The sequence below is a fragment of the Eutrema salsugineum genome, unplaced genomic scaffold, assembly GCF_000478725.1.
Source record: "Eutrema salsugineum unplaced genomic scaffold, Eutsalg1_0 scaffold_10, whole genome shotgun sequence".
NCBI classification, from domain to species: domain Eukaryota; kingdom Viridiplantae; phylum Streptophyta; class Magnoliopsida; order Brassicales; family Brassicaceae; genus Eutrema; species Eutrema salsugineum.
In genome coordinates, this window is record NW_006256908.1 from 2,813,307 (window position 1) to 2,874,254 (window position 60,948).

The 60,948-nt window shown below is 36.4% G+C and overlaps 6 protein-coding genes and 1 pseudogene across 6 annotated transcripts; 5 read left to right on the top strand and 2 right to left on the bottom strand.

Moving 5' to 3' along the window:
* Nucleotides 1–2,300: 2,300 nt before the first annotated feature.
* Nucleotides 2,301–16,505, bottom strand: LOC18027323 (annotated as a pseudogene).
* Nucleotides 16,506–23,346: 6,841 nt separating this feature from the next.
* LOC112081500 lies at nt 23,347–24,732 on the top strand. The gene has a single exon (XM_024148260.1). It carries the CDS (start codon nt 23,347–23,349, stop codon nt 24,730–24,732), a length of 1,386 nt encoding a protein of 461 aa, XP_024004028.1.
* Nucleotides 24,733–27,871: 3,139 nt separating this feature from the next.
* Nucleotides 27,872–29,161, top strand: LOC112081501. Its single transcript, XM_024148261.1, has 4 exons — nt 27,872–28,185; nt 28,267–28,322; nt 28,379–28,721; nt 28,819–29,161. Exons 1-4 carry the CDS (start codon nt 27,872–27,874, stop codon nt 29,159–29,161), a joined length of 1,056 nt encoding a protein of 351 aa, XP_024004029.1.
* Nucleotides 29,162–30,089: 928 nt separating this feature from the next.
* Nucleotides 30,090–31,677, bottom strand: LOC18027324 (pentatricopeptide repeat-containing protein At2g27800, mitochondrial). The gene is made up of 3 exons (XM_024161078.1): nt 31,467–31,677; nt 31,317–31,375; nt 30,090–31,220 (listed from the first exon to the last, which is right to left on the bottom strand). The coding sequence occupies exons 1-3, from the start codon at nt 31,631–31,633 to the stop codon at nt 30,169–30,171; spliced, it is 1,278 nt and encodes a 425-aa protein (XP_024016846.1). The 5' UTR covers nt 31,634–31,677; the 3' UTR covers nt 30,090–30,168.
* Nucleotides 31,678–32,470: 793 nt separating this feature from the next.
* On the top strand, nt 32,471–36,034 carry LOC18027325 (nucleobase-ascorbate transporter 12). The gene is made up of 10 exons (XM_006409728.2): nt 32,471–33,008; nt 33,219–33,316; nt 33,403–33,573; nt 33,736–33,836; nt 33,994–34,129; nt 34,282–34,332; nt 34,419–34,706; nt 34,818–35,052; nt 35,139–35,425; nt 35,510–36,034. The coding sequence occupies exons 1-10, from the start codon at nt 32,471–32,473 to the stop codon at nt 35,729–35,731; spliced, it is 2,127 nt and encodes a 708-aa protein (XP_006409791.1). The 3' UTR covers nt 35,732–36,034.
* A 7,221-nt stretch (nt 36,035–43,255) lies between these two features.
* LOC18027326 (putative FBD-associated F-box protein At5g56700) lies at nt 43,256–44,501 on the top strand. The gene is made up of 2 exons (XM_006409729.2): nt 43,256–44,215; nt 44,310–44,501. Exons 1-2 carry the CDS (start codon nt 43,256–43,258, stop codon nt 44,499–44,501), a joined length of 1,152 nt encoding a protein of 383 aa, XP_006409792.2.
* A 7,446-nt stretch (nt 44,502–51,947) lies between these two features.
* LOC18027327 (arogenate dehydratase 3, chloroplastic) lies at nt 51,948–53,552 on the top strand. Its single transcript, XM_006409730.2, has one exon. The coding sequence runs from the start codon at nt 52,147–52,149 to the stop codon at nt 53,449–53,451; it is 1,305 nt and encodes a 434-aa protein (XP_006409793.1). The 5' UTR covers nt 51,948–52,146; the 3' UTR covers nt 53,452–53,552.
* The last annotated feature ends 7,396 nt before the right edge of the window (nt 53,553–60,948 follow it).

Consider the following 60,948-nt stretch of genomic DNA (forward strand, 5'->3'; position numbering starts at 1 on the left):
CAGTCAACTAAATAGAATTTTTCTGGAATTCAATTAGCAAACTCACTTATTTATGTATACAAAAATCTTCTACTACTTTTCTATATATTTAAGTTTTGTACATACCTTTTAGTACGTGTAACCTGCTAGTGCTCTTTGTCAAGGCATTGTTTAAAAGTTTTGAATCATGAGCTGAACCTTCCCATCCACTAAGAACATACATGAATTCTAGATCGAAGATACAAGCAGCAAGGACATTTTTTGATATAGATCCTTTGCAATTTCGATAGCTAGCAACATCACATTTTGGTATGGTTGCAAAAATATGTGTGCCAGCAATAGCTCCGATACAATTCTAAATCAAAATTTTAGTTGCAAAATAAAACAATCGGATAACAAACCATTTTATAAGTTGATAAAAAAAATCATAACTTTATGTACCTTGAAATATGGATAAAATTTCGTGTTTTTACTTATCTTTGCAGCTGTTGTAACTCCAGGCTTCACCATCAAATCTAGTGCTATAGTAGTCAGTGCTCTTAAGACCTTATGAAAATTGCTATTTATAGCAAACTTTGATCTCTTGAATGTGTCTTTAGTGTAACCATATCTGGAACATTAACCCACCGTGAGCAGAAATGTCGCCCACCATTTCTTCAATGCATATATGACGAGTATCTTTTAGGCCTGCCTTAAACCTCATAAGATCACATAGCTTCATAAACGAGCTCGGATACATACAATACACCAATTGAAACTGACCAGGATCCTCTTTCAGAACATTTTGAATGTAAGCATAACTAACGTTAGAGATCGGTCGACGAATGGGGCATTCGATATTATTCGCATAAGCTTTTGCTATATTAGTTAACAATAATAGCATAATGTCCAAATCTAATTCATCTTCTTGCATTTCGTTTCCTTCCTCTGTAAAATATGTTTGTTCTTGTTATTGAATAATGCTTTCCATGGTATTACACCTACAAAAAACATTGTAGTTAAAAAATAAACGAAGTTGTATTAGGATGTCACATTCAAAAAAAATTGATATAAGTCACGAACACATAAAAAGTAAAAAAAAAATGTATAAATATTATAAATTCAACGAAGCACAACAAAGGTTGGTATCATAAACCAATCCATAATATAATTTTAAAATAATGAAGAAGAAGCAAACCCATAAAATAAATAATAATAAAAAAGTATGATGCGGACATCAACCCGTCAAGACGACTCATGGAGATCTCAACACTTGGAAGAACTAGGTGCAACAGACATGAGAGTCTAGCTAAAAATAAAGGAGAGACGATCTCCCTTGTTGAACAAGTTAATGGTGAAGAGGAGCCGACTGTCATTAATTTGTTCTCTCTAGACTCCTATACCATCACCAAGAAGCCATTATACCACTCAATCTTAACTGGACCAAACCAAAGAGGAAGCAACAATCCATTGAAGGTTCTTCTCAACCCAAAAAGAGCCACGGGCATTGTCCAGGCCAAATGAAGTCCAATAACAAGTGTTCCAGCCCAATTAATACTTGTATTAAATTCTTAGCTCAACTAGAGCACGCCTCGAAGTGGAATCAGTTGAATTGGTGTTCAGATGAAGGAGATATTAAGTTTATAAATTGGGTGATCCTCAACTTACCCGATTTGGATATATCCACCTTAATTGGAGAATTTCGACTAAACCAAGAGGAATTAAGCTGTGAAACGACTTGTTCTAGAATATTGACTCATCAGAAAATCACGGAGAATTTGATTCATACCGAGATCGATTCTGGTTTAGGAGATATTCAATTTCTAAATCGATGAAGCCTCCACTTGCCTTATTTGCAACCTTCCGGGTTTTGGAGACTTCAAACATATCTGTGGCGCCCAGGAGACTCTGAGGTACTTCTAGAAGCTTTCCACAACATTCTAAGGTGCACCAACACGCATTGGATCAGGCGGATCCAATTGTACCTTCAATTGAGACAAACCGGGCCATTTATGGCAAGTATGAGAGTCAACTGGTTTAATTCAACACAAAACCGACTTTGGCGTCCAGGAGAGACTCTAAGGCAACTAAGGAAGCTTAGAAACACTTTCGCATGCACCAGAACTCACAGGATCAGGCGGATCCTTCTGCAACTTCACCTGCTATATATAGATGCATTCACACTTGAAGCCATAACTCTCCAACGGCTCTTTTCCCTTGAATGCTACGACTTGGGAGTGTTTTACGAAGATCAGAATGTTCCAGAGAAGCTCACTTATCCCCTAAACCGTCCAGATACAAAGGCATCATCACAGTTTCATATTTGGCCGAGATTCTCTCATTTAGAGCCTAATGGCTAGTTTGCGATCACTGTTCAGCTCATCGGAATTGTGAAATGATTCTGTTCTAAATCTCTTCCTTGGGATAAGTTTTTCTGCACGAACTCTCAAGTCTATTGCTGAAAATGGTGAAGTATCATATTCCAGTGGTGATCGTTGTTGAGATGATAATGGAGAGCCATCATCATTGCTCTCATCAAAGTTCAAGTTTTTTTTAACTTGACCATCATCAACGAAGTAGGTACGTGCATTTGTAGTTTCACCCAAACCAAATGAAAAACTACCATTAACGGTAGTTAAATAGAATTTTCAAATCCTCAAACTGATCATTGAGTCATATCGCATAAACTTGGTTTGGATGTGCCTGTAAAAATAGTGAAACATATATAACTATGACGTACATGTAAAAGTATAATTTAAAATAATGGAAGAAAAAAAAACTATGACGTGCATAAATTATATATCGACTAAACCAGATCAAGAGCATAATCTTTTTAAAAAGGTTATACTGACTATATTTAAAGACATACCTTTAAATAATTACACCATACTTCGTCAGAAACAATAAATCTTTTCATGACAAGATCCCATCCAAAAACTGAACTGTATCGTAGAAGCTCCACATAACTTTGATATTGAAATTTAAGGAACTTTATTCGGCTCAGATAGTTCTTGTGGGTTTTTTGGCATCCAAGTCTCTCATTAAGAACTAGTAATATTTTTTGGCATCCAAGTCTCTCATTAAGAACTAGTAATATTTTTTGGCATCCAAGTCTCTCATTAAGAACTAGTAATATTTTTTTGGCATCCAAGTATTTTATGTTTCACTGTTGCCTTATTCATTAGACGACCACTAGTATCACGCCATCCACATTGAATTCCCTCCAAATTTGGTCTCGTCTCCACTAACTATATTGTTTTCCTTTATCACCCATTGTAATCTTGACTGTATTTTCTACGAATATAAATTTGGTAGGTTATTGGTTGGATATATCCTACCACTTTTTGACATTTTTTTTCGTAGGAAATTTCTTACATATTTCCTACCACTTTTATTTTTCGTCATAATTGCGTAAGAAATTGATGAAAAATATTCTTACCAAATACATTCGTAGGAATATGGCATGTTTTCTTGTAGTGTCTAATATATTATATAAAGATTCAGTTGTGTCTCAAAATCTTAACACATAAGATTTTCCCCTTAAGACACATCAGCATGACACATCATTTCTTAAAAAAAAACATAAAACAATATTAGTTTCTTTTTTTACGATTAATCATAGGATTAGTCAATGCATTGATTTTTTTTTTACTTTAATGGAATCTTTTAATCTTTTTATTTTTCCAAATCGTCTTCTGGCCTTCTTTTCTAAGATCTCTTTCTATTCTGCATACAAGTGTAAAACCCAGCGCCTATGCCTCCTTGCTTACCATCTTCACTTTAAAGCTCATTCATATCCTTCCTTTCTTCTCCACTTAGTCCACTGATTCCTCTTTCTAACATGTTCATGCCTCCTTTAAGAAAAACTAGACATTTGAATTTCGATTTCGTAGTTTTGAGATTCTAGCTGTCGAGTTGTGGTTCATGTATCAGTATCGTCTCTATTCTTCATTCACTTATGTTACGTATGGAACATTGTATTGGTTTAAGCAGATTACATTTATCAAAATAGGGGAAAATGTTATGCTCTGCAACCTGAACATTTAAAACACAAATGATTCATCGCTTCTTAGAAATTTTCATAATGGATTCGGCCATGTCTCTCGAATCATACGGCTTTCCTGGATATCAAACCAATAAATTTTCTCCTTTTTTCTTTTCCCATCGGCCATGTACACATTGATTGTATGATGGTGTAAATATGTAAACTGTAAAATGTTTTACATTTTTTTTTCATTTTCTCCATCTCTGGCAAGCGTTTGTGTTTAATTGTCTGTGCGAATATATCTCGGGCGACCTTTCGCAGGGGAACTGACTCCACCGAGATGATGCTTCTTCATAAGGCGTATTACATTTTTTAAGCCGAAATATTGAATGTGCTTGCTTATAAATCTGAAAATTAGCTGACTGAAACCATTTTGTTGTACTGAATTAATTGACTTCACTTCAACAAAAATGACTCATACCAAGATAAATGTAAACTTGATCAAAGAAAATGTATTTTCTCATGAGCTGGAGAGCTCACAACATCAACAATTGGTTGCGAACTAAAGGCTATAAAAGAGTACCTGTTCTTTTGAGTGAGCTTTAGACCAACGAAGCACAATTGAGTTCATAGGATGAGCATTTGCCTACAAAAATGATGGGTTGTTGTCTTGCAAGAGTTTATTTGGTGTACGATATTGTTATGATGCAGACTGAATATAGCTTGGGACTAGAAGCTGTCAATGGTAAAGATCATTGCCAGGTGTCCTCATGAACTTAATTGGGAATACTACACGCAAATGGTTTGGTAAGTCTTTATGTAACTTCATGAATAGAGTTAAACTTGTTATTGTGTTATACTTAAATGTCTTTCAAAATGTTTTCTTGATTTTTCCAGTAGTTTGCCTTATTTATTCTTCAATTGTGTCCATAAATAGAAAGATTTAAAGACATCGGACCTTGAAAGGTTGGTGCTCCAGTTCAGGTATAATGTTTTTCGAAATTACAAACATTGTCGGATATGGATTAAAGTACAAACAACAAAAACATTTAAATTCTTCAAACTTTTTTTGGTTGATATTTAGCTATTCGTAGATCTCTGCTACGTATACATAATTTTATTTTTTCCAAATTTTAGTATTAAGTGAAATAAATATTAACTCCTTTTTTAAAAAAATCACTTAAATGAAAGCACTTTAGATCTTACAGTTCTTACTTTTTAGTAAAAAATTTGTAATGCAGTTAATATGCGTTACTTATGTGGCAATGACATATGCAAGAAAAAAAACTTAACGTTGTGGATAATGATAAAGGAAAATGTAAATATGGATGATGGTTCTGCTTTTGTCTCAAAGAATGATGTTGTTCTTAATATGAGTGTCAAGCTTTTGTAATTAGAGATGCTCAAGGGTAGCAAGTTTTCAGAATAAAAAATATTTGGACTGGAGAATTCTCAACTTTTGTTTTACAAAAAATAAATATTGAGTCTTAAGTTGCGTTTATAATGGAAATTACATCTGTAGAAAGTGAAGTAAGGTATTTCTAAAATGAGTCTAAGGTAAGATCTGAAGTTGATGTTCATTGGCAAAGCTTTGAAGGGGGTAGTTTTGTTTGTAATTATGTAAGCAAATAATTATGTAATTATGTAAAAAAAATACAGCTGAAGCAAGTAACATTGCAAAGTAGTGGTGACTATATCGCGGTTCGACAATTAAGGATGAGAGATTTGTTTCGTTGAATAGTGGAAATATTGCTAATGTTTCAGTTGGTTCTGCTCCCAAGTTGGTTAAATTTTACTCTTTTATCGTATTACAAAATATTATGTTGTTGTTTTAAACAAAAATATATTTTCTTGTCCAAAATAGAATAATAAAACGAGAATGATAAAAACAGTTTTTTAACTTTGGGAAATGCTTTTGCTTCAATCATGAGGAAACAAATATAGACTCCTAAAACGGAGCAGTATACATAAAAACCAGATAACATTTTTTAAAAATACAGTTAAAAAGTTGATTTTGTTAGATAAGAAATATAATTAAGAAATTAGATACGTGGGTATTTTCTAGTCTATTATTAAAAAATTGAGTAAGGTCTCACAAAGCTGACACATCAGTTTTGGAAGATATTAAAATCATTAGTATTTCTTAAACATATTTTTCAAAAATTTTAATATCCTAACATTAAGCAGTCAAGCAAAACTTCTATGATTCTTCTTCTTCATATCCTAACATACAACGATTCATTTTTTCTTAATCTCTTTATATAATAGATTCAGCTTCCTTTCCCCACGTGTGCTCATCTTTGTGTTTGTATTAGAATTTCAATTTTAAAATTCTCCAATTCAACCTCCGCTTGAAAATCCAAACATGGATGTGGGCGAGAGAAGATAGACAAAGAGTGAGCAGAAAGGTCGACATACGGAAATCTAATGTTATTCGTAGTCATGCCAAGAGATCAAAAATGCAAGCGACTATGGGGGCTAATATGAACCAAGTTACGGATAGACGTCGGGGAACAGTTCTAACAAGAAAATTTCTTATTTTTCTTGAATTCACTTTTTCTCTTTCTATTTTTCTATTGTTTATAATAGCATCCGGCGTAGAGATATTGGAGGAAAACAACGAATGACATATTGCAATGAAAGAAGCATTACAATGGGCTATTCAAGATCAATTAGAAAAACTTTTTTTGTAACAATGGTAATATATGGTGAAGTTATTAATCCTTCAAATTTTTGAAATGATGTAACTCGCTCATTATTGGAAAATCTTCGTCAAGCTCAACAAAAACAGAAGAATCAATTCACAAATAACAAAACAACCAGAAGGAAGAAAACGAAACGAATGGAAAAACAAGCTTTTGATGACAACATCCAACCTCTCTCAGACGCCACATTTACTATTTCAAAAATTATGAATTATTAAGATGTAGCAAATATGTATTGGAAATTATCCAAATCAATAAAATATAATAAATTAGTATCTCAGAAATAAAAGAACATTAGAACACTACAAAAAAAAGCATGTATTGTATCACTTAAATTATATCACAATTCTAAGTGATATTAGTTTAAATTACTTATTAATAAATGAAACAAATATACAAAGTTTGACATCATTTATAATAATTGATTGATACGATCCAAGGTAATTCACTCTGAAGAATAAAGGCTACAGGTGCGATGATGGTTTGGTGATGTCGTGATAAAGCTATGGAGATCGGATCGATTGGTGGCTCGGCGTATCGATGATGAGGGATGTAACGATGAGAGGCGACGATGGCTGGTGAATCGGATCGATGGTTTGAGATGGTGGCGATGGTGAGAAGAGAAGTGATGAAATTGATTAGGTGATAAGAGAAGATCTTCTTGTAAGAGTAAACTTGTAAGAAAATCGAGTTCAGAGAACTTTTTGAGTCAAGGAATCAAGAGCAAATTTTCTGTTTCTTTTATGTTAAAAATTCCAAGCTGCCTAATGACTTAGGCGATTTCTCCATTATATAGACTTAGAGAAATCGCAGCCCTAAAGAAACAAAACTACATGGAGTTTGAAATAAAAAAAAGAACAGGGAGTTTGATTAAAAATAAAACAGCGAGGCGTCCCTTCTAAACCTAAGTGGTGCGCCTAAAATACTAGTGCACAAGTCATTGTGACTTTGCACATTATTACCCATTAGTAACAACTTCTAAGTAACTCGACGTAGCAATGATTTCTGCCTCGTTAAAAACCTTGGAGAAGAACCTCCTTGCCTTCCAAAATCCTCACCAAGGAAAAGAGTACAGAATCATCACCTAAGTTACCTAGTCATTGTTACTGGGTTCTTCATTCTTTTAGAGATGTTGAAGATGTGAGCTCCAGCCTCCAGTTGATCGATGTCCTCTGCGGCCATGAGTGTGTGAGCCTCCTTAGCCATCTCTCTAGCTCTGGAACGAGTGATCCTGCCAGCTACCTCTGGTTTCTCCTCCTCTGAGCTGGTCACGATCATATCATCCTCTCCCTCTTGAAAAGGATTTGTCTTCAAATCTGAATCTGCAACATAAGGAAGCAAGTCAGAAACATTGAAAGCATCAGAAACATCATACTTACCTTTAAGATCAATCTTATAGGCGTTGTTGTTGATTCTTTTGATGACTGCGAATGGTCCATCAACTCTGGGCATTAGCTTGTTCTTTCACTCAGCTGGAAATCGCTCCTTCCTCAAATGGATCCACACCAGATCTCTTTCTTCGAAAATCAGCTCATTTCGTCCTTTGTTGGCATGCTTCTCATACTGCTTTGTTTTCTTCTCGATGTTCTCCTTAGCCTTAGCATGTATTCTTCGGACCTGTTCAGCTTTCTCCTTGCCATTCAAACTTCATTTTCCACTTAAAGGCAAAGGGATCAATTCTAGAGGTGATTGTGGATTAAACCCATATACAATTTCAAAAGGGGAAAAGAGAGTAGCGGAATGCTTAGCGTGATTGTAAGAAAACTCGACATGAGGCAAACACTCTTCCCATGTCTTGAGGTTACTTTTCACCAAAGTCCTTAGAAGTGTGGACAACGTTCTATTCACCACCTCGGTCTGTCCATCGGTCTGAGGATGACACGTAGTTGAGAATGAGAGCTTTGTTCCCAGCTTAGCCCAAAGCGTTCGCCAAAAATGTCCTAAGAACTTCGTGTCTCGATCTGAAACGATAACCTGTGGCATTCCATGCAATCTTACTACTTCCCTGAAAAATAAGTTAGCTACATTCACAGCATCATCTGTCTTGTGGCTAGCGATGAAGTGGGCCATCTTGCTAAACCTGTCAACAACTACAAAAATAGAATCTCTACCATTTCTGGTTCGAGGTAAGCCAACTACAAAATCCATAGCGATATTAGTCCAAGGTTGAGAAGGAATAGGCAAAGGAGTATACAAACCGTGAGGTTGAACTTTACTCTTAGCCATCTTACATACGACACATCTAGAACAGATTTTCTCAACGTCTTTCTTCATGTTCGGCCAGTAGAAGTACTCTTGTAGCCCAAGAAGTGTCTTGGTGACGCTGAAATGTCCAGCTAATCCACCTCCGTGAGCTTCTCGTACCAGTAACTCTCGAATGGATCCTCGTGGTATGCACAATCGGTTACTGAAGAACAAGTATCCATCCTGTCTATAAAATTTCTCACAGGCAAACTTATGACATTTGGCATAGCTCTCAGAAAAGTCAGTGTCAGATTCATAAAGATCTATAATATGCTCAAATCCAATCAACTTTGACGTTAAGGTAGAAATAAGAGTGTACCTCCGGGATAATGTGTCTGCGACCACATTATCTTTACCTTTTTTGTACTTAACAATGTAGGGGAATGTCTCAATGAACTCCATCCATCGCCCATGTCTTTTGTTAAGCTTCTGCTGACCCTTGAGGTGCTTCAGAGACTCGTGATCGGTATGAATGACGAACTCCTTAGGCCATAGGTAATGCTGCCACGTCTGGAGAGCTCGAACCAATGCGTATAACTCCTTGTCATACGTGGGATAATTCAGCGTTGATCCTCCTAACTTTTCGCTGAAGTAAGCGACGGGCTTCTTATCCTGCATAAGAATTGCTCCAATACCTACATCAGAAGCATCGCATTCAATCTCAAAAGTCTTAGTAAAGTCAGGAAGTACTAGTAAGGGCGAATTGATAAGCTTCTCTTTAAGGGCTGTAAAAGCCTGTTCTTGCGCCTCTCCCCACTTAAACCCCACGTCTTTCTTGATTACTTCTGTTAAGGGCGCGGCTATGGTGCTGAAATCACGAACAAAACGCTTGTAGAATCCTGCTAAGCCATGGAAACTTTGGACTTCTCCAATATTCTTGGGGGTTGGCCACTCTTTGATAGCTTTTATCTTCTCTTCATCTACTTTAACTCCTCTTGCACTCACTACAAAGCCTTTACTGTAGATGAGGATGTCGTCGAAATAAACCACTACGAACACGCCAATGAATGGTCTCAGGGCATGGTTCATTAATATCATGAAGGTGCTGGGAGCATTGGTGAGACCAAACGGCATAACTAGCCACTCGTAGAGTCCTTGCTTTGTCTTGAATGCCGTCTTCCATTCGTCTCCTTCTTTCATTCTGATTTGATGATATCCACTCTTCAAGTCTATCTTAGAGAAGATTGTTGATCCACAGAGCTCATCCAGCATATCATCTAGCTTTGGAATCAGATGCCGATACTTCACAGTGATGTTGTTGATAGCCCGGCAGTCTACACACATCCTCCAGGAACCATCTTTCTTTGGCACTAACAGAACTGGAACCGCACATGGACTCAAGCTTTCTCGGATATGGCATTTGCTCATCAGCTCTTCCACTTGCTTCTGTAGCTCCTTAGTCTCTACAGGATTGGTTCGGTATGCTGGTCTATTAGGTAAAGCTGATCCTGGTACCAAATCGATCTGATGCTCTATCCCGCGAATTGGAGATAGCCCTGGTGGAATTTCTTCGGAAAAACGTCCTTATATTCCTGCAAAATCTCAAACATAGTACTAGGAAGCTCCTGTGAAGGGTTAGTACTAACAAGGGATTCCTTGTACACAAACATAAAAGTAGTCATTTTAGGATCAAAGAGTTTAGAAAATTCACTGTGGTTTATGTAGAGGCTGTTGGCGACTTTCTCCTTCTCCTTGAGCTTCATCTGAATTTGATCTTGGTAAATCTCGGTAGGCGTGAGAGGTAGGAGGGTAATTTTGCGACCTTTGAACTCGAACGAGTGCTTGTTGGTATAACTGTAGTGTATCACCCTACGATCTTATAGATTAAAATTTTTATGTTTTGAAATTTAGTGTTTGTTCTGTAAATTTTTAAAACTTACAAATTATAGAAATTATTTTTTTAGGTTTTGATGGATAAGTCATGGATAAACAAACCGCGTTTATCTCAAGATTACAGATTAGGGGTGAAAAGTGTTTTGGATTTTGCATTTGGTAAATCAAATGCACAGATGATGAAATGTCCAGGTAACTGTTGTTCTCTAACCAAATCTAAGTCAAGAGAAGATGTCGAAGGATTTGATGTACTTCGGTATCTTAAGTTCGTACACAAGTTGGATTTTACATGGGGAGGACATATGTGTCACAAGAAATGCCAAAATACCTTTTACTATTGCTCGTGTTGAAGTATATTCCACTTTAAATCTCTTGGATGATCTTTTTCCTGGTATTAATACGAATATGAATGGTGGAGATGGACCCGGATTGTCTCAGCAACATATGAGCTCTGATATACCATCAAATTCAAGTGGAAACTGTGGAAAAGAAAAAGTTTTGATGAGTTCCTTGCTGATTTTAATCAAGAGATGAATACAGGATGCACTAAGTTCACAAAATTGTCCTTTATATTGACGTTGTATCATATCAAATGCATGTGTGGAATTAGTGACAAACGGATATTCATGGTTGTTGATTTGCTGAGAGAAGCATATACACATGCCAAATTGCCAGAATCATTTACTGACATGAAAAAAGTTATTCGCAAATTTGGATTGGGTTATGAGTTCATTCATGCTTGTCCAAATGATTGCATTGTATATTGGGAGGAATATGCAAAAAGGAAAATTTGCAAAGTTTGTGAAGCCTTTTGTTGAAAGGAAAATATTTCTGCAAAGAGTACAGTCTCTGGATCAAATAATAGAAAACATAAAGCTCCTGCAAAAGCGTTGCGCTATTTTCCTTTGAAACCACGACTACAACGTCTTTTCATGTCATCAAAAACTGCTACCCACATGAGATGGCATGCAACTGCTAGTAATAGTGATGGTAAACTTCAACATCCAAGAGATGGAGGAGCTTGGAAGGCATTTGATCAAAAATATCCTGAATTTGCATCCGATCCAAGAAATATCAGACTAGGCTTGGCTACTGATGGTTTTAACCCATTTGGTACAATGAGTAGTAATTATAGCATCTGGCCAGTGATATTATTTCCTTATAATTTTCCACCGTGGATGTCAATGAAAGAAACATCAATGATCCTCTCAATGGTTATCCCTGGAAAGTACATGCCTGGTAATGATATTGATGTCTACCTACAACCACTTATTAAAGAGTTAAGGGAGTTATGGTTTGATGGGATTGAAACGTTAGATGTTTCCACAAAACAAAGATTTAAAATGCGAGCAGCCATCATGTGGACAATTAGTGATTTTCCAAGTCTTGTAAATTTGTCCGGTTGGAATATGTATACAACAGCAGCTTGTCCAACCTGCAATTATGATAGCATTGGCCAACGTTTACGCCATGGGAACAAAAAAATTTTGTAGGTCATTGGCATTTCTTCCTCAAGATCATGACTTTCATCAAAACAGAAATGATTTTGACGAAAAAATAGAAACCAGATTTCCACCAGTTAAGTTGTCAGGTTCTACAGTTCTTCATCAATTAGAACAAGTCAATGTTATTCTCGGTAAGAAACATGGTTTAGTTGGAGTTAAAAGAAAGAGAGATCAAAGTGAAACTCAGCAGTGGAAGGAAAAAAAATATTTTTTGAGTTGCCATATTAGGAATTTATGATGTTGCGGCATAATTTAGATGTCATGCACATAGAGAAGAATGTGTTTGACAATCTAGTCTACACATTATTAGATGACAGACAAAAATCAAAATATAACCTGAGTGCTAGAAAAGATCTCTGTGAGCTAGGCATACGTTCTGATTTGTGGCCGGATGATAATGAGAAGTATCAAGCAGCTTGTTTTACTCTGAGAAATGATGGGGTAGACACATTTTTAAGTGTCTGAAAGAATGTTAAACTCCCTGATGGTTATGCTTCGAACTTATTAAATTGTGTTGATGTTAAGGGTCGAAAGCTGTCAGACTTAAAAAGCCATGACTGTCACGTGATAATGAGAGATTTATTTTCAATGCTATTCGGAATTTGCTTCCCACAGATTGACATCAGTCATTGTCGAGCTTTGTCAAATTTTTAGAGAAATTTCTGCAAAAGTTTTTGATATTGATGAGCTTGATAAATTACAAGATCGTATTATTGTGACTTTGTGTCGTATGGAGATGTTTTTTCCTCCGTCGTTTTTCACAGTAATGGTACATTGAATAGTACATCTCACAGAAGAGTCAAAATTTGGTGGGCCAGTTCCATTTCGTTGGATGTATCCAAATATAAACTTACTTGTTCCATTTATCTACAGGACTCTAGGACACTTCAAATCATATGTTCAGAATCACGCTCAGCATGAAAGTTCTATCTGTGAACAGTACTTAGCTGATGCGTGTGTAACATTTGGCTCAGTGTATCTAAATGATATAGAAACACGATTTAATCGGGTTGGCCGCGTTGATGATCGACCTCCAGCTGAGACTAGCATAAGACAAATTTTAGAACTTCCATTGATTTTCCCAAAGCTTGGAAGATTTGTTGGAACGGGTCAGGTTTATACTCTTAATCATGTAGAGAGGCAGCAAGCACATCGACATATATTAGTCAATTGTCATTTAGTTGATCAATCACGAGAGTAAGTCTCTCTCATTTAAAAATAACTAATTTTATTATATTTGAATGAAGTTCTCAAATATATAATTTCTATTAATTGTTTATCTAGGAAATATAAAAAAGATTTGTGGAGTAAAAAATCTCATCAGAGCAAGAGAAATCGTGTTATTGACATTGACCGAGAAATGCATCTTAATTTTGTAAAATTGATCAAACAGAAAGTGGAGATCAATGAGTTAAATAGAATAACTGATGATATACGATGTTTAGCTCTGGGTCTATCTGAAAAGGTTGTGAAGTATACTGCTTACAATGTAAATGGTTTCAAATTCCGGACGATTGAAAGAGAGGCTGACTTGAAAACACAAAATAGTGGTGTTTATGTAGCTGCTGAGACTATGAGCTATGCTAGTTCTTGTGATCCTAACCCAAGAGCAGGAATTGTACCTTATTATGGAAATCTGATTGAAGTTATGGAGTTAAACTACTATGAGGTTTTCAAAGTTGTGGTATTCAAGTGCAAATGGGCTGACACTCGTACGGAACGGGGATATAAAATGGATGCATATAATCATCATATGGTCAATTTTTCACGCTTGTTACACATTAGGAATAATGAGGGGATGAGCCATATTTATTAGCATATCAGGAAAAAATGGTATATTATGTAAAAGATCCTTGCGAAGATGGATGGAATCTCACAGTTCATGTTCAGCCTCGAGACGTATATAATATGGATGAACCAAATAATTCGGAAGAGCTTGATAGTGTCTGATCGTAGCATATCCGTCGGTAGAACTTCAATTGCCGAGAATGAAGATGCTATTGAGGCTACTATGGTTTAAATGTTTGCTGATCCAAAATTGGTAATCTAAATTTCAAATATCTGCTCTCCTTTGTTTTTTTGTTCTTCACCAAACATTAACAGCAATAAGAGCATCTGCTTTGACATCTAGTGGAGTCATGTGCTTACAATTTCCAAGTTTTATTTTCTTCTTCCTCGTTTTTCATCATATGACAAGTGGAAACCATACATAAACAACTAAGTGCAAGCTAGTAATAGTCCATGACTCCGTTCTAAATGAAACAAAGTTGTTTTGCGTTATTAATTATTCAGAGCAGTTGATATGTGACAATGCAACAAAATTAATGTGTATTTGCTATTGATATGTTCATAGTTAACGGATCCAATATCGGATGATCTTTTGGTCCTGGAAATAGGACAATTTAAATAAAACATGATGTTGTTTGTAATTACTTTAGACCGGTATAAACCATTGTCCATAATTCAGAGTGGGAAAATTGTCAAATTGTCAAGTACCCTGAAAAAAATATTATAAGAGAAACAAATCATACACTGCTTTATACAAGGAAACAAATTCACTTGTTAAAAAAAAATATACAGTTTGATCAATAAGTACATCGCAACCCTTCCTAGTATTCATCAAGAATTAACGCTTTGCAGGCTGGTGAATGAACGGTCCAAGAACCATATATCTGCCTATTTTTTTGCAGCATATGGTGCATCCTTATGACTCTATCTTCTGATACCTTTATCAGAGACTTATCAAATAGAATCTTAAGACCAGCTCCAACATCCAACTCACTCTCTTCCAATAACTGCATCACATTCTCATATGTCTCATTATTCAGAAAGCAAGCAATATGACGAAACAACGCTTTCTCGTTCCCGTTCAAACCATCATAGTTCACTATAAATGTTTTCTCAGTTTCCTGATCTAGACTATTACGAACTTTGGACAGCATTTGAAACACTATTAAACAGTGATGATGAACTAAAAGTGTAACCATGCTTATGTAGAACCAGTAAGTTAAAGTAAGATTATGTGAATTGTGGTGATGGTTATATATAGTAATATGTGGTTTATGTGAGATGATTTTTTGATATGAGAAAAATTTAATAATAAGACACAGAAAAATATAGTCAACGTTTGATAATTTTGAGATGATATTTAATATTATGTAAAAAAATGTATCATACAAATGATAATACATTTGATGGATAAATGCAATGTACACCAATTAAAATTTTAAATATGGGCTTATTATTAGAAGTTGATCAAGTAACTGCCGATACAAATATTTGGAACTACTATAAAAGAGTGTTAAAGTGATTTGACATTATCATTGTAATACTTATAAAGGTTGCTTCTTTCTCTCATCTAGACTTGGGATCTTGCATGTTGACATGCAAAACATGATGTGATGTTTCTAACTTTCCAGAAGTTTTGAGGAGTTTTTCTTTATATGGTATTATCATACCACCTTATGAGAGAGTTCCAGAGTGTTTTTTTATATGGTATTATCATACCACCTTATGAGAGAGTTCCAAGAGAAATGAATCTGTTGGAAAAGTGTGCTGAGAATGGTAATTTACATGCAATATTTCTATGTAGTTTATTTAATTTTTTCTATCTTAAAAATGTGGCAAAAGGTTTGAAGCAACTATTAATGGCTGCTGAAGAAACTCATTCAGAAGCTATGTATTTGTATGGAATGGTCTCACTTGTTGAATGGGATTTCAATGAGGGTTCAAACTATCTTACTCAAATCTGGAAGAATCAAGGAATATAAACGGTCAGACAATGTCAAATGAACGTTTGGCGAGTTATTTTAGAAACGAGTGTTATGCAATATCGAGAATATGACATTCTACTGAGTCTTATAGAAGTTGGGAAAGCTTGCGAAAATGGAAATCTGGATGAAGTGTGCGATGAATGTTTCATTCGCAAAGAAATTTATCGTTTTATGGAATACATGAACTATATGTTGAAGTTTTAGGTTAAGACATTTCTAATTTAAGTTTTTCTATATTTAAATGCAAACACATCTGAAATTTTTTTACCTTTTATTATGAATTTCTAATGTATCCTTGAATATTATTGCCTATATTCTAAGGAAGATAATAAATGTTTTCTAAAAAAAAGAAAAAAGTGATCGATGAAGTTTTCACACAATTGACAATTAATAGGTTGATGTCATTTATACAATGAATTGATCTTCTTACAATCAATTAGGATCGCATACCTTCACCTCCACTGATGAGTATGATGGTTCCAGGTTTTCCAATAAGAGCCATTCTATCGTTTTCTATAAGTTCTTTTAGTTTGTCCTCAAAAGGCTGGAAAATGTATATAAAAGTTTTAAATGAAGGAACCGAGTGTTAGTAGAAATATTTTTATCTTGAACCAGGACAAATCATGAACTTACCACATCGTTGAAATTGTAAACTCTGGACCATCACCACAAGCCAAGAACAACTCATCCCATTGTGGTTCATATCCTCCCAACTCAATTTTTAAAGAAACACACCAATGCCACAACTTTGGATCTGGATACAGTTTCAAAGCTAAATATCAATGTCAATATATCAAATGCAACTTATCAATTAGTTGAGTAGCCAGCTATTGAAGCTGAAACAGCGAAAAAACAAATATTCATTAATGAATCTCGTCAATACAGTATCCATAAAGTTCATACACAACAACTGCAATCTATAGAAAACACTATTAAACAAGTTCTGGATGCAGAGAGGTTTGTCTTTACCTTTGAAACTTTGGGCAGACAATGATGCATTTGAAACACTATTAAACAGTGATGATGAACTTGTTGAATGGGATTTCAATGAGGGTTCAAACCATCTTACTCAACACTGGAAGAATCAAAGAATAGAAACGGTCAAACAATGTCAAATGAACGTTTGGCGAGTTATTTTAGAAATGAGTACTTGTTATGCAATATCGAGAATATGACATTCTACTGAGTCTTATAGAAGTTGGGGAAGCTTGCAAAAATGGAAATCTGGATGAAGTGTGTGATGAATGTTTCATTCGCAAAGAAATTTATCGTTTTATGGAATACATGAACTGATATATATGTTTTCTACTGTTTTGACGAGATTCATTAATGAATATTTGTTTTCTGCTGTTTCAACTTCAATAGCTGGCTACTCAGATAATTGATAAGTTGCATTTGATATATTGATATTGATGTTTAGCTCTGGAACTGTATCCAGATTCAAAGTTGTGGCATTGGTGTGTTTCTTTAAAAATTGAGTTGGGAGGATATGTTGAACTGATACATGAATTGATAAAAGTAAAAGTAAGATTATGTGAATTGTGGTGAAATTGATGTTTAGCTCCTAACATATCCTCCTAACTCAACCAGTAAGTAAAAGTAAGATTATGTGAATTTTGAGAATAGTTATATAAAGTAGTTTGTGGTTTATGTGAGATGACTTTTCGATATGAGAAAAATTTAATAATAAAACACAGAAAAATATAGTCAACGTTTGATGATTTTGAGATGATATTTAATATTATGTAAAGAAAATGTATCTTACAAATAATAATACATTTGATGAATAAATGCAATGTAAACCAATTAAAATTTTAATTATGGGCCTATTATTAGAAGTTGATCAAGTAACTGTCGATACAAATGTTTGGAACTACTATAAAAGAGTGTTAGAGTGATTTATTTATCCTCACAAACATTTCCAAATTCTTTATACAAAATCATGAAACACAACTTTTAATTCATATATCAGTTCAACATATCCTACCAACTCAATTTTTAAATAAAAGTAAGTAAAAGTAAACATGGCCTCCCAGTTCATGTATCATATCGAAAAATTATCTCACATAAACCACAAACTACTATATATAACCATCACCACAATTCAAATAATCTTACTTTTACTTATTGGTTCTACGTAAGCATGATTACACTTTTAGTTCATCATCACTTATAATGAAACAAAGTATTCAAACTCCCAATAATTATCTTTTTTTTTATTTTGTTTCAGATTCCTCACAACAACCATGGAAGAACATAATAGAGAAGCTATAGTTGATATTAAAGCATTATGCTTAAGCAGCATAAGCAGTGTGAGGTTGAAGCTGTATGCTCTTATTAAAGTATATATTTTAAGTGATTAATAGAGCTGTGAGTAATTGTATATATTTTGTATATATTTTTTTAAAAATATTTAATATATTTATTTATATACAATATATTATATTTATAATATAAATTTTTATTTTTTATATTTATTCATATTAAATTTTTTTTTTGGTCGTCTTTTCATTTAATGAAAGCCCAACAAGGGCAACTTACAAGAGTTTTCGAAACCTAACCCACAGCTCTTCAGTTATACATTTTAAATCCAACTAAAGCCCATTTATCTCTAACATATAATTATTAAATATAACGCAACACGTGTTACATACGTGGAGGGCTAAAAGAAAGCTATGGATGAAACGTTGTCGACACCACATCATCGGAAAATAGCTTCGCCGGACCACCGATCTAAACTCCGACGGTGATGTTGCAGAATTCCAGCAAATCGAGGGTGTCTTCTTTGAAAACCAACCTTGTAAAACTCCATCTACCGACATTTTTAAGAAGATCCTGAATGAATGATGGACTCTTCTCTTCCATAAAATCACCTCCGATCATCACTACTTCATGGCTAATACCCTCTGCCTTAACAAAGGCATTTGAGAAGAGGATTTAGGGAGATTCTACTCCCAACCAAGAGAAAATGATACCAGATGTTGGATTAGAGATTTCAACCATCATCGCCGGATTTGGGCCTCACCACTTTGTGCAAGAAGAGAAGCCAAACCTGTAGAATAGAGTTATAAAATCCGAATACAGAAATCCTTTTGCTTTATCCTTTAGAAATCCAAACTGATCGATTCTTTTAATTGATAGAGATCTTTTCTTCACTAAGATTAGCGAAGATGATGACTTTATATATGAAGAATCGATCTGATCTAACAAAAGGAAATCTGGAACGGAAAGATAAAATCCGATGAACGGAATACAAGAATCTGACTTAAAGAAATATGAAACAACAAAAGATCTTAAAGTCTGAATTATTATCCGATTTGATCGAAAAACAAAGCAGAAAATTCTCACTCTCTGTGAAAGATTTTAGAGAGAGAATAGAGAGAATCTCTATTCATATTAAATTATTATTTAATTATAATAGTATATTGAAAATAAAAATAGTAAATATTAGTGTTAACATGTAAAAAATTTACATTTTAATATAAATATAATTTTTGATGTTATTTTAACAAAATTAATTAATTATATAAAATTATTTTGAATTATTAAAATATTTAAAAGTATAATGCTTTGAAACTCCATGAGAGAGCATAGAGGAAGAAGCATTTAGAAGAGCATTTGCATCTTCTAAATGCTCTCTTAAATGCTATAGTAACAAAAGTTGATTGGATGATTTAAACTTTTCTAACAGCTTTACCAATAAAGGCTCCAGCTCTGTTCTGTTGCTGAAACTCGAGCAAAGAAATTCCAACCAAATTATAGTGGTTCGTCTGTTACATTCATGGGAAGTTCGAAACTTCAAACTCAACGGAGCACTTATGAATTTTGACCTACTTCTGTTGGATGAAAAGGTATGCCATTTGCTTACTTTACAATTATTATTATCACAAATGAGTTATAGATATCTGGTTTAATAAATTAAAACACAAATAATATTTCTCACAAAATCTCCCTTTTAAATATATTGAAATAGGATATTTATCACCGATGGATCCATAGATTCAAAAGTCTACTTAGAGATGGATCTCTACTCTGTGAGCCATTTTGAAGTAGTCCCCAATTACAATCACTATAAAATCACGAACAACAAATCCTTAATCCGGTTTACAGACACAACTCAAATAGTCGAAATACCTAATGATGAGATACATACTATCAAGGAATAAAATTCAGGTTACAAACGTATTCTGAGGTTAAAGCTCTAAGTGACACCAACTTGCAACTGCTTGGTAAATTATTTTATCCAAATGAAACAAATTGTATATATTATATTAACAATTTTTTACAGATATTATGGGACAACTATTACATGTCCAAGGATCAAACCTCGAATATTCTAAATCAACCTAAAATATTGTTGTCCTTCTCCTCCTAAAAGTATAAGATATAACTCTCTTTAAAAGAAATTCAAATTAACTATTACATTAAAAATAACCAAAAACAGATTACACCAACCATTATTGCAGCAGCGAAACTGTTCAAATGACGTTATGGGATGATCAAGCATCATAATTCCGCAAACTCTTTCACCAAACAAATTGCAAATGCAGTGTAGCAACTGGTTTGAACCCCAAAATATTAGCAGGTGACCGTCAATTAAATTAGTCACGATATATCTTCATCATAATTGGAGTCGTAACAGATCTGATTTTAGAAAAACTTTAACTAAGCTCCAGTGGAGCAACAAAGTTTTATTTTTATAAGGATTTAGAAGCTGTCAAAAACTTTATGTCTAGGTAAAATTGCTAAACCCAAGTTTTAGATAATGAATTTTCCATTTTTTTTTTAAATTCACACATCTGATTTTTTTGCTAAAATAGTGGGAATAAAAGATAGTTCTGTCCAAGCCACTGTTGAAGAAGACAAAAACATCTCAAACAAATATGTGACTTGGACAATTTCCTAAATTCTGGATTACATATCCGACAAAAAACAATAAGTACTAAAACAATTCACAACTATTAGTAAAGTCAAAGTTTTAAATTATTTATTGTTCTCACGAAAAAATAAATTAAAATTACTACTTCAGAAAAAAGAGGTTATCTGCCAAGCTAAAATCATTAGCATATAGATCACAATGGATGAAACTATTTGTCTTGTGTTAAATGTTCTAAAAAATTCACCAAGACCGCAACTTCTCTCCAATGTAACGTATGCAATGAAGTCAACACAATTGGAGTAGTCAGGTAAACCAGAATTAAAATACATCACTCTCGAGTAAATTGGATTCATTTTTAGAGAGGTTAACACCTTCCATAGGATGCTCTATCTGATTTCTTTTATTTTCTATAAGTGCCATGAGACAGCATATTCTATTGGCACATATCTAAATAATATTAACAAGGACATAAATTTTGGTTGATAAAGCACTAATTTTTTTTCCATATCCAATGCGTCAGATAATTTTATAGAAAGTTGAATAAATAATAGGATAATAAGCTCGATATGAAAAACTATGCGAGGTATTGCAACCTTTGGTTCTTCAAACATTTGGTTCTTGAAATCAGAAAAACAAGTCTGTTATATGCATACTATGTTATTCTTCAAACTTACCTAAAATCACATATACTACAAGTTCATCTGATCTGTCTTCCACCTATATAACATTTTAATTATTTTCAGATTTAGAGTAGAGATAAGCGTCCAAAGCGGAGTTGCAAGAGCCAAGTTTGTCTTGTTTGACAAAGACGTCTGAAACTTACAAACACAACATCTGAAGAAATTACATTTTCACAGGTACCATTAACTTAAAAAGCATATACCACTTCATGAATTACACAAAATAAAATATATAACTTGCGACTGTTTGTATTGTAGTTTGATCTTAAGAAGACAGATGAAGAAAAAGAAAACCACTATGCTAAATCAATTAAAGATGCTATTCTTGTGTTAAATGAAAAAACAATGGATTTCCAAGTATAGATAACAAAATATAAATTCAGAACTTCTTTCCAAGCATTCACAGTTTCAAAGATTGTCATAGAAAATCCAAACAAATCTACCATTATTGAGATCAAATCATCAGACGTATCAATAATATAATCCCAAACAAGTATCGCAATTATTTAACTATATAATATTTAAATGAATTTAAAATTAAGCAGGATCCAACAAGTGAAGAAGGAGAATTTTTCTCTCATAAGAAAGTGGACATCAAGAAGATCAAAAAAGAAGATGAAAAGGACTCTGTCAACTTTGAAGACGGCATTGAACGTCACCCGAAAAAGAAAAGTTCAATGTAGACAACTAAAGAATAATGATATGAAGAAGTTCCTATATTTGTGTTTTACAACACATCTTTGTTTCAGATATTTTGTGTCTATCAAAACACATTCTATCTTTCTATTTTATTTTATAATAATTCTCAAATATTATGTGAACGTTATCTCATTTTCAAATAATCTATTCTATTTAAAGGAATTTACAAAAATTCTTATCAATTACATGGTCTAATATACCTATCAGAAATTAGAAGTTATATGCTTTCACTTTTTAATATTATAATCAATTTTACGTAAGCCAAATAGTAATGAGTAGTAGGTAGTAATGAAATTTGATTTAAAATAAATAGGAGAGGAAAAACACGAAGACTACTGCAGCTAAAGAAGAACCAACAGCAAATGCATCTAAACAACAAAATACAAAACCAGGTACGTATTACAATTTTTATTGAGCTAATGAAATCTAAATAAAGAATGTACAACTAACAATCCATTTTATTTTATATCAACTAACAATCCAATTTATTATGGAATTTCAGCTGAAGAGAAAAAAGATTCAAGTGGGGCTTCACTATCATCGACTCCATCTTCTCTTTGCTGACTACTCGCATCTGTTTCATGACTTCTGATTCTACCTCCACTATGTCTTTTGCCTTTGACATTTTAATTATCTGCTTCATGTAATGATTTATTACATGGTTATTGTACTAAATACTCTACTCACGTTGGACTTCTAAAATATATACAATTAAATATAAAAAAATAACAAATATATCAATGAAAACAAATAAACATTCTCCATTACACAAACCTGTGTGTATACACGTAGGTTTTCTCTTAGTCTTATATATAATAAAAATTATAAAAATTATTTCAATTAGTTGAGTCATTAACTTCAGTGTTATGTTATTAGATTGAGTCATTTAGAAAAAAAAAAAAAAAAAGGTCAGACGTCAAAAATGCCTCGTTTTCGCTTAGGCCTCTCTCTCTCGTGTAGAGTCTTTGCTCTAGTCGTTTATGACTGTAGAGTTTCCCTCCGAAAGGCAATTTGCCTTGTCGGTAAAAGTGACAAGAAAGGAAAATTTCCTTTTTCGGCTTCAAGAAATCTGTGAATTTGGAAAAATGAGCTACTGTCTTGCCAAATTTAAGCTAGAGCAAGATCGGCCTCTAGGGTTTTCGCAGCAGTTTCATCAGCCTCCATCTACCAAAGCATTAGGAATTGAGAAGGTTGGAGCTGGAACGCGGATTATTCTCTTCCTGTTAGTCATGGATGGTTTACTGAATGAAGCCCTACAGTCGATGTCCTTGGATGACGACAAACCGATTGATCTACCGGACGATGAAGATTACAGTGCGGTGCAGGTAAACGCCAAGAGTCTGATTAGCCGGCTCCTCAATCCGGAATGTAAAAATATGGCGAGGATGCTGAAAACGATGCCACGAATCTGGAAGGTTTATGATAGGGTGCGTGGCATAGCCCTATCCAAAGAAAGTATTCAGTTTATCTTTGAAAGTGAGACGGACATGGAGACAGTAATGAAGGATGGTATATGGTCCTTTGATGACTGGAGTATGATTATGGAAAGATGGGTAGAAAATTCTCCACTTAAGTTTTTGAAGATGGCGCCGATATGGATTAGGATTCGAAAAATTCCTCTGAATTTTTGCACTCTAAAGACCATTGATGCTGTAGCGGATCGGGTGGGCCAAGTGAAAGAAATACTTTTTGACCCTGAAAAGACTAGATTCCAGGAATTTGTTCGGGTTCTGGTCGTCATCGATGTAGAACAACCTCTTCGAGACACAAAGACAATTAATTTATCCAGAGCAGCAGGAAGCGCTGTAGTGGATATTGAGTATGAGAAAATCCGGAAGAAATGCTTTCACTGTTTTCGCCTAACCCATGAGAAGCAGAAATGTCCACTTTTCCTGAGTCAGAAGAAACGACCTGAAAGAGTGGAGAATCAGAGGATAGAGACGAGGATCAACAGTGATACTCCTGGACACAAAACGCAGCAACATCACACTGATTTGGTGGACAAAATCATGCCCATGTTAGCTCCATCGATTCCTCCAGGGTTTGAACCCCGTCCGAATATGGTCGTCCCAGAGGTTTTTGAAGAAATGAGACTCTATATGAATTGTCTTGACCCTGCAGAAAAGGCAATTCGGGAGCACAGGATGAGAGTAGCACTAGATGACTTATCCAAAAACCCTGTAGCTCAACGATCCATCCTTAGATTTGAACCTCCACCACGTATCTCTGCTGAGCTTGATAAGGGTATTGGTAAAGTTTTTGATTATAGGAATGTGGAGATGGCTCAGGCGGAGGAAAGAATGGGTAAGCGACAGTCGGAATCGCTAGTGAGTCAGAGTGAGGCAGTAGAGAAAGGAAAGCCCAATCCAAGCTTGGAACCAGTCAACGCAGTCGGACTGGAGGTGGAGAATATTACTCTATGGGTGAAGTGGGCGCAAAGCAAAGGATCAATTCAGCAAGTCCGCTCGTAAGGAATAATCTCTTCGAAAACAAAGAAGGTTTAGATAACTTTATTCCACCAGTTATAGCTTCGGATTTTCACGTTGGTGTTGTTGAACCTGGAACTTCACGCACGAGTGGAAATAGCAGGAATTCACGGAAGTGCTCGGCATCATGGTCGAGAAAGAAACGGGTTAACAATGGCTCCATTTCAAAAGATACATCTTTGAAAGGAATGCGAAGGGGGCAAAATGAGGAAGTAGAGCAGTCTACAAAACGTAAAGCAAGTGAATCTGATGAGGTGGTGTCGAAGTTCTCAAAGCAAGATAAAGGTTTGATGGTTTTCCAGAAACCATCCAATCCTCAATGATGACGCTCAGTTGGAACTGTCAGGGTTTGAGAAGCGACTCGACAGTTCGACGCCTGAAGGAAATGTGCAGAGAGCATTTCCCGGATTTCATGTTTCTCCTAGAGACGAAAAACTCTAGTGATTTTGTGGTAGGTTTAAGAAGATCCCTGGGTTATGATCATGTACATGTGATTGATCCAGCTGGTCTAAGTGGAGATTTGGCCTTGTTTTGGAAGAGTTCCCACTTGGTGGATGTATTGTTTTCTAACAATAGAGTGCTTGATACAAAAATAAAGTGTGACTCGCGAGAGTTTTATATGTCATTCATATATGGAGATCCTGTGAGACATCGACGACAAGAGGTCTGGGATTTACTGTCATCGTTTGGTGGTAACAGGGATGAAGCGTGGTTTCTGGTAGGTGATTTCAATGAAATCATGAATAATAGTGAAAAACTAGGTGGTAGCTGCAGACCTGAATCCAGTTTTCGAGCTTTTAGATCTTTCATTCGAGAATGCCACCTAAAAGAAACGCCGAGCTTTGTTAATTTGCTGTCCTGGGGTGGCAGGAGAGAGGTGATCAATGACTTGGGGCAGAAGGAGAAGGTATGGATACAATGTCGGTTAGATAGAGCATTTGGTAATGCGGAATGGTTCAGGCTTTTTCCAAGAACGCACACAGAATATTTAAAGAGGTGGTCTTCAGATCATAGAGCCCTGTTAACTCGCATTTCTGGTGGTAATGAACGGAAGAAAGGCCGATTCGGATTTAATCGACGATGGTGCTCTAAACCTGGTGTGATTGATGTTGTAAGGAAAGGATGGAACTTGGGTGATCGGAATACAAAAGTCTCAGAACGGATTGAAAATTGTAGAAAGGAACTTTCAAAATGGAAGCGATCCTCAAACTCTAACTCCCGTGTCCGTCTTCAGCAGTTGCAGGAAGAGGTCGAGGTAGAAAGCTCCAAGTTGAGTCCTGATTTTGCTAAGCTTCAGCTTTTGAGGTCGCAGTTAACTAAAACAACCATTGAGGAAGAGCTGTATTTGAAACTGCGAAGTAAACAGAAATGGTTGAAGGTGGGAGATTGTAATTCATGTTTCTTCCATGGATGGGTCAAATCGAGACGAATGAAAAACTCCATCGGTTCGTTGATTGACAATGAAGGCTTTCGAACACTTTGAGAAGGATGCTAAAGGCAATGTGGCGGTGAAGTATTTCATGAAGCTCTTTGAATCATCGGTCACTGGGGACGGTACAGAGTTGTTACAGGGCTTTGAAGCAAAAGTAACAGATGAGATGAACCGAGAATTGATCCAACCGATCTCGGATGGAGGAATTCAACGGGCTGTGAAAAGAATCAAAGGTGACAGTGCACCTGGAGCTGATGGGATGAGTGGAAAATTTTTTCAGCAATTCTGGGGAATCGCAGGCGCACATGTCACGTCTGAAGTCAAACGTTTTTTTGAAACTGGACAGCTTCCGGAGGAGTGGAACTTTACCCAGTTATGTTTACTTCCGAAAACACCGAACCCCAAGAGGATGACCGATCTAAGGCCCATCAGCCTATGTTCAGTTACGTATAAGATCGTGTCCAAAGTTCTATGCACGAGACTGAAGCGTTTTCTACCCAAGCTAGTGTCGCAAACACAAGGGGCCTTCGTTGCTGGTCGATTAATTTCTGACAACATTCTCATTGCCCATGAGATGATCCATGGGTTGCGCACCAATCCGAATTGCAAGGAGGAATTCATGGCGATAAAAACCGATATGTCGAAGGCGTATGACCGCGTAGAATGGAATTTCCTGGAGACATTGTTTTTCAAGATGGGCTTCCATTCTAAGTGGGTTGGATGGGTTATGGAATGCATTAGATCGGTGTCCTACACGGTTTTACTGAATGATGAGCCTCATGGTCATTTCAAGCCGGAAAAAGGGATCCGACAAGGAGATCCACTGTCCCCTTTCTTGTTCATCTTATGTGTCGAAGCCCTTGTCCATGTAATGAGCAAAGCCAAAAAGGAAGGCAGAGTGACTGGGATGAGGTTATCTAAAAGCTGCCCATTGATTCAACATCTTCTTTTCGCAGATGATAGCTTCTTCATTTGCAAGGCGAATCTCAGAGAATGCACATAATTTTTAAAATGCCTGCAATTATACGGAGATGCCTCAGGGCAGGAAATTAATTTTCAGAAATCTGCAGTAACATTTGGTGCAGCGATTGATCCGTTTCAGAGAAGATTACTTGCAGAACGGCTTGGTATTGAAAAAGAAGGTGGATATGGCAAATACTTAGGTCTTCCGGAGTGTTTTAGCGGGTCCAAGCGGGCTTTACTAGCTTTCATTGGCGAGAAATTGGAGAAACGATTGCATGGTTGGTACGCTAAAACATTATCCTTGGGGGGTAAGGAGATTCTTCTTAAATCGATTGCTATGACCCTCCCAGTATATGCGATGTCTTGTTTCAGATTAACGAAGCATCACTGTCAAACGCTCACTTCGGCTATGACCAAGTTCTGGTGGAATGCTTGCGAAAACCAGAACAAAATTCACTGGGTAGCATGGAAATCAATGTGCAAATCAAAGGCAAAAGGTGGTTTGGGATTCCGAGATGTTGAGGATTTCAATCAAGCCTTGTTAGTGAAACAAGCCTGGAAGATTTTCAATGAGCCGCAGACATTGTTATCAAGGTTATACAAAGGAAGATACTTCGCCAATAAAGACTTCTTAGACTGTGGCTCAGGCTACCGACCATCATATGCTTGGAGGACCATCATGTTTGGTAAAGAACTACTGGAACGTAGGTTGATAAAGTCGATTAAGGAATGGCTCAAGCACACAGATCTGGGTTAGAGAAATGGGTCTTTGATGAACATCCTAGGAGGCCGGTGAATAAGGAAATTTTCATGGATCTTGAGTTGAGAGTCTCGGATTTAATCTCTGAAGAAGGAAAATGGATGGAGAACAAAGTTCATGAATTATTTCCTCCAAATAATGCAGCTAAAATTTGGGATATGTCGATTGGAAGAGTTCCTGATAAACATATATGGGCTTACACTTATGATGGTGCATTTTCGGTTAAAAGCGGTTACTGGTTGCTTGCTAATCATCCACGTCTACCTCAACCTCCAGTGTCGCTGTTAGAGAAGGAACGGATCTCGTTAAAACAGCGAGTCTGGAAAATGTCTACAGAACCGAAGATTAAGTTTTTCTTTTAAAGAGTCTTATCGGGTGCAGTGGCTGTAGCTGATCGGTACCTATGGATACAAGGTGCAGGTTATGCAGACAGGCTTCGGAGTCTATTAACCATGTGCTTTTTCAATGTGAATCAGCCAGGGCTGTTTGGGATCTTTCGCGTCTTCATCTCCCTTCGAATGGCTTCTCGAATTCCCTTGAGGTGAATATGTCAGCCGTGCTTGATTGGTTAGATGACCAAAACATAATTGAGGAGATCAGAATAATGATTCCTTGGATACTATGGTGGATATGGAAGAACAGAAATGCCATCATTTTCTCAGGTAATCAAGATTCGAGTGCTAGAATCATCCAAGTGGCTAATGATGAAGCAAAAGCTTGGAAAGAGGCTAATAACTTAATCGACACTGAAGATGCTTTGGAGAGGAATTCTAGTGTTCTGTCGGGTAAATGGCAACCTCCTCCGAGTGGAAAGCTTAAGTGCAATCTAAATGTTCATTGGAAGAATTCGATGTTACATTGTGGAGCTGCTTGGATCGTCATAGACCACAGGAGTTCCACTATTTTTCCATGCCAGAGATGCTTTCACCAAAGCCCCCAATAGAAATATAGCGGAGCTCAAAGGTGTAATTTGGGCGATCAAAAGCCTTCGTGATTTGAGATTGGAGAATGTGGTGCTAGCATTGGACTGTAGAAAGGCTTTTACAGCTATCATGAATCCTGCCAATTGGCCAAGATATCGTATGCTCACAGATCAAATTTACAGGTTGCAGCAGGGATGTGGCATTGCAGGTTTTGAACTAGAAACAGCACAAGCGGACCAGGCTGTACAAGCAATCGCCAAAAGCGTAACTAGAGATGGAAGATTACAATCTGTCCATTGGTGGTCCGGCTTGGTTGCACGAAAGATTGCAACATGACGCTAGGTGAAGTCTGTAAGTTTTCAGATCGGAGCGTCGATGTCTCGGTTGTATTATGATTTATCGGGGCTCCCTATAGCATCATTAGTCTTAGTATTAGGCTTAAGTGCTATGGTTTGGGGGGTCATTTCCTTATTTGTAAGCTCCCTCTGGAATAGTTTTTCCATTCTTGAATGAATTTAAGACGATTAAAATAAAAAAACTTCAGTGTTAATGTTCCTCTCTTTTTTTTAATGAAAAATAGTTATTATTTTAAAGTGCATAAACTAATTAAATTATAAAATTTAATTTTTATCAAAATAAGAAGAGTAAAAACTTGAAAAAATAAAGTCAGAGAAAATGACGATGATGAAAAAAAATTAAAAACAATGAAAAATACTAAGAAAAATAGGAAAAAGAAGAAAAATAAAAAATTAAAGAAAAGTACGCAGATGAAGACAAAGTAGAAGAGGAAAAATACATATACAAGATAAGTAAGAATAAAAGATATAACAAAATCAGAAGAAGATGACAAAAACCTGAAATAAAAAAAGAAAAAAAAAGAGGAAAGAGTTGAAGAAGACAAAAAAAAAGTAGAAGTCGAAGATTACGAAGAAAAATATTGAAAAAAATGAAAAATAAAGAAGACGAAAAGCAAGACGAAAAAAATATAAAGATGAAAATGTTTAAGATGAAAAAAGAGGTAGAAAACAAAGATGACAAAGTATAAGAATGTAAAGATGTAGAAAAAAACTTAAAAAAAAAAAAAAAAAAACATAGAAAGAACAAATATGATGAATTAGTTGTTTAACGATTCATATTCATATTTGTTTAATAATGAAATTGCGCGGATTATAAATCTAGTTCTAATTAATGAAGAAAGGCTTACGAATTTTGAAATGAAATTAATCGACATTTTGGATTACTCTAATTCTAATCAATGCAGAAGAAGAAAAAAAAAATGCTTCACCAAAATTTTCAAAAATTATACAACAAATTAACTAGAAAACCCCATTTGTACATAAATTCTACAAATCCTTGTGAAGAACACTCACAAACTTCTCATACGAATCTCTATCCACAACCTTTCTCTCTCTCATCATCTCCAACAATCTCTTCGCTTCATTAAGCTTCCCTTTCCTGCAACTCTCATCAACGAGTGTTCTACAAGTAATGAAATCAACCACACGACCAATCTCAACCATCTCCCACAAACAACTCACAGCATTATCGATCTCGCCATTAAGCGCAAAAGCATTAACAAGAGAGTTATAAGACTTGCCATTAGGAACAAAACCTTTCCCTTTCATCTCACCAAACAACTCTCTAGCATTAGTAGTCCTGCCTTGTGCACATAACCCATGTATCAAATAATCATAAGTAAACGAATTCGGCTCGCAACTGTAAACCACACTCATCTGATGAAATATCCTAAGCGCATCGTTTACATGAAGCGAGAGCACATAGCCTTTAACCAAACAGTTTAAAGCAAACACGTCTGGTTCGATCCCGTTATTCACCATTTGTCTAAACAAAGACCTTATCGTCTCCATATACATGTGGCTCGTGTAAGAGTTGTTACCTCGACACAACAACGCTTTGAAGAGGATATGATACGTTCTAATCGTCGGTCTACACTCCAAGTTCTTGCTAGTGGTCATGTGTCTGAATATGTTCACGGCACGTATCAGCTTCCCGGCTCTGGTGAAATAGAAGACGATGGAGTTGTAGAGATTCTCGTTGCCTACGTGACGAACAGAGAGCACCTGGTTCACGACATCGTCCATTTCTTTGTACATTTTGGCGGCTCCAAGCTTTCTTATCGCTGTGTGGTAAGAGCAGTTCTCGTGTTTGAATCTTGGTTGCTGTGATGCCCAGTTAAAGAGGTGGAAACACAGTAAAGGGTCTTCTTGGAGGGTCATAGCATCGGAAAGCTCTTCAGGGGTGAATCTTGGTGGGAGCTTTGAGATAGTTTCTTGAAACTTAGATTGATCAAGAACGGGTTTTGGGTTGTTTCTTTTGCTGATTCTTCTTCTAAGAGAACGAGTTGGGACTGTTGTTGAGTATAGTATATATCGACCTAAGCTTTGATTCAAGATCAAAAAAGTTCCTAATCAGAAACCACATTTACAGAATCGATGAAAGCATAATTGATTCAGAGAAATATATAAGTTACCTTGACGAGATGTGAGTGTAGAGCCAAAGCAAGTGGAAGCAATAATACTATGAAAACTTCTGAGATTTTCAATAAAAATTGGAACTTTGCGTCAAAGTAAGATAACCCATCAAACACAAACATTCAATTCATGGAGAATCTGAAATTTACCTCGAAATGTAACCTTCGAATCGAGCCTGAAGAAGAGAAGAAGTGTGGAAGCGCGAGAAATTGAAATTAGGGTTTGGGAAGGAGAGTTTGGTTTCGGGTGAGATTAAACTTCGAGCATTAGCGATTCTGAAGATGGAACCCAGAAACGTAGACCTAGTTGCAGCCATTTTTCTCAGCTTCTGCAAATGGCAGAACCACTACAAATGAAATTGACAAAGAGCTAAACCCGGTTTAATTGTGTAACCAGTGGTTGATTTGGCTATTCGCCTGATAATTTTAATCAAACCGGAATGTGGAGCCCTTTAGTAAAACGGCCCAACCTATTTTTTAAAAACCTGGCCCTGGCCCGTTGTAATATTAGCCTTTTAATTTAGCATCTATTATTATTCTTCTTATTCTTGTAAGAAATTCTTAAGTTTATGTAGGAAATATTCGTGAGGGATTTTGCTCTCAACATGCACTGTTTTATCATTTTATAACTTTATTAGATCATACAAAAATTATTTTCAGATAATAATAAGTTTTGTATTTGGTTTTATCACTTTTATGACTACAGAAAAAGATAAGTTATTTTGTTTTTTAGTAGAACTCTCCTATTTTGTAACCATATATAATCCGCAAACAAATGGATTTATGACATCACTTGATTATGTCGTACGTAATTTATTAAACACCCAAATCAGAACAAATATTGAAATGTTAATAATATCTTAAATTAGTTTTTTTTTCTTATTTCTCTGAAAATCTCCATTACACACACACTCTCTCTCTCTCTCACCTTCCAAAATTTCACATTCACTGTTACTTACTTCTTAGAACTTCCCACACTCTCTCTCTCTCAACTGTACTCTCTCTTCTCTCTGTGTGTTTGAAGAAAACCCTAATTCCCAATTTTTGTCGTTTTCTTCTTCAACTCTCTCTTCTCCGGCGGAGAGATTTTTAAGTTTCCTCTGTTGTAGATCTAGAGAACGTCACTATGCATTACTGAGAAAATCCGTGAAAAAATGTCAAGCTCCGACCCGAAAACCGGACCTAAACCGGGTCCATGGCCACCAGCTCCAGAATCCTCCGCAATGCCACCGTCTACATGGGCTAAAAAAACCGGATTCCGTCCCAAATTCTCCGGCGAGGTTAACGCCTCCGATTCCGTCAGAGCCGCCAGACAACCTGAAACCCAACCGGATCTCGAGGCTGGTCAGGCTCGCCTCCGTCCTCCGCCTGTCCCCGCCGTAGCCAACGGTGGGACTGATAAGGATAAGAATGAGAAACCACCGCCACCACCACCACCACCACTACCATCATCACGACCAGGTGCTGTTGCTGCTGGTCCGGTTAAGGATCAGCCGGTTAAGAGACGGAGAGATTCTGATGGGGTTGTTGGGAGATCAAACGGACCCGATGGAGCAAACGGGTCAGGCGACCCGATTAGAAGACCGACCCGTATTGAAGAGGCAGTGGGGGTTTTGCCACAGAGCATGGATGATGATTTAGCGGCTAGAAATTTGCATATGAAGTATGGCCTCAGAGATACTCCTGGACTTGGTGAGTGACAGAGATTTTAAATTTTCTCTCTTTTTTAAGGAATCATTTGTTTAATTGTTGTTGAGTCTCATGATTGTGACCTTATAATTGGTAAAATAATTATATAGATTCCTTTTGGAGATTTGATGTCAGACAGTTCAAATCTTTTTTAAGTTTCTTACTTTAATTGTTGTTTTGGATTAATTATGGTTATTTTTTTGTGTTTCTCAGTTCCAATTGGGTTCTATGGTTTGCAACATAACCTATCGATGTTAGGCTCATTGATTCTGGTTCCATTGGTCATAGTTCCTGCAATGGGAGGCTCGCACGTAAGTGATTGATTCTTTTGGTCCCTCAAGCTTTTGATCAATGTGGATTGCATTTAATTTCATGTTTTTTTTTTGTGGGATTATAGGAGGAGATTGCAAATGTTGTCTCGACTGTACTATTTGTGTCTGGAATCACTACATTGTTGCATACTTCATTTGGGTCGAGGCTTCCTTTGATTCAAGGCCCTTCCTTTGTATTTCTGGCTCCGGCTTTGGCCATCATAAACTCCCCTGAGTTTCAAGGTTTGAATGGGAATGTAAGTAAGAAGAATAAAATCTTCTTTTTTGCTTTTCTATGTCTAAGTTAAGACGCCAATCATTGTGCATGCAGTGTTTTTTTTTTTATGGTTTGTGTGAAATCATATAGAGTGTCTTGTATAAAGAATCTATTAAGTGTTTTGTTTTGGTGAATATGGTAGAACTTCAAGCATATCATGAGGGAGCTGCAAGGTGCAATCATAATTGGTTCAGCTTTTCAAGCAGTGCTTGGATACAGTGGCCTAATGTCGTTGATTCTGAGGTATACATCTCTGTCTCTGTCCAAAGATAACACATTCCAAATATAAATCTAGCATTAGTCGTTATTTGGTGTTTTGTCTACACATGATTTTGTGGCTTTGTCTACACATGATTTTGTGGCTCTGTCTACACATAATATCTTTTGACCTTGTATATAGGTTGGTCAATCCAGTAGTTGTTGCTCCAACGATAGCTGCAGTTGGACTCTCGTTTTACAGCTACGGATTCCCGCTTGTTGGTAAATGTCTTGAGATCGGTGTAGTGCAGATACTACTTGTGGTCATCTTTGCTCTTGTAAGTTTAGTGAAGTTACCATTAACCACCTTTAACAAGTAGACGTTTGTTTGGATGCTAGTTTCGAGTTCTTCTTGAATGTAGATTAAACGTATCATGTCACATCAGGTTCATGTTAACACATATTGATACTTGTACAAATTTTGCTGCAGTATCTCCGAAAAATCTCAGTTTTAAGCCATCGGATTTTCCTTATATACGCGGTAAGGTCATGTGGTAGATTTTTAAATTATGTCCGTTCCCACTCTACATCTGATTGTGACTTACCTTCTTAACTTCTTATTGACAGGTTCCATTGAGTCTTGCTATTACTTGGGCCGCTGCATTCCTTTTAACCGAAACAGGAGCTTACACGTACAAAGGTTGTGACCCAAACGTCCCCATCTCAAATGTTGTATCGAGCCACTGCAGAAAATACATGACCAGAATGAAGTACTGTCGTGTTGATACTTCTCATGCACTGAGATCCGCCCCTTGGTTTAGGTTTCCTTACCCTTTGCAATGGGGTGTGCCAATATTCACCTGGAAAATGTCTCTTGTTATGTGCATAGTCTCCATAATTGCTTCAGTAGATTCGGTTAGTGTTTTCTATCAACTTTAAGTTTAACCATCAAAATCTGTATTTTGAAGTCAAAGCATCACACTTTTACAAATCAGTTGATGATATGGTAAATTCTGTTACGGTCAGGTTGGTTCGTACCATGCTTCTTCTCTGTTAGTAGCATCGAGACCTCCAACTCCTGGTGTTGTGAGCCGAGCAATTGGTCTTGAAGGCTTCACAAGTGTCTTAGCCGGTCTTTGGGGTACAGGTACTGGTTCAACCACCTTAACCGAAAACGTTCATACAATCGCTGTGACCAAAATGGGAAGCCGCAGAGTCGTGGAGTTAGGCGCTTGTGTTTTGGTTATATTTTCTCTTGTTGGTAAGTAAGTGGTCACTGCTTATTTAGCTTTCACTTCCAAAACTTTTTACTCTTTTTTTGGCTGAAGAAACTTTTGATATCTTCAGGTAAAGTTGGAGGGTTTATCGCATCGATTCCTCAAGTCATGGTTGCTTCTCTTCTTTGCTTTATGTGGGCAATGTTTACGGCTTTAGGTCTTTCAAACTTACGTTACAGCGAAGCAGGAAGCTCGAGGAACATCATCATCGTCGGATTATCACTGTTCTTTTCACTCTCTGTCCCTGCTTACTTCCAGCAATATGACATTTCTCCAAACTCGAACCTCTCAGTTCCAAGTTATTACCAACCTTACATTGTTGCTTCTCATGGACCCTTCAAAAGCCAATATAAAGGGGTACGTTACGTTCTGCACTCAAATTCACTTTCTGGATCTAATTTTTAGGAAACTTAATTTGAGTTTTTTTTTTCTTTTTTGCAGGTGAATTATGTGATGAACACGCTCTTATCGATGAACATGGTGATTGCGTTTATTATGGCCGTGGTTTTGGACAATACGGTTCCTGGGAGCAAGCAAGAACGTGGAGTTTATGTTTGGTCTGATAGTGAGACTGTAACGAGAGAACCAGCTCTTGCTAAAGACTATGAGTTGCCGTTTAGGGTTGGGAGGTTTTTCAGATGGGTCAAATGGGTTGGCATTTGAAAGAAGACAACACTAATGGCAACAAAAAAAAAAGTGGTAAATAGTTCAGATGAGAGATTCTCTTTTTCTTTCCTTTTCTTTTATTTTCTTCTCTGTTACTTTTTTTTAGTCTTTCCTCAAATTTTATAACACGGTGGAGTTTTTCTTGAGTCGCAAGTTTTTTTATTGGAGAGTTTTTTGTTCTTTGGTTGAAACATGGAAGTTGATGTTGTTGTAAGTTATATAGATTATGATCATTCCATTTGTAACTAAGTGTTATATTATTTGTTCTTCCTTGTTCTTTTTCCACTATTCTTTTTTTACATTAGGTATTCACATTCAGATAAATACTTTTCAAGTTTCTATTGTAATGATCATCTAAAGATTGATGAATACTTCAAGCTACAAGCATATTTGAAGAGACATCTCATGAAATCACTCTCTTCAGGTCTTCCTTGCAAACACAAAAGTCTGGTAGTATATATTGGGCCTGTTCGTTGACGCTGCGACAAGAACCAGTGTTACAAAAAATTTAAAAGTGAAAAGAAAGAGAAGCCCACAACGACAAGGGGGAGAAGGGTTGATATTTATGCGCTAAGGCCCAAATCGGATGTGTTTACTTGATATATAAGCTATTACAAGGTTTTGAAAACCTAAGACACAAGACAAGGAAAAAAAAAAAAAAAAAGAGAAACAGAGGCAGATTAACGAGTCTTTGAGCTCTTCGTCTTCTCCAGGTTGTTCTCTCCTTTCGCGGGTCTATTTCTATTGTTGCTTGTATCGGTAAGAACCTGTAATAGGTTACAAGTGCTACATAGAGATCTAGTATCTTCTTTGTACTCAACCGTTGATTACCCTTGATTTACCCGTTTAGTGAATCTTTGAGAGAACCAGTGAACAAATTCTATTGTCTTAAGTTTGAATCAACAACAAACAAATCGTATCAACGTTAATCGATCATATAGTTAGCTCAAGGCTTAAGAGCTAATTAGATTGAGGTTGAATTCGATTGCAAAACCTCACAACTAGCTAATTCGTTTGTTTGGCTTCAGAACGATCCTTTTGTTGCTGTCTTAAGTTGTTTTTGAAAGGTTTTAAATCCTTATAAACCATTATAGCATGTCAGTCTCTGATTAATAAGAACAGAAGTGGAAGCGTACCTTTTGGATCCATGATTTATGCTCTGAATTTGGCTATGGTTCTTCCACAACAAACCCTGAATGGCTGTAGATCTCTGTTGATGGGATGCAGAGAATTTTCTGTATTTCTTGTTAGGGTTGCTGCGGGGACCATAACCTCTCTATTTATATAGAGAATAATTTCTAATTCGGCCCGTCATCAAATTAGAAATTACTGAGTGTATCCTCACATTAATTTTTCATAACACTTATGCCCCATTAGTCTTTTCTTTAATATCAAAATGACCACATAAGTTTTGACTACTTTAAATAATGACCCTAACACATTGATTCTACATGTGTGACCCTAAATAATTCTTACAATCTCCCACTGGGTCACATGTGTATCTGAAAATGTGATAGACTTTATGAGCTCAAAATTGTCATTATATATCAGGGCATAAACAATCACGTCCATTAACTATAGCAACATAGGATCATGGCGGCCTTCGTTATAGCAATCATAACTAAACCTTCCATGGTCACTGAAATCAATATAGTCAAATGACAGAGATCAATTATGAAAAGTGAAGCATGAAAATCACATGAAAAGTGATCAATACATGTCGATTTTCAACTGGTCCTTCTTTATTGAGATCCTTTAAATTTATTGAACAAAGTGTAAACTATAAGACTTTATTTCTGATCAGAATAAAATGTGCTGAAACACAACCAAAACATAGAACCCAAAAACAAATGACAAACTCCCACTAAACCAAATGACCATCAAACACTGAAACACCCATTCGAGCAGTATGCTCATGAAAGACCTTGGGTGGAATACCTTTTGTAAGAGGATCAGCAATCATGGAGTTTGTCCCTAAGTGTTCTATAGAACTCTCTCCACTTTGTACTCTCTCCTGAACAACCAGGAACTTAATTTCGATAAACTTGGACTTTGTCGCACTCCTATTTTTGTTGGAGTACAAAACAGCTGATTTATTGTCACAATATATCTTTAGTGGTCTTTCAATTCCTTCAAGAATTCGCAGCCTTGTGACAAAATTCTTTAACCAAAGTCCCTGATTGGATGCCTCAAAAACTGCTACAAATTCTGCCGCCATTGTGGAGGAAGCTACAAGTGATTGTTTTGCACTTCGCCATGCAATAGCTCCACCAGCCAACAGAAACACATAGCCTGAAGTGGACTTTTTACTATCTTGACATCCAGCAAAATCAGAATCAGAATACCCAATGATCTCCAAATGATCTGATCTCTGATATTTGAGCATAAAGTTCTTTGTTCTTTGCAGGTACCTCATGACCCTTTTGGCTGCTTTCCAATGGTCCAAACCTGGATTACTTAAGTATCTGCCCAAAACTCCAACAATGTACGCTAAATCTGGACGCGTACAAACCTGAGCATACATCAGACTTCCTACTGCAGATGCATAAGGAATCTTTTGCATTTCCTGAATTTCCAAATTTCCTTTAGGGCACTGACTGAGAGAGAATTTATCTCCTTTAGCGACTGGGGTATCACTTGGTTTGCAATCCTGCATGCCAAATCTCTTGAGTATTTTATCGATATAGCTCTTTTGTGATAATCCAAGAATACCTCGAGATCTATCTCGATGAATCTGGATCCCTAATACAAAAGATGCTTCACCAAGATCTTTCATCGCAAAATTTTCCTTAAGAAATCTCTTGGTCTCATGCAACATGCCTATATCGTTGGTAGCCAGAAGTATTTCATCAACATACAATACCAAGAAAATACACTTACTCCCACTGAAATTCTGATACACACAATCTTCAACCAAATTCACCTCAAAACCAAAGGAGGTGATTACCTCATGAAATTTGTGGTACCATTGACGAGAAGCCTGTTTTAGCCCATAGATGGATTTCTTTAGTTTGCAGACCATTTTCTTTGAATCACCCATTACAAAGTTTTCTGGTTGCTCCATATAAATCGTCTCATCAATGTTTCCATTGAGAAACGCTGTCTTGACATCCATCTGATGAAGCTCTAAATCATAATGTGCAACAAGAGACATGATTGTCCTAAAAGAATCCTTTGAAGAAACTGGAGAAAAGGTTTCTTTGTAGTCAATCCCTTCTTTCTGAGTATATCCTTTAGCCACTAGACGAGCCTTATACCTCTCGACATTACCACTTGAGTCCAATTTGGTTTTAAATATCCATTTGCAACCAATTGGTTTCTTTCCTTCTGGTAACTCGACGAGGTCCCAAACTTTGTTGTCTAGCATTGACTGATACTCTTCTTCAGAAGCTTTAACCCACTTATCTGATTTGGAACTACCCATTGCCTCACGGAAGTTGATAGGATCATCTTCCAACTGGGTTTGATTTTCCTCTTGTTCCAGAAGAAACACTATGTAATCATCCGGAATATCGCTTCTTCTTTCTCCAGTGGATCGCCGCAAAGGCACTTGTTCTTGTTGCACCACTTCTTGAGGATCTTGAATTTGACCTTCATGTTCGATAACATCGTCATCTTCATTTGGAGGAAGTACTTCTGTATCAACTTGAGGTTCCAAATTTGCATTGTCAAAAGCAACTATATGAATCGGATTAGAAACTGGAACCGATTCTTCCTCAAAGATGATTTCCTTAACTTTATTTCTCCCCCCAAAATCAATATCCTCAAAGAACGTGGCTGTTCCCGTCTCAAAAATAATTTTCTGTGTGGGATCATAAAACTTATAGCCCCTAGATCGCTCCGAATAACCAACAAAGTAACTGCTCACAGTTCTGGAGTCCAATTTCTTTTCATATGGCCTGTAAGGCCTTGCCTCAGCTGGACATCCCCAAATGTGCAAATGCTTCAGACTAGGTTTTCTACCAGTCCAAAGCTCATAAGGTGTCTTTGCAGTTGTTTTAGTTGGTACTCTATTAAGAATGTAAGCTGCAGTCTTTAGTGCCTCTCCCCAGAGTGATTCAGGCAAGGTGGAATGAAAAATCATACTCCTTATCATGTCTTTAAGAGTGCTATTGCGTCTCTCAGATACACCATTCATACTGGGAGACCCAGGCATAGTGTACTGAGGAACAATTCCACACTCCTCTAGGTATCTAGCAAATGGTCCTGGACGTTGTTCACCTGAACCGTCATACCGACCGTAATATTCACCACCACGATCAGATCTGACAGACTTTATCCTTCGCTCAAGTTGGTTCTCAACTTCAGCCTTAAACTTCTTGAACACGTCTATAGACTCTGACTTTTCATGAATAAGAAATAAGTATGCATATCGAGAATAATCATCAATGAATGATATAAAGTATTGTTGACCGTTCCAAGAAGCCGTAGGGAATGGTCCACAAATGTCTGTATGTATCAACTCAAGGACTTCCGTAGCTCTATATGCACCTAATTTCTTCTGTTTAGTCTGTTTTCCTTTAATGCAATCCACACAGACATCACAATTTGTGAAGTCAATAGAACTCAATATACCATCTGACACAAGTCGCTCAATTCTATTTCTAGAAATGTGACCTAAGCGTTTGTGCCATAGAGTTCCTGAACTTGCATTTTCAAACTTTCGTTTAGTACCCCTTGATTCAACACTTAAACTTTCATCATGAGAAGTTAAAGCGTCAAGCATATAAAGACCGTGATTTTTCATAAGTGTACCAGTTCCAATTAAAATTGAATTTAAAGACAAAGTAGCTTTTCCATGCTCAGTCAGACAAGAATAACCAGATATGTCTAAATAAGAACCGGAAACCAAATTCCGTCTAAAAGACGGTACAACAAAAGTGTCTTTCAAATCCAAAAATTGACCAGTACTGAAAAACAATCTAAAATGCCCAATTGCCTCCACATCCACCGCAAAACCATCAGCCACATGAATGCGTCTTTCAGCTTCAGTTGGTTCTCGGTAGCTCAGGCAACTCTGTAATGAAACACTGATGTTAGTAGTTGCACCTGAGTCTAACCACCAAATGTTTCTGGGTACTTCAATTAAGTTCACCTCAGAACAGACCATAGCAAGGGACATACCTTTCTTACCACGCCAAGCATGATACTTTTGGCAGTCCTTCTTCATGTGTCCAGTTTTCTTACAAAAGAAGCAGGTATCTTCATCCTTAGTCTGCTTCTTTTGAGATGGACCCTTAGCAGCATCATTCTTAACAACCTCAATTTTCCTTCTTTTGCCCTGGCCCTTAGAGGTGTTAACCATATGAGCACTTTCAGACCTTTCTTGTTTCATCCTATCCTCCTCATTCACACAATAAGAAATAAGCTCATTAAGAGCCCATTTCTCCTTACGTGTGTTGTAACTGGATTTCAACTGATTGAATTGAGGAGGAAGGGAGTTCAAGACAAAATGTATGAGCACTTCTTCCGGAAGCTCAATCTTGAGAGTCTTGAGTTTTGAAACAATGTTGGACATTTCCAAAATGTACTCCCTTATGTTTCCTTTGCTGTGATACCTCATGGTACTAAAGCGATACAGTAGCGAACTTATTTCTGCCTTATCGCTACTCGCAAAACGCAAGTCCATCTCAGCAAGGAACTGTTTGAGATCAGAGATCTCCTCATTACCTCTAAAGGTTTCTGGAATGGTGTCCAAAATGATCATTAAACCAATGCGATTAGAACGTTCCCACTTCTCATGAACTGCCTTATACTCAGCAGTGCTGGTATCTGTAGGAGAAGCAGGTTGTTCCATCCTTAACGCAAGGTCAAGATCCATACACCCTAAAACAATCTTAACTTTACTCTTCCATTCCTTATAGTTGGAACCAGTAAGTGTTGGAATTGAACTTAAGTTTGCAGATACTGCAGTAAAATTCGCTGCAAAATTGAACAATCTTTATTAGTAATTTACTGCTAAACCGAATTAAATCAATAAACAAAAATAAACAATTGTATAACCCATCTCAAGATATCAAGTGCAACATTAATATCAAGTCTTTGGACAGTAATATTAACTGCTAGTGATACTCTTGTTGAAACAATCAAACACTGACAATAATGCATGATAAATAATAAACCTATCTTTGGATCGATTTATCATTCACATGTTTATTCCTAATAATTATCACGTGTTTATTATCACAGGTATGTATGTTATTCGGCCGAATACAAAACCTACATTTGGGTCGATTTAATATTCGCATGAATATATATACACACATAATATTTAATATTATCCATGGAAAAATATCCACAATAGAGGTTACTTTGGCAACATATTTGCATCAATTAATCCACTTCAAATATTAAACTTGCACAATCAAAAATATTTATTGATTAAAAAAAACTTAATTATATACTTGCGCGGACATATAACATAAAATCTGGGGGTTCTATATGCAAGAATATTACAGTGATAAAACGGTTGAAGACAAAAAGGAAGGGATTCCCCATATTAGTGCAACCTGGGTTCGAATTTCTGGTGATGTGTTTTCATTTTAATTAAAACGAATTGGGCTTTAGTGGAATATAACCAAATTCGGGCTTTAATGAAACTTGGCTTAAATGCAACTTCAATCAAAATTGGGCCCAGGCCCAGTCCGATTTAACCATATGAAGTGCAGAGTTTCATTAACAAACTTTTAAAGAATTACGAAACCAGATCTGAAAATTTGCTCAAAATTTTCGAAAAAAAATTCCTGAGTTTCGAAAAAAACTTTATGAGCATGAAACTTTTAAAAATTTTAAAGACTAAATCTTATAATTGCTCCCCAAATTCCGAAAATATATTAAAATTTTCAGAAAAAACAAACCATATGAGCAATAATCTAGATCTGAAAAACAATTACATAAACACAGATCCCATAATTCTAATCTAGGCATAAACTTTTGAGAAAAAACAGATTCAACAATCTAAATTTTTTCGTAAAAATAAATCCGAATTTATTTCTTAAAATAACCTGATTATCAAACAGAAACTGAACATGATGGCTCTGATACCAATTGAAAGGTTTTAAATCCTTATAAACCACTATAGCATGTCAGTCTCTGATTAATAAGAACGGAAGCGGAAGCGTACCTTTTGGATCCATGATTTATGCTCTGAATTTGGCTATGGTTCTTCCACAACAAACCCTGAATGGCTGTAGATCTCTGTTGATGGGATGCAGAGAGTTTTCTGTATTTCTCGTTAGGGTTGCTGCGGGGACCATAACCTCTCTATTTATATAGAGAATAATTTCTAATTCGGCCCGTCATCAAATTATAAATTACTGAGTGTATCCTCACATTAATTTTTCATAACACTTATGCCCCATTAGTCTTTTCTTTAATATCAAAATGACCACATAAGTTTTGACTACTTTAAATAATAACCCTAACACATTGATTATACATGTGTGACCCCAAATAATTCTTACAGTTTTCTTGTGTTTTTCTTTTTCAGGGTAACAATAATCTTAGAGTTTGTATAAAATCATGGCCAAAATAAGTGAGTTTCCTGATGACTTGCTGATTAAGATATTATCGTTTCTTCCAACAAAAGTTGCTGTATCTACTAGCGTTTTGTCAAAACAATGGCAGTTTATTTGGATGTGGTTGCCTAAACTCAAGTTCACTAATGATTATTCAAACCCTATAATGCTTAGGGATTTTATTAGCAAGTATCTTCCATTACATAGAGCTCCAGTCATAGAAAGCTTGCACCTCAAGTGTAACTGTGAATCAACTGAACCTGAGGATATTAAACAATGGGTTGGTATCGCGGTTTCTCGATGCGTTCGTGAGCTAAGTATCTACCGTTCAGTGTTTTATAATGCTGTATTTCTGCCTAGTAGCTTGTATACATGCAAATCACTGGTGACTTTAGAACTTGACGGCAATATTCTTGTGAATGTTCCTCAAATGGTTCTTCTGCCTTGCTTGAAAACTTGCAAACTCCAACGTGTGATATACTCAAACGAAGACTCTCTTCGCATGCTTCTATCTCATTGCCCGGCTCTTGAAGATCTGACTATTAGCGGAATTGCGGGTGACAATATGGGAGCGTTAGTGGTTAATGTCCCATCCTTGAAGAGGTCTTCCTTGTATAAAGGTAAGACATGTTCTTCTTCTGATAGGAATGTGATAGTTACCCCTTCTTTGAAGTATTTCCAAGTTGAAGATTATAGAGAGAATGTCTCCTATTTGATTGAGCATATGCCGAATCGTGAAGAGGCAGATATATGTGTTTGGCAAGATATCGACAAGTTTCTCGAATCAATGACATCTGTCAAAAGTCTTACACTACGTGTGTTGCGGCCTGTGTATCTTCCTGTTGTTGTCTTCAATCAGCTTGAACATCTGACACTACATATTAGCAATAATTACTGGTCGAAGTTACTTGTTCGGTTGCTCAAAGTTTCTCCTGAACTGCGAGTCCTCAATCTCGACGTCGATGTAAGGTTCTTTGTTGAATTTGTCCGATTTAAAAGCATTGTATGGGGTTTAATGTTATTAACACACTCTTTTTTTTCTCTTATATATATCTCAGAAGTATGGACGATATGACGAGTATCAAACGGTTATTTGGAATAATGAGCAGAGCTCTGTTCCTGAATGTTTGTTGAAGAGTCTTGAAACTTTTAGGTTTTCAGGGTACGAAAGAAGAGAAGAAGAGAGAGATTTCTTCAGTTTTTTCTTCCAATATGCTTGTTGTTTGAAGTATTCATCAATCTTTAGATGATCATGATATATGTACGTTCCACAATAGAAACTTGGAACTTGATCAAGAAGTTGTCGCATTTGATTCTGAATTTTTAGGTTTTGTTTTATTGTCTAAGAATTGGGTTTTTATCTGAATGTCGTGAGTTACTGAGCTTGCAACTTCTTTTATAAAAAAAAAATTACATTCAGTTGAGAAAAAGGCACCTCTCTAACCACAGAGGTTTTCACTGCAAATCTTTATGAATAATCTCCCATCGTTACAATATCTTTTCATTTAGACTACAATGAATCGGAACTAGTAGTCTAATTATAGTACAAATAGATTGATCACAAATATTCTTTGACAAAGCAGAATGTTTGCTTCTTTTTGTTTTTTTTAAATTGTATATATTTTAAATCTGATTTTTGTGTCTTGTTGATATGTTCTTGAAACTTCTCATTTTATCTTAAAATTATTGAAGGTGATTTTTTATTTCTAAACCCTAAAGTATCATAACATGAAGCATTCCTTTGTTTTACCTTGTCACATCCACTGATCCAAGTTATAATCATTGTAAAATTATACATACAGTATATTAGGACCTGCGTATATATGAATTTATAATTTAACATTTACAACTCTTGAAAAATATAGAAAAAACAAAAAAAAGGTGAAATACAATAAAACATCACTCGTGAAACACACTGACATGAAACTTTTGGCTCATTACATTTTTCTATTCGCATACCATACTTAATAATATATTATCACTTGGAAACAACAATACTCATTGCCTGTTCTTGAAGATCTGATTATTAGACGAGTTGAGCTAGGATGACAATATGAGAGCTTTGGTTGTTATGATCCTATCCTTGAAGAGGTTATCCTTTTGGTTTAAACTGCGAGTCCTCAATCTCTACGTCGCTGTAAGTTTTCTTCATTCGATCTAAAAAGCACTGTGCGATGAAATGTAATTAACTCTCTCATTTCTTTCCTTTTTTTTTATGTTAGATGTATCCACAATTTGATGTTGATATACTAGTTCGCTGGATTAACAATGAAGAAAGCTTTGTCCCTAAATGTTTTTTTTAATTGAATGTAAAATTGATTCAAAACCAAAAAAGACCGTTTTACATCTGAGTGTGTCCTACTTTTGAAGGCTATAAAGAATGTTTAGAAATGAAAAAATTACATAAGATCTATGATCTAGATGCAAACCAAGCTCGAAGACCGCCTTCGAATTTTTGATCACCTGAGGCTCGAATGGTAGATAGATGATTCCGAACCTGTTTGTCAATGAGCTTAATTAGAAGAGTTGGGGTTCGTGGCCTGTCGCTGTGGCGTCTTGAGTTTCTCTTCCTCCATAGACTATGGATCACGTTCTGAAATACATACCGAATCAGGAAGCCTGTGAAAAGATCAAGTCTTGAGTCCGAAATGATGGTGGCAATGCTTTGCTAATCAGTAACGAACCGTGCTCCTAGTAAGCCCCTTGAGAGTCCAGCCCACACTTCTGCTGAATAGGGACATGCGAAGAACAAGTGATCTCTCGTCTCCATCTGATATTGACAGAATTCGCAGGCAGGGTTAATACATGGATTCTAAACAATCATACGATCCTCCGTGGTTAGACAGTTGTGCATAGCTAACCAAGCAAAGAAGGCATATTTAGGCGTAGCGTACTTGAACCATATCCCTTGGCCCAATCGACGAAAGCATATGTTTGGCGAGTAAGGAGCCATGTATTCTTCGAGCTGTAAGCGGGTTTAAAAAGATCCCCTTTTCTTCTCCATAAGCTTATGTCTTCTTCATTTGAGTTCCTTTTAGTCCGCCATCTGCAATCACTTCCTCAATTGCGTTAAGTTGCTCCACCCTATGCCTGCGTCTGCGACAACTTAGACAAGTTGTCTCAACCTTAGCTTGGAGGGGGATTCCCATATTAATGACTCCACGTCGCCCTGTGATATCGATGAGCCGCTCTAACTGTGACCAATTATCGAACCAAAAAAAAGTTGATCGACCATTCCGGATGTCCACTCTGTATAACACTCTTGCTCTTTCTCGAAATTTCAGTAGTTTTTGCCATATCCAAGATCCTGAGTTTGGTTTCTCTTCAATCGACCAAAAAGAGTCACCCTTTAATAGGTTCAAATTAACCCATTCCACCCACAGAGAAGGCCTGTTCGAGGCAATGCTCCAGATCAACTTGAAACAACTCACATCGTTTATTTCCTTCAGGGGTCGGAGCCCCAGACCTCCTTCATTGCGTGGGCGGCACACATCATCCCAAGGGAGCTTAGCTTTCTTTGAGCTCAGAGCAGGACCCGACCAAAGAAACGCCGCACATAAACGTTCAATCTCGCGGATGCATTCTCGAGGTAACCGAAAAGCAGAGAACCAGAAGTTAGAAACGCTCCAAAGAACAGAACTGATGAGTTGCAAACGGCCAGCATAAGATAGATCAAGAACGTGCTGCTGTCCACGAGCTAATGCGATTTTTATTTTCTCCACCAAAGGCTGGTAATCAGTCCTTGTCATGCATTTCGTGGTTAATGGCAAACCCAAATACCTTACATGGAAAAGGCCCATCGCAAATTGGAACCAATTCTCTATTGCTTGTCAAGTGTTTTCTGTACCACCAGCTAAGAACATTGTCAATTTTTCCATACTAATCTTCAAACCCGAATACTTGGCAAAATCTTCGAAAACTTTGACAATTCCATCCATTGATCTAACCTTCCCATCCGTAAGAACCATTAAGTTGTCTGCGAAGCTCAGATGTGTAAGGCCAAGATTTTTACATCTCGGGTGGTATCCCACCTGTCTCCTTGTCGCGGCTCTATCTAGAAGTTTCGACAAAACATCCATACAGATAACGAACAAATAGGGGTATAGAGAACATCCCTGCTGCAATCCCCTTTCACTTCTGAAAAATCCTGCTAGCTCACCATGTACTTGAACAAAAAAAGAAGCAGTTGTGATGCACAATGAAATCCAATGGATAAATTTCCCTAGGAAGTTCAGAGCAGCTAGAGTATTCAGCAAAAAAGACCACTGCAGAGAGTCAAAAGCCTTCGAGATATCAATCTGAATGGCATAACGAGCAGAGACAGAATCCTTGTGGTAGCTTTAACTAATTCCATAGCAAGTAGCAAGTTTTCTATGAGGAGCTTGTCTTTTATGAAAGCAGATTGGTTCGCAGCAATGAATTGCGGAATAATCTCTTTCAATCTGTTGGCGATGATCTTGGAAATTGTTTTATATATGACATTGCAGCAATATATCGGCCTATACTCCTTCATCTCCCTTGCCTCTGTTTTCTTTGGAATCAAAGCCAATATTGTTGTATTCACTCCCTTAGGCAAAAATCCCTTCACGAAGAAAGATTTGATTGCAGTAATGAATTCTTTCCCAATAATCGGCCAGGCCGATTTATAGAATTCAGAAGTATACCCATCTGGTCCAGGGGATTTCCCATTTGGCATTGAGAAGACAACCTCTGTTATTTCCTCATATGAAACATCTCGAATTAGCCATCCACCATCTTCCTCTGAACATCGAAAAGGCAAGAAGTCCTGAAGTTCTGAAATAGTGAGACCATCATAATCAGCCGGCTTATGTTGCAGAAATTCCCGAAAGAAATGTTCTGCCTCTGTCTTGATTTCATCTCTAGTTGCGACCACAGTCCCATTTGGGCAAGGTATTTCCCGAATAGAGTTTCTTGCTGCCCGAATGGTTGCTGCTCTGTGGAAGACCTTATTGTTACCATCTCCAATATCGAGCCAATGCAGCTTTGATTTGTGCTTCAGAAAACTCTCCTCCAGACCTAAAACAATATCCCATCGCTTATATGCAGCAATCTCCCCTGCCATTGCTTGCTGCGAGGGGTTTGCTGAATTCACCTCCTGCTTGGCACATAGATCGCCATAAGCTTCCCTTGCTCTCTTAACTAGATCCCCTATTTTTATTTTGCTAGAGTCTGAATACCTTGTTTTAAACCTTTAAGTTTCTTTGAGAACCTATACATTGATGAAGTGGATAAGAAGATTTGTTCAGTGCCACTCCAGTAATCTGCCACCATCGGCTTAAATCTCTCAAGATTAGCCACTGCATTGACAAACTTTAAAGGTTTGTGCGGCCTTTGTGTTATCTCACTGAACTGAATTCTGCATCAAAGATGGTCAGAAATTCCCCCCGCTTCAAAAACAGAGTACATATGTGGAAAAGATTGAAGTCAAATGTCATTGATGAGGACTCTGTCTAGTTTTTTATGAATTGTGCCATGATCCCTCTTATTGCACCAAGTATACAAAGAGCCATGAAAAGGCATGTCCAAGAGCGAGCAATATCTTGCCAGGTCCTGGAAATCTTTCATCCCTGCCGTGAAACTCGGTATGTTTTAAAATTCTGAGTGCTCTTCTCCCTCTAGAATTTCGTTAAAAATCGTAAAAATAATCCACGGTTTGTTGTGAAACAAATGAGCATCTTTGTGGTCCCTCATATCCCTCCAAAGCTCCTTTCGCTCCTTAGCAAAATTTGAAACGTACACGAAGGAACAGAAGAGTTCCTCCTCCACGCTATCCATTTTGACGGAACAAGTAATGATTTGACTACTCTTAAACAGCGGAGTAATTCTAACATTCTCCCTCCAAACAACCCATATACGACCCAAACGATGATGCTCATAGTTTGTGAGCACCAACCAGCCCTGAAAAACAGAATCTATAACTCGCTGCATATTACCTTCCTTTACCCTCGTTTCTAGAACACACCCAAACTGAAACAACCTTTCATTAACACAATTCTTCAACACGGAATGCTTAGATGTTTTGTTTAAGCCGCGAACATTCTAGAAGAATCCCGAGATAAACTTAATTTTCCTTGAGGTTTCTTAATTTTGTCCCTCAATGTTTCTTGAAGAGTCTCGAAACTTTTGTGTTTGCAGGGTATTGTTGTTGCAAGCAGGATTCCATAGCACAATTAATAGTATATTATCACTTGGAAACAACAATACATTAAATGGTGAAATATAAGAATAAATCATACTGTTTGTTTGATCCAATTGCCAAGTTGCGATGATGGACCATGAAACTTGCCTTTTATGCATTCATACTATGTGATTGAACACACTGCCATCGATGAACATGGTGACTGAGGGACCACATGGCTACATATTTTTCCCCTCCAGTGTTAACACATCATAGTTCTTAGCTTGATTTTGCGGGACATTTACTACATATGCTATTTTAAAAAAATTATGTGATAAAACTCTGTTAGTATCCTTTTTTTTTGTCGAAACTGTTAGTATCCTTTTTATTGCCTTGATAAGCAAAAAAAAAACTTGTACTGACATGCGAAAGAAATTTAAATCGGCAACTTAGCATTGTGTACTAGATATTATCTAATGGATTGACATAATAAAATAACCACACTGTATGTGAAGGTTAATGATAGACAAAATCTCTAATCTGGTTATGCAGTTCAAACCAAAACTATATATATTTCTTGATTGGCTCCAAGATGTAAAGATTTTGTCTCTGATAAATGTCTTGGCTGAAGAAGAGAATCTAAAAAAAAACATATAATCATTTGTTCTCTTTTTTTATTAAATAAAGAAATTTAATCCTTTATCAAAATAAAGTCTTGCAATGGTATCCATCATAGAGTTTATGTTTGGTCTGACAGTGAGACTGTAAAAGAAAGACTATGAGCTACCGTTTCTGGTGGTCAGCTGAGAAATTCTCATTTCTTTTTTTTTTTTAAAGGATTCAAATTCTCATTTCCTTTGTCTTCCTCTTTGTAATCTTTGTCAATTTGCCAATCTCTTTTGTTTCAGGTAGGTTATGGCACGTTTAACGTTTCATTTAAAGTTAAGAGAAATTTTAATGAATAAATTTGAGCCGAAATTGGTAGGTGAGAGTTTATGTATTGTGGTTTGGACTTTGAAGAGTTGGTTTCAAATGTTATTAAAAAAAAATATCCAATCATTTGGAAGGGTTTGGTACTTATACTACAAAACAAAAGTATATGGCTTTATAATTTATTCTTCCCTAACGACTTTTATATGAAGCATAAATGGACAGAAGACCATTTAAATTTTGAATTGGACAATGACATGAGATAAATTTTTGTTTTTCTTTTATGGTCTATAGCTTATGCACGTACTAGATATAACTATTAGAATAACAAATTTTCAAAGTGTTCATTTTGAAAAGAAAAGAACCAAATGATTTATTATTTAAAAATATTATCTGAAACATACTGTCATACTTAATCAAGTTCGAGACAACAAGAAATTGCTGGATAACGGATCGAATTCGGGTTATAGGTAACTAAAATCACAATTTAAACTTTCACTGTTCAATTAAATGTCTAGGAAACAAAAAAAAAATCTTTTTGATTATTATTTGAGAAGATTTAGGAAAATGTTATTGTATTTCTGAGTAATTTTTTTGATAATTTTCACAACTTTAAGTACTCAACGGAGATAACTTCTCTCATATCCAATTTGTGTTCATACACGTAAGAATAAACTAAACTGATCTAAACAGATAATGGATCAATTCATCGCTGATTCTGTAAAAAAAAAACTCAAACACAAGATTTTTCACTTTCGCATATAAGTCAAACAGAAATAGTAGAGATGATTCCATGTATAACTGTTTTCTTACTAGCCAAAAACTTGATTTAAAAATATAGATCGTTGCCAAAATAAAAACAGAAATGATAATTCCATGTTTCCATCCCAAAATGGACAGTCTAACAAAAATTCTGGTAGAGAGGAGATTTAAACTGTAAGATTCTGTTCTTTTTTTCTTTAAACGGGAACCAGATGGATTGGCCATCAAATCCATGAGATTCCAAAATCGTTTTTTATCTGGATTGGTTATCAACTCTGAACGCATCCAACCGCCTCTACTAGTGAGTCCAATGTCATATACTATGGGGTCTAACGTCCTCTCTCTTTAAGCCCGTTGGTCCACCAACCGCCTCTACCAATGAGCCCAACATCTTCTCTCTTAGGCCTGCTGGCCCACCATTGTCCGACGGTTGGCCTTTTTTTAGGCCCATGACCCACTCTTGTCCGACGGTCGAGAGTCGTTTGGTTCGAGAGACTCATAAAAGTTGTCTACTGTCCCTACAATCACCACATGATCTTTTTCCGTGCTTTGTCTTCACTCGCATGGTACCATAGACGACTTTCTGATAGATCATCCATCCTGAGATTGCTCCAGCATAAGCACGTTTAACTCTAGAGTTCTCTCCAAACACTTGATCGGAAAAGATAAGTGCACTTTAATGACATAAATAGTCAAATCAATTCTTATAAGTATTTTGTACATAATCAGAAATCAAAATGTCACATAAACTTTTTTATTTTATTGTTTTTTAACTCCAACCTAACAAAATTCATTTAAATAGAGAAGTCTTCACTTAAAAATTTATATTGAAAAACATCTTTGGGCTTTATCCTCATGGCCCACCATCATCTTTAGTTATACCCAAATGAAGAAAGGAAAAAAGACAAAGTATATGGTGGTAGGTTAAGGATCGTGAGAGGCAGGAGATCAGTCCACGCTCTTCTTCTCTTCTCCTATAACTCTCAACTTCGTCTTCTTCCTTTAAACACTCAATTTCTCATTCACATTCTCGATTTCATTTCTACCTGCAAATTCAAACAAACATGAGAACTCTTCTTCCTTCTTCTCCTCACAATCTCAATCCAATGCTCCGATCTTCCCATTCTCCGACGACGGCGACGACAACATCCTCACGGAGACGCTTCATACATTGCGTTAAGAGATCCGACTCTTACGCCATTAATTCCAGTAGCTCAGATTGGAAAAGCTCTTGCGCCATTCTCTCTAGCAAAGTCGTTTCTCAGGAACAATCCGAATCTCCAGTCTCCGCCGTCAACGGCTGCGCCGAGATCTCTGGATTGAATCTAGTACCATTCGATGACGACGACAACAAATCGCTGGTTCAAAATCATCAATCGAAGAAGAAACCTCTTTCCATTACCGATCTATCTCCCGCTCCGATGCACGGATCTAATCTCCGAGTCGCGTACCAAGGCGTTCCCGGAGCTTATTCAGAAGCCGCCGCCGGTAAAGCTTACCCTAACTGCCAAGCGATTCCTTGCGATCAATTCGAAGTCGCGTTTCAAGCGGTTGAGCTCTGGATCGCGGATCGCGCGGTTTTACCTGTTGAAAACTCTCTCGGTGGCTCGATTCATCGGAATTACGATCTTCTCCTCCGTCACCGTCTCCACATCGTCGGCGAGGTTCAGCTCCCTGTTCACCACTGTCTCATGGCTCTTCCCGGCGTGAGAAAAGAGTTCCTCACGCGCGTCATCTCTCACCCTCAGGGACTCGCTCAGTGCGAGCACACGCTCACGAGACTCGGTCTCAACGTGGCGCGTGAAGCCGTCGACGACACGGCCGGAGCCGCCGAGTTCATCGCGGCCAACAACATCCGCGATACAGCCGCGATTGCGAGCGCACGCGCCGCTGAGATCTACGGGCTCGAGATCCTCGAGGATGGGATCCAGGACGACGCGAGTAACGTCACGCGCTTCGTGATGCTGGCGCGTGAGCCGATTATACCGAGGACGGACCGGCCGTTCAAGACGAGCATCGTGTTCGCGCACGAGAAAGGCACGTGCGTACTGTTCAAGGTGCTCTCGGCTTTCGCGTTTAGGAACATTAGCTTGACGAAGATTGAGTCGAGGCCGAATCACAATGTACCGATCAGGCTCGTCGACGAGGCCAACGTTGGGACGGCGAAGCATTTTGAGTATATGTTCTATATTGATTTCGAGGCCTCGATGGCGGAGGCGCGTGCGCAGAACGCGCTCGCTGAGGTTCAGGAGTTTACTTCGTTCTTACGTGTCTTGGGGAGTTATCCTATGGATATGACTTCTTGGTCACCATCACCATCCACCATGTCTTCTTCTTCATCTTCATCATCTTCTACATTTTCTTTGTAACAGTGTAATCAAAAGAAAGTGACAATTCCACACAAAAAATATTTGGGAATGTAAATCTGGAGAAGAAAGTTATAACTTGTTTTGAAGAAAATAGAGAGTTTGTTTATCACACTGTTTAACGATTCTCTTTTAGGAGCTTTGAGAAACTAACCTGCAAATCCTGATAAACCAAAAAGCCCAAGAATATGAAAAGCTCAGAAACAAGCTTTTAACGAGTGGATCCAATTTTAGTTGTACCTAACTACGATATAGAATGTGATTGTGTAGAAGAGGAGAAAGTAGAACAACGTGACGAAGTTCTTATTTTAAGTTCATGCTATAACAAAGTATCCAAAGTCATATAGATGGTACAAATCAAAGTAACAAAAAAAGGTTTCAAAATAAATTCAAAAATCTTCTTATGAGTAATTTTTGTAAAAGAGATAGAATATGCTTTCTTATTAGATATTCAACTCATACACAGGGTATATATACATCACACAAGGTCCAATACAATATAATATGGTCCAATAAATTTCCTTGAAAGACAGATCAAAGAGAAAAACCATTATTTATTTTTGGAATAGATTTTGGTTTTTGTTTTTCAAAAAACCATTTTATTAACCATTCAGGTTTTTGCAAAAATGGATTTCCTAAATTTTAGGGAAACTAGTTTTTCAAAGTTTTTGTATTATCTAAACAAAAACCAAAAACCACCATTTATGAGTTTTTCCACAATAAATTGTTGTTGTTTTCTTTATTTTTTTTAAATAATGCTATTTTTCTCAATTAATAAAATATAAAAGCAAAACAAAATCAAAGTTTTTAAATTAAAAAACATAGAAGCGAAACAAAACATTATTTCTACAATAACCTCATTTTATCTATGTGCATTTTTATCTATCATTTTCTATTGTAGAAAAAATCTATAATTTTTATTATTAATTATAAAATTTTATCAGTTATTATTTTTTATAAAAATATATGATTTTTAAAATTCAATTTTATTTTTATAATTTGTTTAATTTTTTAACACATAAAAGTAAACTAAAAATTAAAAAGCATAGAAATGATTTTTAAAAAAAATTTTGATAAAAAAACCAGAAACTAAACAAATTATACCATTCAAGGTTTTAGAAAACAAAAATCTACAGCAAAATCAAAAACCAAAATTTTAGAATCCAAAATCCAAATATTAAAAACCAAAAGTGAAAAGCCAGAAACCAAAAACTAAAAACCATGTAAACATTCATGGCCTTGGTTTTTTTTTTTCGAAAGACAGATTCTAGATGTCCTTACATTGGAGCCATAGGAGATTACAATCCCTATGAAAATGGTGGAAACAACGCAAATTCATGCATCTTCCTCTGACCATCTAATGCTGAATCTTTCTAAACAAATTATGCAGTCTTGTTCGGTTTGTATTAGACGACCTTCAGAGTCATTAATATTGAGGCTTAACCATTTATTACTCCGCCATGTTTCTTTAGCAACTTCAACAAAGAAACCTTCATTGTCTTCTTCTTCAAGGCGTTGGCTCGTATTAATCATGTCTTTGCAGATTTTAGGAATGATGAGTTGCTGAATAAATCTTTGCTGATCTTTGCCTTGCACAACACGTTAGCTAGATTCCATGTCGTGGAGACAGCTTCCATGGGCAAATTTAAACCCAAGCTAGCAAGTGATCAAGAACAACGATTTTTGTTGTTTGTTTGTTTTTATGATGGATGCCTACAGACTAGGCTTTCTCCATGTTTTTAAACTTTAACACTTGAGATTAAGAAAACATCTTTATTGTTTTAAAAAAATAACTCAAAACTTAAAGCTTTCAAAATTCTTTCTAAAATCTCATGAGTCTACCACACTGATAACTTCATATATATAGAGAATTATTTCCTAAATCCTAAACCAATTAAAAATACAAATTTTTTGTTCTTTAGATATTTTCTAAATATATTTAGATAATTCCTAAATATATTTAGATAACTCCTAATTGATCTAGGAAGCTTGCTGCTCAAGCTTTCTTCAAGCTTAATCCAACATTCTCCCTCTTAAGTTTGAAGTCACTTTTTGAAACTTCTTGAACTCCTATGAGATCTCTCATCTCTTTGAATTTGATCATTTCTAAAGCTTTAGTCAGGATATCTGCCTTCTGCTCTGTTCCGAGAATATGTTCCACAAGTATTTGTTCATTTTCGACGAACTCTCTTATGAAATGATATCTTCTGTGTATGTGTTTGATGCGCCATGGAAGACAGAATTCTTAGTAAGTGCAATAGCTGATTTATTGTCAATACGAACCAACACTTTTTCGCATTCTGTCCCGATGAATTCTCCAAGCAACTCTTGCAGCCAAATGGCTTGTTTGGCTGCCTCTGTTCCAGCCATGAACTCGGCCTCGCATAAGGATAATGCTACTGTCTCTTGCTTTTGTGAACACCAGGTTATGTGGCAATCATTGAGGTAAAAGATATATTCTGCTGTGCTATTTCCATCGTCTGCGTCGACATTGTGGCTACTGTCACTATAGCCTACAAGTTCTCTTCCTTAAGCAAGACTAAACCTGAGTCTGAGAGACACAAATCCCTGAAAATATCTTAAGATCTGCTTAAGTGCTGCATCGTGAGACTCTTTTGGCTCCTGCATGTAACGGCTTAAAACACCAACACAATAGGAGAGGTCATGTCTGAAGAAGATATCGAAGACAACCAATGTTTCTTCTATAATCTTTTTCATTGACATTCCTCTCTTCTTGTGCTTTCGATAGTTTTAAGCTGGATCCACTACAAGAATGAGGGGCTTTTCCGTCGAAATATTTACGACGATTTATAGTCGTCGTAAATTTACGACGACGTTACGTCGTATTTACGACGACTATAAATTTCGTCGTAAATTCGACGTAAAAAATGACCGTCGTAAAATCGTCGTAATCTTACGACGATATTACGACGAATGAAGAACGAATTTTATTTCGTCGTAATATTGTCGTAATATTTACATCGATAATACGACTAATTGTCCTCTATATTGTAATTGACGTAAAATCAATGTAAATGTGATGTAAATTTTATTTCGACGTAAATTTGATGTAAATATGCAATGGTAATATGTTGGTAACCAAACAAAAAATTCTATATATACCCTTTTTTCTCTCATTATTCCATCAACCCAAAAAAACATATAAAGACACAAATGTTGATGAAGACTAATTAAATATGTTGACATTTAATTGCATGCTTTGAACGTTTCAATGTAACATTTGTCATATTTAAATTTTTGAAAAATTAAAGCCAATTAATGAAGACTAATTAAATGTTGATGAAAATTTCTTAAAATGTTGACTTGGACATATGTTGACTTTTACGACGAATTTACGATGATTATTTGGAAATCGTCGTAAATTCGTCGTAAAATGGAAACTCTAAACCCTATAGGGTTTAGCTTTCCCAACTTACAGAATGATTTTTGGGTTCATTTTCCTAAGTAAACTGATATATTATATAAGGGTCTGTAGTATAAGGTTCAGGAACTTGTAGAAATGTGGTTTTTATTACGACAAATTTACGACGAATGGGAGTGATCGTCGTAAATCCGTCGTAATATACCATCGAAATTACGACGAAATGTAACCCCTAAATCTTATAATCAATCTTTTATGGGGTTCAGGGGAGATTTTGATGAAGAGAATGAAATGGCTTACCATCTCATAAGGTAAAACAACTTTCTAAACAAAAAAAAAAATTCAAAATTTGACATATATGTGTTTATCAAGTAATCATAAGGTGTTATATACATTTACACAAGATGTATGGATTTATCTTACATTTTACTAAATTCTTCATTAAGTTATGTAAACATGCTAGAAAGTTATACAGACCACATTTATCATGAATAGACATGCTTGTATGTGCTTATGGATGTTTCAATTTTTGAATTTCATCAGTTTTGGTATAATTCGTCGTTAATTCGTCGTAATATTACGACGAATTTACGACGATTTGTGGATACACAGCTGTCTTAATTTTTATGATTTATACGATTCGTCGTAAAATCGTCGTAATGTTACGACGATTTTAAGACGAATAACACGGATCATCGTAAACTCGTCGCAAAGCCCAGATACAGCCACGTGTGTTTGTCTTATTCGCTTTGTTGTACGGTGGGACCTTTGCGACGAATTTACGACGGATTCGTCGTAAATTCGTCGTAATGTTTACGTCGAATTTACGACGAATATAAATTCTATATATAGGACCTCACCCCTTCCTCATTTCGTCGCTCATCTCTCCTTCCTCTCTCTCTGCTTCCTCCTCCCTTGCATTCCTCCTCCTTTTGACGCAAAAAAAGATAATTATTTTTTTTAATTACTTTAAATTATAATATTATTAAATAGTTTAGAAATTCAAACGGTTTAGGTCGGGAATTAGTTTAGACTCGGAATTTGTTAGATTTAGGATCGGAATTTCTTAGATTTAGGATCGTAATTAAAAATTAATTATAATTAATTTGAAAAATAAAATTTTATCGGTTTTGCAGACGATGACTCGACGGAGGACGCATTACATCAATTTCATGGCGGACGGACACTCTTCCCGGACGGTCTGTCTTCGGCTCCGGTAGTGCAGACGGGAAACGACGGCCCAGCAGCGACAGGCGGCCAAGACGGAGAGCCTCCTCGTGACGTCGATCTCAACCTCGACGATTACGAAATCACTCTAGATTAGGTTTTTTTGTAAAAAAAAATTTGTAATAAATTTTTTTTTATTTATAAATTATTTTTGAATTTAAATTTCAATTTAAATTGTTTTTTTCTATTTTTTATTTTTTATTATTTTCAAAATTCATTAATTAAATTAAAATCGAATTAAATAATTAATTTATAAATCGACGTAAATTCGTCGTAAATTTACGTCGATCTAACGTCGAATATTTAACGACGAATTTACGTCGAATAAGTTTACGTCGGATTTACGTCGAAACTTTACGACGATTTAACATCGACAATTAAAAATTTAGTTTCCCTTAATTAAAATTATTCGTCTCCTAATCGTTGTTAAATCGATGTAATTTTACATCGATTTTACGTCGTTTTTATGATGGAGTTCTTTCGTTGTACTTCCGTTGGAAATTTTACGTCGCATTTACGACGAATAGTTTCCGACGATTTTACGACGATTTTCCGGAGTTGGTAATTTTACGACGATTTTACGACGATTTCGGTTTTACGACGATCGTTTTACGACGATTTTTTTTTCGTCGTTAATTCGACGTAAATGCTCTTTTACGTCGATTTTACGTCGATATATGCCGACGTAAAACCCGATCTTTCTTGTAGTGGGATTCCATTGGAATATGAACTGCATTGCACGCCTCCATCCCTGATTCACTTAGAATTTGTTCGCATATCTCTCTTGTTTCAGAGTAATCCCAATTTCATCTTGTAGTACCTTAATTTCGAGATAATATGTTAGCTTCCCTAAGTCGCTCATCTCGAATCTGCTGGCCATACCCCTTTTGAACTCAAGTATTAGGTTCAGACTTGAACTGGTAACAAGCAGATCATCCACATAAACTGCCACAAGGAGAAGATGATCCTTCTCTTTCTTTCGATATAGTGATGGTTCCTTTGAGCACTTGGTAATCTTGAGTTCGCACAGAATTTTATTCAGTTTGTTGTTCCAAGCTCTTGGAGCTTGTCTTAGTCCATAGAGCGCTTTGTGCAACTTAGACCATCTCCAACCATGGGTTATTGAAAACAGTGTAAGAGTTCGCAAAACAATAATATAAAATGAAATCATGTACAAAATAAAGAGAAGAATCTTTAAATACATAAAGAGAGGTTCTGAAACAAGAGATTTTGGATACCCTCTCTCCTATTTTAAAAGCCTATATAATATTTAATTATTATTTTCTATACATATAATATGAAGAGCTTCTTCTAAAATCCTCCCATTGGAGGTGGTCTTATACCTTGTGTTTGCTGCCCTTTACCACAAATCCTTCCGGCTGAGAGACAAAGACTTCTTCTTTTATTTTCACCATGTAAAAATGCAGTCTTTACAACCATATGACGCGCTTGCCATCCATTTGAGGCCGCCAATGCAAGGATAAAATGAACTGTCTCGATGCGTGCAACACGGGTAAATACTTTGTTAAAATCGATACCATACTGTTGTACGTATCCTTTTGCGACGAGTCTCGCTTTATATTTGTTGATGCTCCAGTCTGAGTTACATTTTATCTTGAACACCCATTTTAGTCTAATTGCCTTTGCTCCAGCTGAAAGTTCTACTAGAGACCATGTTTTATTTGTTTTGATTGAATTCAATTCATCTTCGCATGCATCTCTCCAAACCTGCAACTCCTTAGCTTCACTGTAATCCCATGGTTCTTCGTTTATAGCTAATAGGAGTCGAACACCTTCTATCTCTGTGAGACATACGAAATCCTCCAAGTGTTTTGGTCTCACAATTTGCCTTGTTGATCTCCTAAGAACTAGTACTTCTTCCTCTGTTTCGGGTATTACCTCCTCTGTTTCAGGTTTTGGTTTGGGGATGACACTTGATCTTTCAATAATCTCAGTATCATCATCTTTTTTTTGGTTAATTCCTTGTGTTCCTTCGCTAACTTCATCATCGTCTCGGTTATCATCGATTCTATGATCTCCGAGCTCGATTGTAAATGTTTCAGTATCGCCTTTGTTTGCATTCTTCAAGCTATTCCACTTCCAGCCTTTTCCTTCATCGAATACCACCTCCCGACTTACAACGATCCTTCTACTTTCTGGATCAACTAATCTATAAGCTTTTGAACCTGGTTCAATTCCCAGATGAACCAGAATTCGATTTCTATCATCAAGTTTTTTCAGATATGGGGATTCTGACTTTGCATATCCTATGCAACCAAAGACACGCAAGAGTCTGATATTTGGCCTTCGACTCTTGTAAGCTTCATATGGCGTTTGTTTATCCAAAGATCTTGTCGCAACCCTATTTATGAGATAAGTGTCATGTCGAACTGCTTCTCCTCATAAATATTAGGTACGGTCATGTGTTTCATGAGGCTTCTTGTCATCTCCAGCAATGTTATGTTCCGTCTCTCCACCACTCCTTTTTGTTGAGGGGTGTATGGAGCTGTTAAATGCCTCTTGATCCACTTGTTTTCACAATAGCTCTGGAACTCCTGCGACATGAACTCTCCCCCTCTATCTGTTCGAAACACATTGATTGTAGAATTTGCATCTTGTTCAACAGTTGCCTTAAATTTCTTGAACTTACTAAAGGCTTCACTTTTCTCCTTCAATAGAATCGACCACATGTATCGAGTATGATCATCGATCAACACAAAATATAATTATTTTGTGCTGCTGTTGGTGGCGAAATAGGTCCACAAAGATCTCTATGTATGAGATCAAGCACATATTCAGCTCGGAATTTGGTTGCTTGAGGGAACACTTGGAGAGTTTGTTTACCAAGTAAAAAAGTTGAGCAAGTTTCCTTCTCCACAGAGATTTTCGGC

Bases quoted from the DNA above. Each gene is read 5' to 3' on its own strand.
- LOC18027326 (XM_006409729.2), top strand. From the start codon at position 43,256: ATGGCCAAAATAAGTGAGTTTCCTGATGACTTGCTGATTAAGATATTA. The intron at 44,216-44,309 runs GTAAGGTTCTTT...TATATATCTCAG, and splicing joins TCCTCAATCTCGACGTCGAT to AAGTATGGACGATATGACGA.
- LOC18027324 (XM_024161078.1), bottom strand. From the start codon at position 31,633: ATGGCTGCAACTAGGTCTACGTTTCTGGGTTCCATCTTCAGAATCGCT. The intron at 31,376-31,466 runs GTAAATTTCAGA...TGAAAATCTCAG, and splicing joins TTCGAAGGTTACATTTCGAG to AAGTTTTCATAGTATTATTG. The intron at 31,221-31,316 runs GTAACTTATATA...ATCAAAGCTTAG, and splicing joins TACACTCACATCTCGTCAAG to GTCGATATATACTATACTCA.
- LOC112081501 (XM_024148261.1), top strand. From the start codon at position 27,872: ATGGCTCAAGCACACAGATCTGGGTTAGAGAAATGGGTCTTTGATGAA. The intron at 28,323-28,378 runs GTTATGCAGACA...AATGTGAATCAG, and splicing joins CCTATGGATACAAGGTGCAG to CCAGGGCTGTTTGGGATCTT. The intron at 28,722-28,818 runs GTGCAATCTAAA...TTTCCATGCCAG, and splicing joins CCTCCGAGTGGAAAGCTTAA to AGATGCTTTCACCAAAGCCC.
- LOC18027325 (XM_006409728.2), top strand. From the start codon at position 32,471: ATGTCAAGCTCCGACCCGAAAACCGGACCTAAACCGGGTCCATGGCCA. The intron at 33,317-33,402 runs GTAAGTGATTGA...GTGGGATTATAG, and splicing joins CTGCAATGGGAGGCTCGCAC to GAGGAGATTGCAAATGTTGT. The intron at 35,053-35,138 runs GTAAGTAAGTGG...TGATATCTTCAG, and splicing joins GGTTATATTTTCTCTTGTTG to GTAAAGTTGGAGGGTTTATC.
- LOC112081500 (XM_024148260.1), top strand. From the start codon at position 23,347: ATGAGCTACTGTCTTGCCAAATTTAAGCTAGAGCAAGATCGGCCTCTA.
- LOC18027327 (XM_006409730.2), top strand. From the start codon at position 52,147: ATGAGAACTCTTCTTCCTTCTTCTCCTCACAATCTCAATCCAATGCTC.